Source organism: Molothrus ater, chromosome 15 (assembly GCF_012460135.2).
Source record: "Molothrus ater isolate BHLD 08-10-18 breed brown headed cowbird chromosome 15, BPBGC_Mater_1.1, whole genome shotgun sequence".
NCBI lineage: Eukaryota > Metazoa > Chordata > Aves > Passeriformes > Icteridae > Molothrus > Molothrus ater.
This window is the reverse complement of record NC_050492.2, coordinates 16,907,542-16,968,489: the sequence shown is the minus strand read 5'-3', so window position 1 is coordinate 16,968,489 and position 60,948 is coordinate 16,907,542. Positions and strand designations below refer to the sequence as shown.

General features: G+C 50.0%; 1 protein-coding gene across 4 annotated transcripts; it reads left to right on the top strand.

The window, feature by feature from the left end:
* Nucleotides 1-10,227: 10,227 nt before the first annotated feature.
* Nucleotides 10,228-43,202, top strand: CSNK1A1 (casein kinase 1 alpha 1). Of its 4 annotated transcripts, none has more exons than XM_036391644.2 (11): nucleotides 10,229-10,717; nucleotides 11,521-11,627; nucleotides 22,740-22,866; nucleotides 24,707-24,805; nucleotides 27,202-27,285; nucleotides 29,984-30,123; nucleotides 33,193-33,271; nucleotides 34,251-34,325; nucleotides 35,634-35,740; nucleotides 36,583-36,695; nucleotides 41,679-43,202. In XM_036391644.2, exons 1-11 carry the CDS (start codon nucleotides 10,595-10,597, stop codon nucleotides 41,684-41,686), a joined length of 1,062 nt encoding a protein of 353 aa, XP_036247537.1. In that variant the 5' UTR covers nucleotides 10,229-10,594; the 3' UTR covers nucleotides 41,687-43,202. The 4 variants fall into 4 exon arrangements, with proteins under 4 accessions (XP_036247536.1, XP_036247537.1, XP_036247535.1 ...); XM_036391642.2 differs by having other exon boundaries at nucleotides 36,583-36,731; XM_036391643.2 differs by lacking the exon at nucleotides 41,679-43,202 and having other exon boundaries at nucleotides 10,228-10,717; nucleotides 36,583-36,736.
* The last annotated feature ends 17,746 nt before the right edge of the window (nucleotides 43,203-60,948 follow it).

The following is a 60,948-nucleotide window of genomic DNA, read 5'->3' as shown; positions in this document are numbered from 1 at the left end:
TGTAGCCAGCTGAGCCAGCTGGTGCTGGCAACAGCTCAAGGAGAAAGCCAGAGGCTGGTGTGAGGGCACTGAGATATTCATATTTCTGCCCTGACACAGGATCTGCTCTCTCAGGACCAGCATGGAGAATGAAGGGGCGTGCACAGTCCGTGGGCACCTGGGCTGGAATGCAGGCAGAGATGGAGGTGTCTGCAGCATCCTGCAGCTCTGGAAGGAAGGACAGATGTGCCCAGGCCAGTCCAGCCCCACACAGGGCCACCCACACCCCACCAGGGGCAGTGCCAGTGACAACACTCCTTGCCCAAAGCATCCCACAGGGCACCCCACCCTTCTGCTGCAGCAAGGGGGTAACAAGACATGAGAAAAGTAAGAAGAGCTCAGAAAATTCTGGTGGTTTCTGCTGATTACTCATTTGCACTGATCCAATACTGATCTCCTCCCTGCCTGACTTTGTAGGATTTCTGCTCCAGCCACGTCATCACAACCACCCACCCATGGAGCTGGAACTCCACGTGAGCTCCTCCTCCTCCTCCTGCTCCCCCTGTGGGCACCCCACACACCCGGGCACCCCGGGCACCCCCTGCCCACAGCCAGCCCCGGGTGCTGCTGCTCTCCTGTGCAAGGTGAGGCAGTGAGGAGCCAAGGGGAGGCACATCCCCCTGGGAGTCACCTTCTGCTTCGGGGTCAGACGCCTCTGGAGTCCCACCAGCTCCTCCAGGCAAATTCCTGCAGGAGTTTCCTGTTCTGGAGTCGCAGCAGCAGCTGCTGCCTGCGCAGGAGGAGCTGCAAGAGCTGACTCCTCTTGCTTCAGAGAGAAAGGAGGGGTGCCAGGGAGGAGAGAGCCCCGTCAAGCTGCTGAGCCAGTCCCTGAGCAGCCTCCCCATCCTTTTGCCCACTGATGCACCCAGGAATGGCTGTGCCACATGACAGGGCTCATGTCTCTGCCACAGACAAGTGTACCAGGTGCCCCTTGAGAGAGCCGCTGGGTGTTGTTTCACTACTGAGGGCAGAAACCCAGCCCAGGGGGCTCAGCTGGGGCTCACAGCATGGTGAGGACACCTAAAGCAAAGAGCAGGCAGGTCACCAGCTCCAGGCTCTGCTGGGAAGGAGGGCAGGGCTGAGCAGCCCCGAGCTTTGTGCTACAGCCTGGGGAAGTTCACAACCAAGAGCTTTTTCAAGGGAGCAGCCTAGGCCCCCCTTCATTTTGGGAGAAATGATCACCAGAGGCCTTAGAGAGCTGGGACTGCTGGGGCTGCCAGGTGCCAAGGCTGAGAACACAGGAGATGTGGCTGAACAAAGCCAGAAGGGATGAAAAGTGGTGGAGGTGGGAGGGAAGCTCCAGAGGTCCCTGGAGCCTCAGCAGCAGCAGCAGAGGGGCTGCAGGACCAGCTCATGGTGTGGCCCACACGTCCTCCTCTGCCCACCACGTCACATCAGAGCAGGGAGGATGTTTTACTGGGGAGGAGTTTGTTGGGAAAAACCCCCAGCAGCAGCAGCAGCTCATGCCATGGAATATGAAATGACAGCCAGGAATCCCAGTAGTGGTGGCACTGAGGCCTGCCAGCTCAGCCTGCTGCCAGGTACAGCTCAGGATCCCCCATGCCTGTGGGGTTAGCCCAGCTCTGGCTGTGTGGGTCTTCCTGCCAAAGTGGCAGTGCCTGCCCAAGGTTACCCTGCCTGTCCACTGCTTCTGCTGAGAGCAGAGCCCCCCTGTGTGTCAGCAGCCATTGCTTCACCTCCTCCCTGCAGCCACAGCGTGGTGCAGTGTCAGAGGGATGCGTCCATTATTAATGAGTCTCCATTATTAATGAGATCCCAGCTCTGGCAGCTGCCCTGACTCACCAGCCCACGCCCCAGCTCCTCCCCAGGCCATGCTGGTGGGAGCACTGGCCCTGACACCCTCTGCCTAGCCTGGCTCCTGCTCTGGGCCAAGGGGGATCAGGGGCCATCCTGCAAGGATGGGGAAGGAAACCTGCACTGTGAGATCTGGCCAGGCCTCCCAGCAGAGCCCTCAGGGACGGGGGAAAAACCTGCCAGGCACAGCAGTTACAGGCAGGAAAGGAAGGGCTGGCATGAAGGGTTTGTTTTCACAGCTAAGGGATGTTACCTGTGGGCAGCCATTGACTGTGTCCACAAATTATCTGGAAAAGGGCAGGGCCAGCAAAGTGAGCGTGTTTGGCACCAGCACTGAGCTTTTTGGAGCTGCTGCTCCATGTCCCTGAGCAGGGGACAGCCAAGGGAACTCAGGAAAGGACAGGGAAAACACATAAAAACCAGTGCCAACACTGCCAGCCCAGTGATAGACTCTGAGTGGTGCATCTCCTCCCGGGAAGGGAATCTTGGGGGTCCTGCTAAATGATGCTTCCAAAACGCCTGGAGCAGAGAAAGCAGAAACTTGACTGTTGGAAATGAGCAGGGAAGAAGCAGAGGATGAGAAAGGAAGCACTGGCACCGCGTGAGCTGGGGATGTGCCCACGCTGGGGATGCTGCCTGCAGCTCTCCTCGCTTCCTTGTCTCCAGAGGGGTGTGCAAGAGGCTCGGGGAAGGGAAGCAGGGATGCCCCAAGCCCTGCAGCAGCCTCTGCATGAGGAATGGCACCGTGGGCAGGAGAAGGGCTGTGATGCAGATCTGCCCTGCCTTGGGAGGCGTGTGAGGGCAGGGAGGGTGATTACTCACCAGCCCTGCCCCTGCAGGAGTACAGGCTCCAAACGAAACTACCTGCAGGGAAGTTTGGGATGAGGAAAAGGAAGTGGCTCTTGGTGCAATGTATAGTTAAACCATGGAGCTCCCCACCACAGGATGTGACAGATGCAAAGCATTTAAACAGGAACTGGATGAATTCATGGAAGAAAAATCCTTTGGGTTATTAAAGACAAAGAGCCACCACCTCTTCCTTAAGGCTGGAGGTCTGGGGGGAGCTCGGGGGATATTCCTGGGACAAGAACACTGCAAACATCTGCTGTGGGCCACAGCCAGAGCCAGAGCAAGGGTGAGCTGTCCCGTGGCTCTGACATGCTGTCCTGAGATGGAACCAGAGATCAGGAGCTTCCTGGGAACAAGGCACACCACTTCCTCCCCCAAGGAATGCCTGCTGCACCCCAAGGCTTGTTCACCCTATGTGAGCACCGAGCACTCCTTCCTTCCCTTCTGGACTGAGATCTTTTTTGTCTCTCTGCAGAGGGGAGGCAGGTCCCACATGTCTGAATTTTCTTGAGAAGTTTCAAAGTGAAAAACCTCCTCAAGAGAAGGCAGGTGGGATCCCAGTCCCAGGAGTGTGGCTCCACCAGCCCAGGAACATGGGCTTGCTGTGTGGGGACACTGTTCAGTCACCACACATTCAGGGGACACAGACACCCAGCATGAGGACTGCCTCACTCAGGATCCTGATGAGTCCTGGGCCTGAGTCACACGAGATTTTGATCTGCTCCCCAGGTCCTGGTGGGGTTTGGACTGGGCCAGCAGCACTGTAATGGGGGTGAGGTGTCCTGGCTGGGTGACATTTCTGTGCCAGGCATCAGCCACCACCTCACAGGAGGTGCTCAGGAAGGAGTGTGGCTATGAGAGCTCAGGTGGTGACAAATAATTCTGTCTGTATTTCCAGCCAGTCTCAGTGCCAAGGAGAGCACAGAGCAGTGACCAGCAGAGCTGTGCTCCCATCATGAAGCCACTCTGCAGCCAAATCTGGTCCCTCCAGCTCTGCAGCAGCAGGGAGCAGTCCCTGGCAGGATGTGCTCCCCCTGAGCAGAGGATGATGCAGAGGGAGCCTGTGCTGTGTGTGAGGAGCTGCAGTCGGTGCAGAGCAGGAGGGAGGTTCATCCTTGCCCCTGCTGCTCCCACGTTTGCATTTTGGGTGTTTGTGGAGCACCCTGCTCTTCAAGGCACCCAGATGCTTCCCAGGGCTGTCCCCCTGAGCAGCAGATCAGCCCACAAGCTGCCTTGTGTCACAGCTGTCCCCACAGAGCCACCCAGCTCTGGGGCTGAAGCTGGATGTCCCCATCATGAGACCCCACAGAGCCACTCCTGGGGTGCCTAAATATGGGCTGGAGTGTCCAACATGGGCAAGACTGCAAACCATGGCCCTGCTCTGTGCTGAGCTGCTGCTGATTAGTGCTGAAATTCGCTGAGGGCCCAGCAGTGAAGGAGCCCTTGACAGAGCTCATTCCCAAGTGCATGCAGGCAGCACAGCCCGTTCTGCTCCCTGAAGGACCCACCTGTCCTGGCTGCTGCTCCAGGGGCTGTAGGGCAGGGCCTTGTGCTCAAGGGGCTGATGGACCCATTAGTGGTATTTCCAGTGCTGTGCTGACAATAACATGTGATGAGCCTTTCCTCTTATCTGGCACTTTCCACCCTGTGCTCTTCCCAAACGCAAATGAGCTCGTGATGATCTTTGGAGGAGGGGAGAGAAAAAAATTCAGGGACAATCAAACAGCATCTCTCAGCTCATTGTTGGGCTTTTTTTAATCTCAGCAAGCATCAGCTTTTGAATGACCTGAAAAGCTCACCCATTGAGTAGGGAAGATGTTCAGGCAGGAAGGAACTTGCTTTAAAAAAAGAGAGGAGGGCCTGTAATGTCCTGACAGGGGAACTCAGTCTCTGCTCCTGCTCCACATAATTTCTCCCCCAATGTGTAAAGAGATCCAGAGCACCCCGAAAAGGGGGTGATGGGGCCACTGGGACAGACTGGAGAGCAGCAATGTCCAGCAAGCACAGCCAGAGCCTGCATGGGACCAGCTCAGGCACTGCACCAGCCGCCTTTGCTCCTCTTATCCTCCCCAGCATCCTGAACCACTGCATACGACATGTACAAAACCCATGTTCCCTAAAATGGTTCAAGAAATTGCACTTAGGAGGATGATTTACTCCCAGGTGTATCAGCTGTCATCCAGCAGCTGAATTATTTTGTGTTAGAGCAGACTCACCTCAGTGATTTGAACCTGACTGATTTAAGCAGCCACAGAGGAAATGTGCCTTGGATGCCAAGTACCAGAACTCTGCACACCAGCAGGGTAATTAATTCAAGAGCACCAGAGAAGCTGCTGCCGAAGACTTCTCCACAGCACTTGACATGCAGTGAATCAGCTGTGCTGCCATTTACATCTTTTTGGGCCCATGACTCCTTCAGTCTCTCTTTCCTCACCTCCCAGCGCATCCTCTCAAGCACTCAAAGCAATTTCAGCCCTGACATCACTGGAAAGTTTGGGCCTCAGCTCCACACACTCTGCAGGAAAAGTCTTCCAGGGAACAAGTTCATTGGTGGAGCTTCAGCTGTGCACTAACAACATTCCTGTGAATCATCCAAATTACTTGAAAATCCCCCTTTTCCTCCAGTACTTAAAATAAAAACAACCCAACAATCCTCTCTCCAAACAGCCAAGAATGTCTCAGGCTGCAGAATTCCCCTCTAACTTCTCACAGCTTGGAAGTGGCACTGTTGGCTCCTGGACACAAACACCTTTGGTTCAAGCCAAGCACTGAAAGAATGAGATTTGTGCCACTGTCCCTGCCTGCTCCAGGCTCTGTCCCAAAGCCATGTCCCATCTCCAGGGCCTGCTGTGTCCTTTCCCTGCAGGAGGCTGAGCAAGGCACAATGGCTGTGGGTGCTGGGATCTGCCTGGAGACACAATGAGGTCAACTGTAAAGGTTTGGCATTAGTGGGGGAGCCTTGTCCCAGCCTTGTCCCTGCTGCCCTCTCCTGCAGCACTGCTGGAGATGAAATCCCATCATTTCATGGCTGCTCACATCCCTGCTGAGGCAAAAAGGCATCTCCTGTGCTGGCTGTAATGTCAGGGGCTGACAACTTTCTGAGGGTTGCGTGCAAACACTTAAAGCAGTCACCCTTGCCAAAAATAATGGCGCCTCTTGCCTCGTGCCAGCACTGGCATTGAAGCTTTGCACTGAGATCCAGCCTGGCAAAGGCCGCCAGTGTCAGACTGTTCCGGAAAAACTGAGTTATTTTCAACCTGGAGCAGCTCCCTGGGCTGGCTCCCCACAGCCCTGAGCAGGGGAGGCAGGCACAGGAGGGCAGGGACAAGTGGCTCTGGCAGGGGTGGCCAGCAGCACCCCTTTGGCATGGGCGGGTGTCAGGCAGGACACTGCCCGTGGAATGTGGAGGGACAGGATCCCTCCTGCCACGCTGCAATGTCCTGGGGAGCCCCACGTCACCCTGCTCCGCAGGAGCCACCTGAGGGACAGGAGGGTTTGGCAGTGTCACCTGTCCTTGGGCAGGAGTGCCTGAAGGTGAGCTGCCTCACACAGGGGCCCAGGTGAGCCTGGTTTGGTTCCTGCTGGCACAAGCTGCTCCTCTCCTGCCACTTTCCCAAACACCACAAGCTCTGGTAAAAATAGCAGCATGGAGGATGAGCTGAGGTCGGCTCCAGGCTGGAGGCAGAGGTCCCTGTGTGGGGGACACGCTGCTGGTGTGAGGTGAGGGCAGATGCCAGAGCAGAGAGGGAGTCCCAGGCCAGGACCTGCTGAGACTGCACACCTGGGACCAGATCTCACTGACACACAGCCCTCAGTTGTGCCAGAAGCTCGCTTGCTCCTCCTGGCAAAGAGCAAAGGGATTCTGAGGTGATTTGGGCAGCCCAGGACTCAGTGACACCCATTGGTGTCACTTGGTTTTGTCTGCACCTGGGTTTTGCTCACTTACAGGGAAAATGGGGTAAAACTGTCTTGGGTTCTCCATCTCTGTGAGAAAATAAACACTTCAGAGAGCAGATCAGAGCTCGGGCTGAAGATGAGGGCTGCTCACTCTGGAGGCTTGGTCATGCAGCAGGACTTCTGGCCTGCCCTTTGGAAAGAGAAGAGAGAGGATTTATTCCTTTCACTCTCCCAAGTGACACAGATACAAAGATGTTTTCATTGTGTCAGTGGCACTGAAAGATGTGAAAAATAATAATGGACAGGAGGGTGGGAATTCATGGATTGTCCTGCTCTCTCCTGGTGTCTTCAGAGCTCCTTTCCAGGCAGTGGGAGATGTTCCTTCACTTTTCCAGCTGACATCTCCTGTCTGTTGTTCTGCCATGGCACTGCCAAGCTGGGACAGCCCTTGCACTGCCCCTGGAGCTCCATCAGGGTCACCAGCCTGGCAGAACATTAACCCAGAGAAAGCACCGGGAGAAACCATTTGGAAAATTTTCTGTAGGTTTGGAGAGCTGAGCTGACCATGGGGCTCTGCTGGCCTGCCAGAGCTGGGCAGTGAGAGGGTGAGTAGGAGGCAAAGAGGCTGAAGAAGAGAGACCACCCTGTGTATGAGCAGCAGTGAGACCCGGGGTGAGCTCAGCCTGAATTTCTCCTCCCAATTGACATTTTCAGTGCTATTTAATTGGAATTTTAAATCCAATCTCTGGACATGGAGATACCCTCTGAACAAGGAGCTGTGCCCTGGACAAGGAGCTATCACCCAGCTGTCCCCAGGACACAGAGCTGTCCCCTGGACAAGGAGCTATCACAGGACACAGAGCTGTCCCCAGGACACAGAGCTGTCCCCGGCAGGCAGGAGGTGGCAGCATTGCCTAGCCCAGCAGATCCTGCTCTCCTGCATACCCAGGCACGGGGCTCTCTCCTCTCTCCAGGAGCTCCAGACCTGTTTTTCCAGCTCCTCCAAGGATACGTGACTCGAGCCAAACGCCTCCCAGCTGCCCAGATCCCACTCAGAGCAGCCATTAAACACAACCCCAAAGGGCGACAGAGGCACATCAGCCCTGAGCTGTCTGCAAATCACAGGGGGCACCTGAGGACACGGGGCTCTGCTTTCAGGAATGGCTGAGATGTTCACAGATACCTCATTTGCCCTTGGAGCTCCAGCCCCCTGAAGGAGTGTGTGATGCATCCCAGATCCCCCACACGAGATCCACAATCCCTGTGAGTGACAAGAGTGTGGATATTCTTGCCTGCACAAATGCTCCCTGACAGAGCCGAGGTGGGAATGAGTTGGAGGCCAGCTTGTTCTCGGAGCATCGTTTTTTCCTTCTGGTGCATCTGGCTGATTTTGAGTCATTTGCATTTCAATTTTTTTCATCAGAGACGCAGAGAGAGCTGTAGTAAAAACCTTGGATTTAAGCTCCCTGAAACACAAGGGGAACTTGGAGATGATATTTGCCATGCAGGGCATTGCTGAGTGCCAATCCTCCCTCTCCAATCCTCCCGGTCTCTCACTGTGGAGTCATCTGGAGCTCACTGAGTCCACCACAGGAAGAAACTCAGGAAAATCACAGATTTCCCTTCCTGCTTCACAGCCAGATGGGCACAATCCAGGGCTCTTTTGCACTTGTGCAGGCAGAAAGTGTTTTTACCAAGCTAGAAAGCGACATGGTGAGTTCAAGAAGAGCTTCTTCCACTGTGTGGATGCTGTTCTTTGAGAGAACTCCTCCACCTTCATATCCTACTGACATGTCCTAACCTGGACCTCTCAATCTCACTTTTCTCCAAAGCAGTCAGCTATTAAAAAAAAAAAAATCCATGCATAGACAGGTCTTAAAATCCATAATTTTATTATTTCCATGGCTTTGAGTGCACCAGGCACACTGGGAAGCAGTTTCTGCCTGCCTGCCTCCAAAGCAGACACCCTGAGTAGGCTTTCCTTCTACTTCCATGAGCTACATTACTGGAGGAGCTTTCTCTCTCCTGCAGACTGAATCATTTCCCAAACGCAGCCCTGCATGGCAGAAGACGCCGCTGTGACAGGGAGTGACGATGAGTCACCGGGAATTCACAGTTTGGTGTTCCTGCAGAGGGAAAACTCACAGAGAGAGAGAGCGAGGGGGCAAGGCAGGAGATGTCACTTGTGACAGACAGCCAGGAACAGCCCCTGGAGCGTGAGCTGCTGGGTCACGGTGACCCTGGCCAGCAGAGAGCTGGCTGTGGGGGCCACGTGAAGGTGGACACTGCAGGGACAGGGGATGCGGTTGTCACGGGTGGTTCTGCTGGTGGTGTCCTTGTCAGGGTGTCACAGGCTGCTCCTGGCTCCTCACCTGCAGTGATCACCCAGGAGCTGCACTGCTGGGCACGGCACAGGCCCAGGGTGAGGGCTGAAAGGGAGTTATGGAGCAGGGAAGGGTGATGGAGCACGGTGTGAGGGGCTGAGGAGCAGGGAAGGGTGATGGAGCACGGTGTGAGGGTCTGAGGGGGAATTATGGAGCAGGGAAGGGTGTTGGAGCATGGTGTGAGGGGCTGAGGGGGAATTATGGAGCAGGGAAGGGTGATGGAGCACAATGTGAGGGGCTGAGGGGGAATTATGGAGCAGGGAAGGGTGATGGAGCATGGTGTGAGGGGCTGAGGAGCAGGGAAGGGTGATGGAGCACGGTGTGAGGGGCTGAGGGGGAATTATGGAGCAGGGAAGGGTGATGGAGCACGGTGTGAGGGGCTGAGGAGCCCGAAGGGTGATGGAGCACGGTGTGAGGGGCTGAGGAGCCCGAAGGGTGATGGAGCATGGTGTGTGCGCACAGGAACAGCTCGGCCCCAGGATCCCCCAATGGACACTGGGAAAAGGAGGTTGTGGATTTCAGAGAATCACGGATTTGTTGGTCCTGGAACAGGGGGTACGGGGATGCGTCCGGGTGGGTTGGGGATGTCTCCAGAGAGGCTCTGGGCAGCTATTCCAGGGCTTTGCCACAGCCATGGCAAGAATCTCAACATGCCAGGATGGTTATGATTTGAAAAGATCTCCCAGATCACTGAGTCCTACCTGTGACCAATCCCCACCTTGTGACCCAGACCAAGGCACTGTGTCCCATCCAGCCTTTCCTTAAACACCTCCACGGAACGAAGTTGTTGTGTATTTATTTATCCACAAACTAGCCTGTTATCATACACACAGGCTGAGGCCTGGGCTTTGAGAAGAGCCTGGCAACAGCACCATACGAGGGGTGGCATCTCAGTGCTGGCTGAGCCAGCTCCATCCCCTGTCCCTGTCGCGGACCCGCGGTGCCTCAGGGCTGTGTAGGAGCACAGACACCGCAAAGAAACCGCCAACCACCCCCCGCCCGCTGCGGCGCCTGTCCCTTTAAGACCGAGTGAGGGCACGTCCGCTTTCCCCGCCCTCTTCCGCCCGGACTGGCGGAGTGGCGCTGTACGCATGCGCACACCCGCAGAGCACCCAATCACCGCCCCCCGCTGGAGGGCGGGGCGCGGAGCGAGGGCGATGATTGGCGCAGAGTCGCGAGGGGGCGTGGTTATCGCGGCAGCGGCCCGCCCCGCTCCCAGCGCGCCCCGCGCGGTGAAGAAGCGGCGGCCGCGCGCCGGGGGCATTTTGTGTCGGCGGCGGCGGATCAGGCACAAGATGGCGGCGGCGGCCGAGTGAGCGGCCGGCGGCCGCCGCGACCCCGCGAGTCCCCCCCCTTTCCCCTCCCTGCTCTCACAAGCACCTCCGGGGGCCGCTTCTCCTGTTTCTGGAGCGCGCCGAAAGCCGGGGAGCGGCGCAGAGCCGCGCAGGGGGGGGCGCCCGCCCGAGGGCCCCGGCTGGAGCTGAGCGCGGGGACCGTCCTTGGCTGCGCCGCTCTCCCCGCTCCAGCCCCTTTCCCCTCCTCGGGGGCGGCCGTAGAGCCCTCGTTGTCCCGCCGAACCGGCCGGGAGGGCCCGAGAGCCGCCCCTCGCCATGGCGAGCAGCAGCGGCTCCAAGGCCGAGTTCATTGTCGGAGGCAAATACAAGCTGGTGCGGAAGATCGGGTCGGGCTCCTTCGGGGACATCTATTTGGCGATCAACATCACCAACGGGGAGGTAAGGGCCGCTCGCACTCCCCCTCAGCTCCCCGGGGGGAGCCGGGCATCAGCCATCGCCGCTCCGAGCCCCTCCTGCCCCCGGCGGTGCCCTCCGTGTCCCTGGGGTGGGATTTTCCTTCCCCCGAGGGTCTCCTTTCCCCCTTTTTCCCCCCTACGAGGGGCTTCATTCTCCCCCTTTCCCCCGAGGGTCTTCATCCCCCCCTCCCCACCGAGCGTCTTCCTCGGTGCCCCTTCCACAGCGGAGCCCTGGGGTCGTGGGCTCCCCCACCCCGCACTCGGGAGAGGAGAAATGAGGCGAAAACCATTGTGGGAAAAGATATTTAAAGGTATTTGCGTTTTGTGAGCGGCCAAAATCGTCGTCCCTCGCCCGCCATTCATCTCCTCCTCTGCCTCAGCTGGGGAACACTTTGTATCTCGTTTCATCAACACTAATAGAAACAAAGAAGATCCCCCTGTTTTTCCAGCTTTTCCTTTGGGTTTTTTTTTTCTTTTCTTCCTCCCCCTCACGGCTCTGAGCTGTAAAGAAGAAACACCCACGTATGTTCTTCCTCACTTAAGTGGTTCTGAAGACTCCACATCTCTAGCTCAAATGCATGACCCGGGACGGATATTTATGTACAAATCACCGCGATGTGGATTTTCTCGGAAGACGCCACAAAATGCAGCACGTCGAGCTGGGAAAATAAATAAATATATACCCGAAAGCGTTGGCATCGGGGGTGTGTGGGGGATGTGGAAGTGCTGTGCCCCTTAAAGCCCGGTGGACGCTCTGCCCTGACTCCTTGTTCCCTCTCACTGCAGGAAGTTGCTGTGAAGTTGGAGTCTCAGAAGGCTCGGCACCCCCAGCTGCTCTATGAAAGCAAACTGTACAAGATCCTGCAGGGAGGAGTTGGCATCCCACATATACGGTAGGAATCGGCCGTGTGTGCCAGTGGCGTTTCTGTGTGCTTGGCATGACTTTTTTTTGTCATGCTTATTACTGTATATTGGCACTTTTTTATACTTTGTAGTGTGAAAAGAAATTTACCCATGCAGGATTGGGGGTGATAAAGGGGGAAATGCTCCATTCCAAGCTCTCCAACTCGCAGGGTTCCCGTGGCAGGCCTGCTGGCTGTATAGAGAGCGAGACACCCAGCAAGAAATTCTTGTGGCCATTAGAACAAAGTGTGAGGAGGCTGTTTCTCGAGAGGCAGAGAGTTGGGAGCCGTCCATGGAAATGGCTGCTTTCTTTTGTTGCCTCTCTCTCTCTCTCTCTTTTTTTTTTTTTTTTTTTTTTTTTTTTCAACATGTCTTCCTGCTCCGCTCAGAAAATGGCGGCTGGACGTGATTAACCCTCCCCCTTCTCCTGGTGGGACAAGGGACGTGCTCGGGCTTGTGCCTTTTTCCTTTCATAGTTATGAGCCGCCAGCCTTGAGACTGCGGAGAACCTGGAGCAGGAATGAGATGGCAGCGGCTCCTTTCTGCTGCCCGCAACAGATGCGTCACCAGCCTTTCCTTTCGGGATTAATCCCTCCCAGTTCCTCATTATGCGGCTCCTCTCTTCGTATTCCAGCTGAAACTTTCGGCTGGGTTTCAGAATTTCCTGATCTGGCAGAAAATGGCCTGTGCAGGACCCCTGGAGGGGTTGTTCCTCCTGGGATTATCGAGGTGTGCCCAAGTCTGGAATCTGGGTGTTAAAGAGTTACATGAAACTTCATTTTTCTCGGGAGACTTTTTACAAGTTGTTCCTTTTTTTGAAACTTTGTTAATAATTGTTTTTAAAGTTAGTAAATTTTTTTTTTCCTTGACACAATGGCCTAAAGGATTTTTGTTCTTTGAACTGCACAAACAATTTCAATTTAGGTTCTGTGTCAAACTGTAGATTACATTTAACTCTCCCTGACTTTGTACAGGATGATTGGTGACATTTAGGGTCTGTTTTAAAGTTTTCACGATGACATAGCCCAGATTCTGTACTAATTTGGACAAAGCCTAGTACAAATCTGCATTTCTGAGGTTAATAGCTCCCTCCTCCTTCCCCCCAAACACAACTGGCTCTGATCCTGAATGTGAGCTGGAGGAGACAGTGTTGTCCTGGCCATCTGTTCCCATTCACTCCAGCCTTTTGCAGGGACACAATCAACATACCTGAATTAAATACTTGCAGCTTCAACCGAGTTGCTGGTGTGAAAACAGATGCAGTCTTTCTTTGAGAATACAGTTTCCTTCTTTTCTCACGTGTGGATGCCTTTATTTCACAACTGAAAGAATAGGAATTGCATTTTGGAAAGCTTTCATGGTTATAGTTGCATGCTAAAACAGGGATAACTGGGAAAACAGCCAGAGCAAGCAGATATCAGGTGTTTCATCACAGAACTGGAAAAGCTGGCATTCTTGAAGTACTTTTTTGAAAAGTAAATGAGTGAGTGGTGCTATAATGAGGCCAAGTTGCAAATTTTTGGCTTTTTCACTGAGGTACTGTTTCATTTCTTGTATTTAGTTAAAATGCCCTGGGAAATACTGATACCTTGCATGCTGAGAAACTTGCCTCTGGCTTCAACTACAGCTTTCCTCTGTATTTGGTATTCTTTTACCCCCTAAAAAAATACAAGGTCCAAAAAAATTGAGAATGGATAAATGAGGAAACACTCAGCAAACTGATTCATAGACTCACTGTGCTAAAGGCTGTCAGTCAGTCCTTTCAGGTTCTCACAACCTGAATCTTTTAGTTTTTGTAGTATTTTTCTAGAAAAGTGTCTTTTTGGAAATCCTCTTTTTCTATTCAGAAGCAGCATTAATTGTAAATCTATTTTTATGTGCCAGATGCTCCTTGAGAGGTTTCTCTGGGCTGCTGGTAATGGTTTGGTGATGCTTGAGAAACTCTAAACCAGCATTCTTATGTTTATTTCCTTTTAAGAGGAAGCTGAGTAGGGGACCAGCACAGTTCCTGTGACAAATCTTAAAATGTTCTGTGTTTAGTAGAAGTAAAATCCATGGTGCTTTGAATCCAAGTCAATACTTAGGTCACTTTGCATGTGTGGCTGATAATCCACTGCCACCATTGTGTTATAATAATATGCTGTCACATGGGAATAAGCTGTTCCTGGCTCAGTGTATTCACAAGGGTGAATCGAGTTGAAGGAAAGTCAATACATTTGGTGAAATTTCTGTAATGTGACACCTTTAAACAGCAGCAGCACAAGAATGTGATAGGAAATGAAGGAATCATGCCAAAATTTCCCCATTGCCATGCTTTATAAACCTCAGTTCACAGCTTGGACACATCAACACGAGAATTTGTGTTCCTCATTTGGGAGGGATGGACTTTTGCTCTGTTTTTCACCTACTTAAGTGATGCTCTGGCCAAGATCAACTTCCTGGCAATTGCACGATGTGACTTTGCCTCACTCGAGTGGTCTCTGCTGTGGTTCTGTGACTCAGAACCTGAGATAATAAATGAGGGCTGGATTGCTCATTCATTGGGGCTCCTGTTTCTAAAGCTGATTCTGCCCTTAGAATTTAGAATTACAAGAAGATGTGTCTAGAGTGTCACTGAAGTTATCTCGAATCAAGCAATTATTTTTTTTACAGCCTTTAAGGTTGACTTGGGGCACTTTCTGGCTCATTGCAAGAAACTAATAAGCAAAATTCTCAGTTTTGGGGTTAAAAGTTGAATATTTCTGTGGGGTCAACAGTGAGTCTTCACCTGTTGTGGAAGTTGAACAAAGTGCCTTGGTGCTTAATTCCACTTTAATAGAACATGTTTGTACAGAAAATAGCAAAAAATGAGATTGGCGTGAATGAATTGGAAATTTTATTCTCTGAATATTTCAAACCACTTTAGGTCTTTAAATTTGCTGCTTATTGTTTCCTAAAAGAGCAGCAAAGTTTCTGAAATTACCCCTAAAGTTTCACAAAACCTTCATTAATACAAAAAAAAACCAAAAACCAAACACTTAAAAACTTAAGCTATGTTTTATTTTTGATGTTCAAATTTTGCTTAATTATTACTTTAATTTTTCCCAAAAGGTGGTGCTTACTTCCACTTTAATAGAACATGTTTGTACAGAAAATAGCAAAAAATGAGATTGGCGTGAATGAATTGGAAATTTTATTCTCTGAATATTTCAAACCACTTTAGGTCTTTAAATTTGCTGCTTATTGTTTCCTAAAAGAGCAGCAAAGTTTCTGAAATTACCCCTAAAGTTTCACAAAACCTTCATTAATACAAAAAAAAAAACCAAAAACAAACACTTAAAAACTTAAGCTATGTTTTATTTTTGATGTTCAAATTTTGCTTAATTATTACTTTTAATTTTTCCCAAAAGGTGGTGCTTACTTCCACTTTAATAGAACATGTTTGTATAGAAAATAGCAAAAAATGAGATTGGTGTGAATGAATTGGAAATTTTATTCTCTGAATATTTAAAACCACTTTAGGTCTTTGAATTTTCTGCTTATTGTTTCCTAAAAGAGCAGCAAAGTTTCTGAAATTACCCCTAAAGTTTCACAAAACCTTCATTAATACAAAAAAAAAAAAAACAAACAAAAACCAAACACTTAAAAACTTAAGCTATGTTTTATTTTTGATGTTCAAATTTTGCTTAATTATTACTTTAATTTTTCCCAAAAGCCTCTTGAACCAAGCTTAGCATTGTGACAGTCTGCTGTGCCTTTAGGACACTGTGGCCAGGCCCCAGCATTCTGCTGGGCTTATTCTCATTGTTCTCCCTCATCAGCTGCCCTTTGCTTTTTTTCCTCTCTTTTTCAGTGACAAAGCATTTTGAGCTGTAATCTCGTTAACTGGGCACTGATCCTATTAGCTGGGGCTGTCCACCTTCATTCCCCAATTCCTGGTGCTGCCTTGGAGGAATGCAGCACAGTGTGTTGGAGTTTTGGGTGTTTGTCCCCAGTGGAGCTCTGGTAAAGCTTTATTCACAAAAGCAATCATTCAAATTACCTGGGACAGCAGCTCTTGATTTTTTTGCCATTTATGGTGTTCATCAGCAGTTGGTTGTATCCTTGATGAAGATCAGCTATTTGTAAATTAAAAACAAAAAGTTACTGACTTAGTGTTTTGTGAGTGGTTTTTAATTTATTTTTTTTTCAAAGTTCCCTTGCAAACTGAATAAGTCAACCTCCACTTTTCTGAGTTTTTCAGTGCAGCACTTGCAAACATTTTGATGTTGAGGAATTATTTTGATGTCGAGAAATTCAAAGAGAAATTCTCAATTGAGTTTTCTGGAAAAACATTTCTTACAATATTTGTGTTTCTGGTTGATTACTACCATGTTGCTGAATAATTATTAACAGCAGAATGTGCCCTTATATATTTTCATTAAATACTACCTGTGATGGAAAAATGTGGTCAGGCTGGTAATCCAAGTGTTATCACAACCAAGTTTGCCTTAAGCACCTGAAATGTTAATTTTTTAGCAGTGCTTAAACAGCTGTAAACACACCTCTGAAACACCTGCATTTTTAACTGTTTTCTCATTAACTTCCTGCAGTGTAAACCCCCAACCAACCACCAAAAATTCCCAAACCACCATGAGAAAAACAGAAAAGCACTCACTGACCCCACAAGAAACCCCACTCCCTCCTCCAGAAAAAAGGTTCTATCAATAAATCCTGCTATTAATGAACTTTGTGTTATTAGTTAGTCTGCATATTGAAGGGTAGAACCACCTGATAGGTAACCAGAAGCCTGTAAATAAAATGGAAGATAATCTTTAAATTAATACCTATGGTTCCTTTATTAAAAAAAAAAATATGTAAATAAAATTTATTTCCTGTTTTCCACCAATCTAAACTCTTGGTGGATTTTGTCAAAGCATCCAGGAGAGACCAAAGTTAGAATTTTCTTCTCCCTGCCTTAACTCAGTTTTTGGAGTTTGAGGTCAGTGTTACTCCTGATTGGAACAAATGCTCAGCAGCCATAACACTGGAATATTCTTTTCCTCAGTGCTGTTGGCTGTCCCCACTGTGGATGAATGGTTCACCTTGTCACTGAACTGCAACTCCTGCCTTCCTCCCGGGGGTTCATGGGCTTTATTGAACAGCTCAGCAGAGCGGGGAGCTGCGTGTTTGCAGCATCACACTGGGCAGATGAAGGCGCCTCCTTGCTGGGGGATGAGCTGTGCTGGCATCCTCGGTGGATTGCTCTCAGAACTGTACAAAAAGTGATCCAGAATTTTATTTATAGAGTGCAGCCAGTTCCATAGCGTAGGGTGTGCATGGCTGTTGCTTTATTTAGTGCTTGGGTGGCCTAATTCATGCTCTCCATGGCAACTAACGTTAGGTGACATCTGCTAAATATTGCACTTCAGGATTTCAGTCATGCCATATTATGTGAAGTTCATTTCTATTACTCCTAGCTGGTTAGCAGTTAAGTGCTTTTCCAGTTTCAGGGGAGATAAAGCAGAAATATAAAATATGTGTCAATTTAGAAATGAATCTCTGATGGATTACCTTTCTCTTGTGTGTTGCTTCAGTGTCTGTAAGACTCAGAGCATTTTTACAGGCAGAATTCCCTTTCCAGTTTGTCTGCACTGTCATTATTTGTCAGGAGATGTCTGTGCTGAGAACATGGGAGCAGAAGGCTCTGAATTAGTCAGGTGCAACATCACAACTTTCTAGGCCAGCAGGGCAGTGCTCATGGCTGTGCTGTTGGACACAGAGAGCCAGAGAGTTTCTGTGCCTGAAGATAATGCTTGGACCCACAGGCAGTCAGCTGCCAGCTCTTTTTTCCCTGATTTTTGTTAAAAACCTTTTTCCCTTTTCCCGTCCTCCTGTATCTATAAGGAATAATTGCATGGCTCCATAAGTGCCCTGCTGAGCTGTTGGAGTCAATGATTGCAGAGGTCACAACCCTCCCATTTTTCCTGAGGTCTCTTTTGTGCCCTTGCTGGGATTTGGGTTTCCTCTCCTGGTGACAGGGCTTGCAGCAGTGATCCCAGTTCACAGGGTCTGTGTGTGTGGAGCAGCTGCCCCTCTCCTGGTGGGATAAGCTGGTGTTTTTCAGGGGTATCAGAGCTCTGGAATTACAGGGAGGTCAGTGTTTTCTCTTTAGTCCCATCATCTGACTAATGCCCAGTTCAGAGACTTTTGTGTGAGTGACTTAGGGCTGGCAGGCTTGGAATACAGTTCCAGAGTGTTCACCACATCAGTGCCATTTGGATTTCTGTGGGATGTCTGAATCCTTTGTGTCCATGAGGCTTTCCAGACTTGCATATTCCCCCTTATGTGCCTGCTGACTTGTCAAACTTACTAATTAGGTGACCTCAGGTAATTCTGTTAGCAAGTTCTTTCCAGCTTGCTTTTTCACCTTACATTTTTGTTCTAACAGCTTTTTAATCCACTTTGGTTCTTCTGACAATCTCCATTTCTGTCACGAGAGCTCTTTCACTTGTTGCTTGCAAACACAAGTGCTGAGAAACTTAATTACATAGGATTACACAGATTAATCATAGAGTCACACACCATAATTTATCAAAGTGGCAAAAGCTTTATGTAATGGCAAAGAAGTCAGAATCACCCTTTTTGTAATGGGGTATAAACGTTTCTGGAAGTGTAAAGGTTTGAGTTCAGATATTCAGTGTTGGAAGAACTGTCCTTCCCTGCAGTGAGGCACCAGGAGATGGTTTTTGTCTGACAGAAGCACAGGCTCCTGTAGCTCTGTGTGCAATTCCAGGCTGCCAGAGCCCCTGTGGGAACAGTCAGTGATGGAGCTGACAGAAGCCTTTAGTGGAGGATGGGTTACCTGGCAAAGCAGGTGTTGATTGAGCAGAGCTTATATTAAGTTGGAACAAAATGGTCTTGTCATGGTTTGTCTGGTGGTGGGAAGAGTTTTTTGTGATACTGAGCTCATGTTCTGGTTTTTTGTATAAGCTGTAGGCAAAGGGAGGTGCCTTTATTGCCTCCATGTCTTCAGAATTCTGGCATTTGGGGTTTCTTTGCCAGTGCCTTACAGCTGTCAGATTTACTAATTCAGTAATTTGCTTTGTCTTGATTTGAATTTGATTTTTTGTTTTGTTTTATTTTTTTTTAATGTGAATCTCCTGAATCCTTTGATTTATTTCTGAATAAATATTGGGTACTTGTGGGTTTGTTACATTTTGGGTACTTGTGCTGGGTTTGTTACCTCGTTGTAATTATTATAATTGCCAGTGTAGTGAAACTGCTGGTTATTGACTGGAATAGTGTGAGTGACACAGTAGTGTGAAACAGGGCTGGAATATCTGTGTGATTCTGTTAGCCCTTCACCCCTTTCTCTGCTAGTTTGCCTGGTTCTGTTTGACCCTTTCAAAGGAAGATGTGAAAAAATACTATTAATAACCAAATGAAATGTTTTCTTAGGTAAAACAAATAAAAAAATGCAAACAAAACAAACCCAGCTATTAAAAAACATTTCCTCTAACATTTCTTCTTTTGTCCTTGACATTATTTACAAAATAGACAGTTGCTGAAATAGAAATCATTGATTTTTTGAAAGATGCAGCTCTGAAAAGGCAGAAGGATTTTAAGTTTGGGTAGAGCTGACTACAGTGTTTGCCACCAAGTACTAGATATGCATCAAGCCTTCACTTCCTTGTCTCAAGGTTAGTCAAGAGAATTTAAACCCACCCCATGTCAGTTGAAGTAAACAACATCCACTTGGCATGTGACCTGACATCATACCTGCTTTATTGTGTGTTCTTTAGAAACGAAACACTTTCAAACTGCTCTGTGGTGTGACTTGGATGTTCCCACAGAGCTCAGATGCTGAAATCTAAGATGTTCGAGAATTTCAGCTTTGTGTTTATGCTGGGGTTATAGACGAGGCTCTCACACCACATGATTTGGAAACTCGGTGACGTGTCCACTCTGCTCTTTCACACAGACAAGTCACTGAAGTCACATTCAGGTCACTGTGCTCAGCCTTTAACCATGCTCTGATAGAAAGCTTCATAAAAGAGCTTTGCTGTATTCTGACTAATTGGAATCGTTTGATTATAGAGCTTTAAACAGATGAGGGAAGGGAGAGTGATGAAGCATTTTCCTGCCTGGGAGCTTGGGCACACCTTGAAGCTCAAGGAGGTTTGTGACATCTGTATCAGATGTTTGTGTGACACTGCCTGTTCAAGGGTACACTCGACTATTCCTCGTGATTCTGTCCTGTTCATGTTTTGTGTAAGGGTGTAAAGCACACTAGGAATCAACTAGAGAAAGATCAGGAGAAGTTTTTCTGGTAAATCAGCTTCTCTTCTTGAAATAATACATTGTGTGTAACCAAATCACAGTAATTACCCACCCACAATGGCTCTCAAGGAGTTCAGTCTCTTGATCCCACTTTTTACTCCTCTCCAAAACTCTCCCTTACTTAGGATGTGTTGCTTCATGAGGCAAAGGACTTCAACTGAGCTGACAGAAGTCCAGGGTCTCTCAGACATGTGGGCACACTGTATTCTGAGATACCAGTGCCACCCAGTAGTTGCCCAGGGCTTTGTATGAATCATTCCCTCATATTAGGAGATAATTCCAAGTTTCCCTGCTGATGCATATAAGAACTTGTGAAGATCTCTTTTTGGGACACCAGCTTTTATAGATCCTAATATCCAAGTTTTGCTAAGAAAAGCCAAGACTCCTAAGGTTCTTTCATTCAGAGCTGCCAGTAGTAGCAGCTCCTACACCTTGAGTGGACATGATGTTGCTTTACTTCTTAATCCCATTTTCCCTGGAGATCTTCCAAGGGAAATGAAAACTTACTTGGAGTGTTAGCAAAGTAAATAAAACACTCTGATACCTTGGAAGAAGTTCCAGTTGCCAGCAGTGAAATGAATAGGTGTCACAGTCTTCAGTGAGGAATTACAGGCAGGTAAATGTGAAAATGAAATATTAAGAGGTTCTGCCTTATTTCTTTGTCTTGGAGAATTGAATGTGCTTTCCACCAGAGCACAGTGGTCAGGAGATGAGAATTCTTGTTCATACATAGAAATAGGGCAGACAGAGGTTGTGCAATCATCCTGAATTACTGCACTTACTCTGCAGACAGATCCCTGTGGAGGAACAAAAAGGTTTTTAAAATGTACCTTCCAGGGTGGGCTTCCTTTGCATCAGCTCACCTCGTCTGTGAGGCTGGGACTCAATTTTCTTAGCTCCACTGAAGGCTGATCTTTGATCTTTTCCCCTTCACTGCATCTCTAGGGCACTGAACCGTTGCTGTGCTGAACAATTACACTCAGCATCTCAATTAGAATTCCATCCCTTGAAGGAAATGGTACTTTAGCTAGATCTTGATTTACTCCTTAGAATTCTTCATTGCACCCCTTTACTCACTAATTTTTTTTTCTCAACAAACCTACATTTCATAGGACAGAATACCTAGGCAGGTCATTTGCTCCAATTTCATTTCTTTAGGTGCCCATAATGTTTTATTTTCACCTGTGACCCCTGGAGTTGTTTACAGAGCTGTTCTGTTGACATTTCATTTGAATGATTGCTTTCAAAATACATATTTTCTGCATCCCATTTTGATGCAGAGAATGAATAAAGGCCTTAGACTGATGTGTAAAGCAGGGAGTGTGAGCCACAGCTCATACATAACTTTAATCAGATTTATAACAATGCAGGAATGGAGGGCATGGTTTCTCCTAGGATCCACACAGTGGGAAGGTACAGGCCAGTAGTTCCTGAAACAAATCCAAATATAGAATCTTTTCTCTCTGGCTTTGTAAACATTTTATTTTACTATCCCAGCTAAGCTAAGCTTGGAATCCTTTGAGCACCTAGGAATTTGTTGACTTTATCAGTGGTAACTGTTTTCCAGACAACCATGCATTGGTGCACTGGAGTCATTGCCTAAAGTGGAAATACAGTGTCTGTACAGATATTTAAGTGCCAACTGCTACTTTAGCTGAATCTTGAGGGTTTTTTTTTAATCTGCATACTCTTCTTGTGAGGCACATCCTTGGGGCACCTTGTCTGTGCCACTGTTGGGAAATTAAAGGAAATTCTCCCTGGACTGCTGGCAGTAGGTCCTTGGTGTAAGGACCAGGAGCTCAGAAAAGGCAGAATTGCAGCCTTCTGATCAAACAGGTGCCCTGTCAGCTTCAAAACAGGTTTTCACTCACAGCTGTCACTTGACTGCAGTTATCTGGGGCGTGCAGAAGGGCTGGAGAGGAGAATATTCCAGCCCTGTCTTTCAAGGGTGGAGATTCACACTGAGATGTGCAGGAGTCCAGGAGGTGACTCCAGGCCTGCTCAGGAGCTTGGCTGGGGAGAGACCACCCCCAGCTGCAGATGCAGTAAAGCAGGGCTATGGTGGAAATGTTAAACCTGGATTGGAAAGGAAGTCATCCAAGGAAGGACTTCTGCTTGTCCTCACAGCATTGTAAGCCTTTATTTTTGTCCAAAAGGGATGTACTAGGCACTTAAAGGTTACTATCATAGTATAGCAGCAATTAATATTTTGTTATGTGTCTACTTTTGCTTTTCTGACACCTGAGTGCTTCTTTCTCTCTGATATTAAAAGCCTGATAAAGAGCCTCTCTTTTGACTTAATTGCAAATAGAACTTGATTGGCATTTTTTAAATTGAGAAAGAAATGAAAAACGATGTGAGTGAACTGCTGTGGTCTGGTGCAGAGAAGTCAGACCTGAAAACGAAGCCTAAGGCACGTCAAGATGGTTTTGTGGAGTGAAATGATGCAGGAGCAATGAGGGTAAGGTGTCCTGCAGAGGAATTTCAGTCTGGGTGTTGTACACACCCCTCAGTGTAAGGACACTGCTGCTTTGGCTGCATTTTCATTCTGGTGTTTGGTATTTTGGTTGTTGATGTGGAGTAGTGTTTTCTCTTCAGGGAAGATTGCCAACTTGTGTGTTCTGGTTTGTGCTCAGGCTTTTGTTTCCAGGAAAAATAAGATATTACCAGCATTAATTTCTCATTAGCTTTCAAGATGGTACATTAGTCAGCAACGTGCCCTTGCAGCTGAGAGCACTGAGGGTACCCTGGGCTGCATCAGGATTGCTGCTAATAATGCTGGATCATTTCCTCTCTTGCAGGTGGTATGGTCAAGAAAAGGACTACAATGTTCTAGTCATGGATCTTTTGGGGCCCAGCCTGGAAGACCTCTTCAACTTCTGTTCTCGCAGGTTTACCATGAAAACAGTACTTATGCTAGCAGACCAGGTATGTGCACACCTGGGGGAGCAGCCTCAGGGCCCTGGGGGGGTCCTGCAGAGTGGGTTCAATAATTGATGCAGTGGTTTGGGCACTAAGTGAACACTTGGCCTAAATGATGACAAAGGGATGGTGGTTTCTGTGTGCTCTGCCCTACCCAGTGCACCGAGTGGGAGGGCACTGCAGCTGCCAGCTCCTTTGTGCTGCTGCTTTAAGGGCAACTTCATGAAAATATTCAGACTCATTTGGGTGGATTCACTGCCAGTATCACCACAGGGGCTGTGGTAGGGGGGCTGAAACAGTCTCCAGTTGTGGCTGATTTGATTCAATGGCATCTGTGGTGACAACGTGCAAGTCTGTCCCTGTGCTCTCACACCCTCCTGTAGCCTCTAGTGATGCCTCAGGTTTTAGCTTTTCTATTTTTCACATTCTGTACTGCTTTAGTGTGCAGTTCTGAGCTTCATATGAGGGGATGGTGAGTTCTCTTCACAGAGCAGGGAGACAAAACAATTCCTTCTCCAGCTGGGCACCAAGGACAAATGATCCAAGGCATCACTAGGACCAGACAGGGAGCTAATAATAAATAACTGCCTTGCTTGTTTGGTCCTCACAGACAGTTCTTAAAGCTGTTAGTGGAGATGCCACTCTACCTCCAACATAATCAAGGCCTCTAAAACTCTCTTAAGTCTTTTTTTTATAGCAGTTGGTATTTTTCCAACTTGGTCATGAGAATACAGCGTTTGAAATGAGCAGCCATCTTCATTTCTTGCTGCTTAATAAATGGCTTGATTGTGCTTCCTTCAGCTCCTTGAAAAGCACTGAGGGTTTTACAAGTTGAATTTTTCAATGGTAGTTGAAATTTCATCTAATATTACGTAATAGATATCAGTACCAAGTTGTCACTCAGCCAGATGCTCGTAGAATCCCAGGCTCTTGGCCAAGGAAGCTCAAGGCATTTGTCTGGAGACAAGGTCAGCTGTCCCTGTTCTCACTGCCCTGGGAGGGTGATGTGCTTGCTTTAGAGAGCCACTGCCTGCTCCCCTAGCCAGAGTCTGGGTGTGACAGCATCTCCAGGAATCCACGAGGGGTTTGGGCATTATTCTTAGGATGATGAGCATTAATTGGCTGTCAGCTGGGAAACAGGCAGAAATGGGGGATGGCAGGGCTCAGAAGTGGCTTTTAGGGCACAGTCCAGCAAACAGCTGTCAGGGGTGTGATGTAACAACTCAAGGCTGCAAGAGGAGTGTTTGAGGAGCTGCAGAGCTGTGCCACATAACCATGGGCTGTGATCTCACCCACAGGAAATGGGCTGGCCCTGTATGATGACACAGATGTGCCAGAGTTTCTCCATGTCTCCAGATACTCTGGGATTAGGGTAACCTGGCTATGGCAGGATGGGCCACCATCAAGTTGGGACTTGGCCCATGAAAACTGTTCCCTGAAAAGTGATGTTTGATGAAAGAATAACCAGATGAATGAGTAACTGGGGCAGGGGGAGGGAATGAGCTTTAAAATTGGCTTGTGGTAGCTATAAAAGCTTTGAAACAATGAAAAAAATTAATTTTTAATTGGATGCTATAGTTAGAAACATGAACTTCAATATCTGGGAATTATTCAGGTATTTAATCTGCTGGTTTCTGACCAAGATTGTGGAATTTTAACATGAAAAGAAGCTACTCAGCATTTAAAAAAATTGGTTTTCATTAAGCAAAAAATTGGTTTTCATTAAGCAAATGCATAAACTGAAGTTGCAGAGGAAGGTAACACTAAAATTTCATACTTTCATTAAAGGTTTAATGAAATGTCTTGCTCTCTTTGAAATCTTACATGTTGCTGGTTTTTTTTACAGATGATCAGTAGAATTGAATATGTGCACACAAAGAATTTTATACACAGAGACATTAAACCAGATAACTTCCTAATGGGTATTGGGCGTCACTGTAATAAGGTTAGTCCAAAGCTCTTTGTTTCCAAGCTGCAGAGGGAATGCCTGTGTGATTTGATTCCAGCTGCACAACTTCTGTAAAATCCATTGCTAAAACTGCTATTTTGGATGCTAAACCACAGTTCTTGGGTGGGAGAACTTGGTTTTCTTGGTGTCCACCTGTAAATGCTGCGGGTCTCTGACCCACCCTGGGAGATTCACTTGATTGCAAGATGATTTCTGGACTTGCAACAAGGTTATAAACTAACCCTAGAGAATACTTGGCTACTTCTCTCAAGATGTCTGTTGTCATAGCATTTTATTCCTCTATGATAAAGTCAAATCTTATCTTTGGCTTTGGGGCTGACCTCCTAAGGATGAAAACAGTTTGTGCAACGTGGGAGCTCCTGACCTACCCAGTCAGCAGGGCATTAAACCTTGCAGTGACAGACTGGTAAAGTCTCTTCAACCATCAGAATTGTGGATAAGACCAAGAGCCAACATGCAGATACTTTTATAAATAAAAGAAATGATGCAATTATGTTGATGGAAAACTGTTAAGCTGTAGAATACCTGCTGTACAAAAAAAATTTTGCCTCAGTTTACTTTGTGGGGGAAAAAAAAAGCTGAGGGTGGGTGGGGGGGTGGGCTGAGGTTGTTACACTTTTTGGGATGGGTAAACATAGTCAGAAGTGCATGTTTCCTGCCTGGAAGGCAACTTTTTCCTTTTATTTTTAGTTTTCTTGAGTGAAATATGCTTAATCCTGCAAATTTGTATGTCGAGCTCGGGCAGACAGGCAGCATTGGCAATGCATTAAGCATGCTACTGATTAGAAATTAACTTCAGGACAAATGTACGTGATCAAGCTGTTTATTGGAAGCAAGATTCCCACTTATCTTCTCTAGATGCCATCCCAGGATGTCTCATCTGGTTAGGCACTACCAGTAATCAAAATGTTTACCTTTGTTTGCCTGTATGAATGCCAACTTCAGGGCCATGAGCATTAGAAGGGGAAAGCTTGGATAATGTGAGATAACAGCTCTTGTCTGAAGAGGTGCAATGCACTGAGTGTTTAGAGACAACCATGGGTGGAAAAGCTTGTAATTCCAGCTGAAAGACAGTCTTTATGTAATCCTGTTGCTGTTCAACTTTGTTTGTTCCCAAGTTTCATACTTTCACTCTGTACAGCTCTATTTTTCTCTGCTGTGTTGAGCAGTTTAGGCTCCTTAATTCTCTGGCATGACTCAAAGTAGAACTTGAAAACTTTTATTTTGGTTTTTTCCTAGTTTTAGTTTCTGATTTCCAATTGTTCTTTTTGGGCCATTTTTCTATACTTTTGCACAGTCATGCTAGGTTGGCATTGCTGCACTCCAGTTCATCTTGGTGTGGATTAATGGCCTAGAAATTGCTTCTCTGCTTACTTTAGAGGAGGAACACATTAGATTTGCATCAGCTGAAATCAAAGACAAAATTGCCTACAAACCATTTGATTTTTTCCCTTTAGGGAGCCATGCAATGATATGGTGGTAAAGCACTGTGGGCATGGGCTTCACTTATGTTTCAGGGGGTTAGGGAGTTAGTTCCTGACCCAAGTGCAAATTAATAGTTTTACATGAGCAAAATATGGAATGGGTTCCTTCAGTTTGGAATCAAGTGCTTTGTCTAGGAAACATTTGCCACCATACAATATTTAATGTTTCTTTTTGTAACCAAGTGTAGTTTTGGGGTTTTTAGAGATGCCTCTACACAGTTCAAAGAAAATCAGCCACAAAGACTAGAACAGCATGGTAATCTTGTTCCAGTAGCTTCCTGTCAGTTGTATTAAAAAAAAAAAATTAAATTGATTTTTTTCCCCAAATTTTAATTTGGTGATTGGGAGAAATTTTGCTCCCACCTTAAAAGATGAATTTCCAGCTCTGCTAGAAATAAGCCCTGCATGCTTATGAAAGTAAACTTTAAGGTGACTAAATGCCTTCTACCTCTTCCTTACTGAAGATTTTACTTTTTCTAAATATCTTATGGGGGAAGGGCAGTTTGTGGAACCAAAGGCTGCTTTTGTAAGCAAAAACTTGAATTTCCTTTTTTAATAGAGCCAAATGTCACCATTGCTATCCCTGGTTAAGGCAGTGCCATTTTGGAGCGGCTCACAGTTGAAATTTACCTTGTCCCATCTGTCAAATTTTCTCCTTGGAAAAACAAAAAAAATAATACCACGATAAATAATCAAAATATGACTCCAAAAAAAAAAAAAGATGGAAAGATACAGTTTTTTTGAAAAGTACAGTGCTTGGTGGAAGAAGGATGGCATTTGGCTACCCTGTTCTTTCTCGAACGCCTCGGTGTTGCCTGTCTGCGCCGGCCAATGTTGCAATGTAAGCAAGACTGTTTGATGCACTGCCACCCTCTATTGTTTGTTCAGTGTTTAGAATCTCCAGTGGGGAAGAGGAAAAGAAGCATGACTGTTAGTACTTCTCAGGACCCATCTTTCTCAGGATTAAACCAGGTCTGAACTGTCTCCTATTCCAACCTCAACCCCAAATTCATGTGCTTTATTTTTGTTTCGGTTAATTTTTCTTTTTTTTCGTTTGGTTTATTTTTTGTTTTTTATTTTGTTTTTCTGGAGAATGTAGACCTTGCAAAAGCACCTCTTATGTTGGCATTATTCAGACATACTTGGCAAACATGTAACATTACTAAGATGTTTCCCTGTGGCGCTTGTTTAAATTGTGGAATTATTTCTAAACTTTGATAGGGCTAAATGTACGTGCTTGATTTCAGGTGCAGGTTTTATTTGTGGTCTTTCCATCTCAAAAGGCAATCTCCTAAAAGTGTGGTGAAGGATAGACATGAAATAGCAGGGCTCCTGCTTGCCTTGCTGGAGGTTTCCTGCAGTTCCTATGGATGCATGTGGAGAAGTTCTGTTACCACTTCAGCCAGACTCCTCCCCGTGCAGTTTCCTTTCAAAACCACCCCAAATGTGTAATGAAGACTTAATATTTTCATCCATTTTGCTTAAAAACTGAAACTACTCCGACAAGCTGCGTCTTGGAGAAGCAGGAGCTTATCTTGTAGTGTCTAATGTCATATTTCTGACTCTTGAAGAGAAGATGAATTGCAGAGAGAGGAAGACATTTGCCAGTTGGTAGCAGGACAGCTGGAAATTGCTGAATATGAATCACTGCTCAGGAGCTTGGCCGTTGGTGCACAGCTTTCCACAGTAGTCTCCATGGATTAAATCCCAGGCAGATCCCTGCTGTACACAAGCTGACAGGCTTCTGTTGTCTGCTTCTGAAACTTTCTTATCAGAGGCACAGACTTTGATCTACTTCTCTAGTTGCTCTTGGCAAAAATCGTGCCCTACTTCTCCAGTTTCCTGCTGATAGTGCAACAAACAGAATGAAGGTGGTGTGAGGTTATCTGGGAGCTGGCACTGGGACGTTCTGTGCTCATCCAAACTGAGCTGTGTCTCCCAGCTTCGTTCTTTCCAGGAGGGGCTCACTCCTCTGCCTTCAGCCCATCCACAGGGACATACAGACTGATCCTGAGCTAGGGAACAGGGCAAACTTCCCCAGGGAAGCTGCTGCTGTAAAGTAATAGCCAGTTACAGGTCTGTGTTGTGGACCAAATCAGAAAATGAGGGATTGCATTTGAGCTCAGGCTTTGCTTCTAGGAAAGTCACAGCAGAGCAATCACGTAGAGCCTTACACTGTCTGCTTTGGGATTCAATATCAAATATTTCCTGGCATATCAGGTGATTTCCTGGTAGCTAGGGGACATATCCACATGCTCACTGAGTAGCTGCCTGTAGTGGGTGCAGCACAGCCAAGACCCACACCTTGCTGGGCTGTGTGAGCAGTGGAGTTGATTTATAAACTTGGGTTTATGTCCCTTGCTCCAAGTATTCTGGGCTTTCAGGATGACTTTCACCTGAACAGCAAATGGAGCACTGCAGTGCCTTGTGTTTGCATGTAGATCATGGTAAGACTTCAACCCCAGGTTTTCTGCTCTGACACCAGTAGTTTAAGAGGATTTTAGCTTTGCTTTTTCCTGTCTAGGCTACTGTAGTTGGTAAATCTTCTTGAATCAGAATTCTGAGCCATAGCTATTCTGCAATTCAGAAGCTTTCAGTATCTTGGATACTTCAAACAGAACTTCCTAGTTCACAGCACTTCCAGTGTGCCAGTGACCCCCCCATTTCAGCCTTGGATGTATTTTAGTCTCCAGTTTGCTTTTAAAGATGTATCTTCGGTTCTGGAATCAGCTTTAAGGTGATACAGAGTTGGTTTTTACTGAGACTTTATCAAACTTTAAATGTCTTCTTTCCATCACGTTCTGCCCCCACCCAAGTTACTTTTGCAGCACTGATCAGTCTGTAGGGATTGTAGTCCTTGATCCTGTAGCATTAATCCAGTGTTGGAATCAGGATTTGTAGCTTGAAGTCTGAAAGGTTCTTTATGTGCTTCTTTCTGCCTCAGCTTTTTTTGCCTAGTCCTGAAATCTTGCCCAAGAAAGTACAGCCTGGATGACCCTTTGTAGGTGGGCTGGCTGGCAGCACGCTGATTGCCACACACTAATTACCACACACTCAGGTTGCTAAATACCAAATCATTGGGCAAGCTTGGTTATTAGAAACCCAAATTGGATCCATTCCTTGGCTCCAGCTTCCTGGCTGTGCTAAAACCAGTGAGTTTGTCCTGCTGCTGTGGCAGTGTTCTGGGAGCCTTACAATGAGCCAAGAACAAGCTGTCTTGTTTGCTGGGGAAGATTTTGGCCTTGTGCTCTGCAGAATGGCCACTGTTCTTTGGGACAGGAGGTTGCAGGATGTGCCTTGTGCATTGAGCTGCCCTGAGCTCCATGTGTGTGCCCTTTGTGCCAGTGGGGTCTGGGATGTGCTTTCACACATCTTCCTCCCTCAGGAGACTACAGTAGTGATAGGAACTAGTGGCAGAACTGAGCTCCAGAGGCTGAGTAGCACCATCTAATCCATTGCAGGGGATTGAGAAAAGGCTTGAACTAATTCACCATCGAGTTTTTAACTGACTACTTTAAGCTGGTTGCGCCTCCGCACTGTTACTTTGCTTCTTTTAACTGTAGGCTGTTACATTGTCTGGGTGTCTTAAAACATAGCTAATGCCTACTGAAAGAAGTTGGGAATTTGGGGTTTTGGATAGGAATCTAACCTATTTTCATTTCTCTTCAAGTTATTCCTTATTGACTTTGGTTTGGCCAAAAAGTACCGGGACAACAGGACAAGGCAACACATACCATACAGAGAAGACAAAAATCTCACTGGCACAGCTCGATATGCCAGCATCAATGCACACCTTGGCATTGAGCAGAGGTGAGTGCAACCTCTGGAGGGTGCAGGGTGCTCTTTGGAGGCTTCTGAAGAGCCTGAGCTCATTTTGTATGAAAAGTGTATCCATCTCTTTGCAAGTGTTCTTCCTTTTGGCTGCCTGTGCAAGGGTGGGGGGAAAATCCAAGCACCTGATTTGCTTCTTAAAGAGACCCGTGTGTCTTGCAGACATCACGTGGATGTTCTGCATATTATTTTGGCTTTTTAAAGGCTAAGCCATACTTTGATGTGGGTGTGTCAGAGGCCCTTCACACATAAAATGGTGCACTTTGCTGATGTGTTGGTACCTGTTGGCAGCACTGCTGACTGGCTTGAGAGGCCTTTCTGTAAGCACAAAGGCTGTTCTAAAGCTGGTGTCTGGCCTGTTTTCCCACTCTCTTCAACTTACTAAACCATTATTTCTCCTTTTGCCTGCAAGCAAGACTTAAATACCTTCAGTCACACTGTATTTTAGTTTTATGTCTGTAGGTATGTACACATGTGTGTGGATATATTTATTAGAGCTTTGCTTAATCAACAACCACATATTTTTATCTTCTGGATCAAAGGCATTTTGTTCCTACAGAATCCCAGCATTTTCTAGTGGAGAGAGCACTTCAAGTTGTTTGGAAGTGTTAGGTATTTATGGGATATCAAGGGATGCCTCTCTCCCTTACCTCTGTGCCTAAAAATTGTACTGGATAACTGAAGAGTGTGGCTTTACCTTTCTTGGATAGTTAAAGCTTCCAGGAATGTCTGTGCCTCTGACCTTTGGCTAACCAAGATGAGAATGACAGAATTTCTCGTGGTCAGCTTCAACAGAACATGTAACCCCCAAATGGTGCTTTAAAATGCTCCATGTTTCCTTTTTTACTTTAATTTCCCTAAGGTTCCTTCAGGGTATTTTATTGTTTGTCAGTGCCATTATTTAAGCCAGCTTGTCATGTGGCTCAGGAAGATAATGACAGGTGTCACTTCTGAAATAAATGCATTTCACAGATCCCAAGCAGTTCTGGTAAGGGAATATCTGTGCTTGCACCTGAGAGTAAAGGAGAGATCTGCAAAGTATGTTGCTTTAGAATTTAGTTGGGCACCAAAAATTGAGTTTAGTTGAATTTTACACCATATCTGCTGGTAATGGGAATTGTGTTATAATTAGAAATGTAGGTTGGTGCTTGCTAAAAGCTGCTAAACTGTCTAGGTCAAGCCAGCAGTGAGGCAAAGAAGTAATGCATTCCTGTATTCAAGAGAAACCAGTTCTGGAGCTTATGGCAGAATATTTCAACCTCTAGTCCTGTACTTTTAACTGTTACAGAACATGTTTTCCTACAGGTAATGACAGCGGTGCTCAAGGAGCTGTTTGCAGTGGTATTTATTTTAATATTGGAGAGGATTGTCCTGTTTTCCAAATCCTGAAAATTATTTTTATCAATATATTGTAATAATGTACCCACTGCAGATTCACAGAACGAAATGTTTCCTACTACAAGATCATTGCATTAAACACTAAAACAATGAGCTGGGTGGGGGGTGGATACTCTTAATCCCTTTATTGCTTCTGAATTTACCACTGCCTTCTCAGAAAATTTTATGTCCCTGTACAGGTTCACTGAATGCTGTTGGTGATTAAAATCTGCAGTTCTAATGGAATTAGCAGGTTTTGCAGGCTGGAATTTGTGGGCTCAGTATCATTTTTCAGCCCTTTGTCTGTGGTTTCATGTTGCAGCTGAGATGATCTGAGGGGAGGGAACCAATCCCCTCTTCCCTGGGCACAGCAGAGCTTTTCTGGCCTTGTGCTCAAAGCTTTCTGGAGCCAAGCTGATTTTCCCCTGGGATTGCTTTTCCTTTGTTCCCCAAGGGTCACAGAGCTGGCCCACGAGTGAGGGGTGCCAGGCTGTTCTGGTTCTATTGGCTGGGCTAGAACACAAAACATCACCAGCTTCTTTCTTCTCCTACCAAGTTAGATCAGGTTAGAGGCTGTTCCCACTTCCCCTCATCTTTTTTTTTGTGTAATCCTGTTTGCAATACCACTGTCAGCCTTTTGATCCTTGTAGAGTCTGTCCTGCCACCCTTTAAATCCTTCTCTGGGTGAGAGAGCAGCAGCAAAACCCACCAGGTTTTCCCCATAAGGGAGCAGGGAGGAGAAAAAGAAGTTATTTTTCTGCCTCATATTAAATAGATGTCAGCTGCAGAGGGGCAGTCAGGGGAAAAATCTGATTTTACCACAGCTGGGAAGAGGCAACTTTGCCAAGAGGAGAAAAAAATCCTGGAGTGTGTTTTCCACTCCAATGAACTGTGCTGCTCTTGGTGCTCAGGAAAGCTGTGAGCAAAGTACAGTGGAGTTCATGTGGCCAGAGTGGGGATGTGGAACACGTGCAGGGCAGAAAGCATTTGAAGCCAATCCATGAGAGTTTGTGCAAGTTCTCAGCTGGATCACTTTGGAGTTCTCCAGCTGCCTTGGAACACACCTTGGGGGGAAGAAGGCAGAGGCACCTCTGGGATTGATTCATGCACCTCCATAAATATTGCTGCCTTTTAAAATCAGAGACAGCTCAGGGGGTTTGACAGAAGGCAAGGAAGAAAGGAGCAATGCCCCTTAGGGACCAGGTGGTCAGGATTGATCCCAGGCTGAGCCAGGGTTCAGGGAAAAATGTGACTGACAAGATGTTACAGCCTTATTGACCTCATTAACCTCATTCTCTCTTACAAAGCATTCCATGGTTCCTACAGGAAAATTTTCAGTTTCTACCCAAGCTACTTAAGAAGGCAGGAAAGACATTTCATGGTTGGTTTTTTTGTTGGTTTTTTTTTTTTTTTTTTTTTGGTTTTGGTTTTTTTTTTCATTTTCCAAAGATTTTGTTTCTCAAATCAGTGTAACTGCAGGTGGAAGCTTAGAACACACAATACCTACAGAATATTCCTTGCTTTAAAAACAAATAGGATCTCTTCCTATCTTGGGCTTTTCTTAGGGTTTATTCCAGAATTATTTTTTAATTTAAAATTTTGAATGCTAGCACTATGGAATAAAGTAAGAAATGGCAGAGTTTGTAATTCCTTGTGTTTTTCCTCCTGCAGTCGTCGGGATGACATGGAGTCTCTAGGCTATGTATTGATGTACTTTAACAGAACCAGTCTGCCTTGGCAAGGATTAAAGGTAGGTTAGGATGCCTTTTTTTCCCTCCCCCACCCTTTTAATATTTTTTTTCACGTTTGGGTAGCATGCTTCTGCCTGCCAGGTGGGTTTATATAATGTTTAGCCTCAGTTGTACAAAGCAGCTTTTCCCAAAGCTTGATATTTATAGACTGTGGATTCCGCCTCTTACGCAGCAGGCAAAATGTGCATTGTTGGACTGGCTTAAAATTTATGCTAAACAATAGCTGATATCATCTTTGCCAGTTATTGTCCTGTTGCAGGCTGAGGCCCCTTTGGGAAATAAAAAATAACATTGTTAGTGGCTTTTTGAATTGCTGGAGAGAGCATGGAAATAATCTCTTGCCTGGCAAGTTCAGCCTCAGTGGTGTCTTCAGTCCAGGTTATGGCACAACTGAATAATTATTAACTGCAGCAGGCTTGTTCAGGATTTCCATGTATGGGAGCCAGCTACAGACATTAGCAGACATTTCTTATTTCACTTATTTAGACTCCAGTGATTGGTTTTCATGTTTTAATTGTTTTTCTTTCTTCGTGTGAGAGTTGTGTAATTCCAATGGTGTTGCAGCTGCACAGTTTCTAAAAAGGCAGCAGCTTGTGGGCCACTGGAACTCCTCAGCTGCAAATGAATGTAAAGGGTGCAGGCAGCCCTGAATGGGGCACTGAGTGGGAATTAATACAACTTTGGCAAATGTAGCTGCAAGTCTGCTGTGGTTAATGGACAAAAGCAGCAGCATGAACTACACGAGCTGTGCCATGTGATGGAAGCATTAGACTGCGACAAATGGTATTAAACTGTGGCCAAATCTTAATACCAGATTGACCTTCATTCTCTTTGCAATAAGTGTGTGGGACTTGGAGATTTCACATAAAATACTTATGGTTGACCAAAGGATTTTTGTCATTTTTTTTTTTTTGCTGCTGTCCTTGTTAATCCAGTGTTGCACAATATCTCTTATATTGTGACCTACATGTTCCACAGGCTGCAACAAAGAAGCAAAAGTATGAAAAGATTAGTGAAAAGAAAATGTCCACTCCTGTTGAGGTTTTGTGTAAGGTAAGAGTTTCCAAATGATGTCATACTGTGAAATGGAAATTCTTTTCTTGTTTGGTTTGTTGTTTGTTGGTTTTTTTCCCCCCTAAACTTGAGCCAATATATTAAATAGCCTCACATGGCATTTGCTGCTGAATAATTCTGCTTTGGCAGGCAGTGGGTGCCTTGTGTTTGGCCACCCAGCAAGACTGGGAATGTGTACAGGGCAGCATTTGCTGCCGCTCCTTGGCAAAGTTCATGCCACCATCATTCAGGTCTGGCTGACTGTTGGCTGTGCAAGCTCTCAGCTCTCTTAGGTGAGGCTTGTTCAGTTCTTCAAGGTTTACAGTGCAGGTTTGACATCAGAAGTAAATAAGTAACCAAGGTGGAGCTGTCTGGCTCGCCCACATCCACTTTGTGCCTCTCCAGGAGGGTTCATATTGTCTGCCCTTACTCAAGGAGTGCCTGTAGTGGAATTGGATGCAAGTGATCTTTGTTTTCCCAGGGTTTTCCTTTGAGTCTTAAGATTCCTCTTGCACTGTGGCATCTGAGTGCTTCTTAACAAAGATCCTTGAGAGCACAGCAGGGCCTGTGCCCCTCAGACAGCAGCACCAAGGATTGCACTTTCTAGTCCTGCACATCTCCATCACCAGAGTCTGACAGCATCTCCCAGGCCACTGAACTGGTCATGGAATGGTTTGAGTTGGAAAGGACCTTAAAAATCACCCATTTCCAACCCCCTGCTGGGGACAGGGACGCCCTCCAGGTGTCCCTAGTCCAACTAGTCCAGGTAGCTCCATCCAGTGTGGCCTTGAACTTCCAGGGATGTTACACCCTGTGTTTTTTTACAGTACTGTTCTGAGTGCTATTACCTATTACAGGCAGGCTTTAATACAGCATTCAACGTTTAAAAATGTAAAGCAGAAAATCTTTGAAAGAGGTTTTCATAATTTAAGTTTTCACACTTAATGCTTGTCAACTGACCTTGTCTCTACAATGGAAACAAGAGTGAATCTCTTACCAGATAATTATCATTATTTTAGAGAGTTAATAAGAACAAGGTTTAATTAGGATGAACAGTGTGCTTTATAAATAAGTTAAATGTTGAAGGTTCTGATTACAAACCACCCATGAGGTAACAGTTGTGGGGAAGGAATGTGTACCTGAGCAAATCCACATACAGAACACATTAACAACCAGGGGCAAAGTGGAATTAATTCATGCATCTCCAACCAGTTTGCCTCTGCTGTTAGAGACAGATGTACATCTTGTTGCCTTTGGTAGGAGGTTTTTGCTGTGAGCCATGGCTTGATTAACACTGTTGATTTCCAGGGGTTCCCTGCAGAATTTGCCATGTACCTGAACTACTGTCGTGGCCTGCGCTTTGAAGAGGCACCAGATTACATGTACCTGAGGCAATTATTCCGTATTCTTTTCAGGTCAGTCTCCAAGTGGAAAAGTACAGAAACTTCTCAGGGATCCAGTTGGGAACTGCTCTGTGGGACTGGCACTGCAGAGAGCAGCTCCTGTGTGTGTGGTGTAGGGAGTTCTTCTGGGACTCCCTTTCATTTCAGAGCTTCAAAAGCTGTTTAAAGGACCTGAAAATTATTGTTCAATGTTAAACATAAAGGGAAAAGATTCTCTTGTTTTTGCATTGTGTGATGTGACCACAGGGTTGAGCCCATGCTTCAGGTTCTGTTGCAAGTACCATAAGAAATTGACCCCTTGGTAGAAGTCTTTGAAGCTTTTTATGTTTGGAAATTGGTGCTGCGCCCAGCAGTGGTACCCAGGAGAGAAATTTCAGTGGAGGAGAATAGTGCTGCTTCATTGAGCTCGTTAGAGCAACTGGAACATAAACTCCACCTTGTGCAGTGAACAGCACCTGTCAAAGCAAGGGCTGGTACTGATCTCTCGAGTCTCCCCCCAGGTGTCTGGAATCCAAAGAATTCCTATTCAGTGATGTACAATACTGCAGTCTTTCCTTGAAATTATATCTATATGTAAAAAAAAAAATAAAGCTCAGAAGCTCAGTGCAGACATGAGTGAGCTGGGCTGCTGCTTCCACAAGTGCAGACCTTTGTGTAAGCAATGAGTAAATGCTGCTGGCTGGCATTTGGGCTTGCTGCAAGAATCCCTTTAAGTTAGTAACACTTAGCGTTTCTATACCATTCATAATCTCTAAAGCAGCTTAGAGAAGGAGCTATCCCCTGGTTGTGGGATTTCAGGCAGGGCTTGGCGTTGGCTCGGATGTGTTACAGCAGAACATTTCCCTCTCTTGCAGGACCTTGAACCACCAGTATGACTACACATTCGACTGGACAATGTTAAAGCAGAAAGCAGCACAGCAGGCAGCCTCTTCCAGTGGGCAGGGGCAGCAGGCCCAAACCCCCACAGGCAAGCAAACTGACAAATCCAAGAGTAACATGAAAGGTTAGTAGCCAAGAACCAAGTGACGTTACAGGAAAAACAAAAATTCCACGAATTTGGACAACGGCGGCAATTCCAAGTGTTAGATCAAGGAGGTGGTTTAAAAACTACATTTGGCTCTTAAATTCAAAAGCAAAACCAAAAGACGTCCTTGGAGAATTTGACTACTAACTTTATACCCAAATGTCCTTGTTATTCATATCATTTCTTCTGGGGATGTTGGGTCATTTTTAACCACTGCATCTTTTGCTCCCGCATTAACCACTTTCCAAAAACAAGAAACTGACTTGGTGTTGGGAATGTGACATTTTTATTTCTTTTGATTTATATATATACATATATATATGTCCTTATATATGTATAAATATATAATGCAATCCAAAATCCTAGACCTAACACTTTTTAAGGGATGATTCTCATTGACTAGGCAAGGATCTAGAGACTTTGGGTTCTGCTCTGTGGCAGTTGGTACAGTGCTGTGGGTTTGCTTCTGTTCTGTATGCCTCAAACACTGGGAACAGAAAATTGTGACTGCTCTGGCTTCCTCCAGTGGGTTTACATTGAGACATTTGGTCCAGAGTTCAAGGAAGGGACCGGTGAGCTCAAAATGCCTTGTCTAAATCCAGCAGTAACCCCAAACTGCTGTGGACTGCCAACTCACAATTTTCTGAAGTATCTGGGTGCTCTGGGGTGGGGCTTCAGGTTTCCTGATGATTTTTTGATGTTTCTACGTTATGGTTTCAAAGGGAAATGTTGTGACATGTTCAGATGTAATTGTGTAATAACTGAAAACTGAATTCTGAAAAGACAAAACAGTTTTTTTCCCACATGGTCTAGAAGCTTTTAAAATACTTTTTTTTCTTTTTTTTTGATGATGCAAATGTGCTGGTGTGAGTCTGGTAAGTTCCTAGGATGAAACTGCCACATCTGTGAGCCAGTCTTGCCATGAAACCAATTCCTGCAGCTGAGCTGTGGATAAAATTGAAACTAATGAGATTGTGTGACTGAGAATAGAGAAGCAAGGTTTAAATTCTGTACTGAGGCCTTACTGCTCTTCAGTACCTCTTGTCTGTCATTTTTTAATGTATAAAATTACATACTTGCTAAGATGACAATCCTGGAAATCAAAGAAATGCAGAAGTGTTTACAATAAACTTAAACATTGTTCTTCACATAGTGTGGGAGCATTCAAACCTTACCAGGTGTCTTTAGTCAAAATAGCTATCAAAACCCCACATTTTGTTCAGAATAAATGAAGTATTAAAACACCTGCTGCTTTTCCCAAGATTGAAGTGGTTCTTGAAAAAAAAATAAAAATTCAGAGATGCCATTAAGTGTCAGATTTTTGGCATAGAGTGGCTGGATCTGACAGGCTGGAAACCAGTTCCTGCAGCTGCAACACCAGTAGCAGCCTGGGTGATGAAGCACCTGGGCTTGGATTGCTTCCTGAAATAAAGAAACTCTGACTGAAGTTCAGAACCCAGCCCAACCTGGGGTGTGGAGGGGTTGACTGTTCCAGCAGGAGAAGAGAATTTGCAGAAATGCACATTGCTCACAACAGCTCATGCTCAAAGTGAGGGCTTTGCAGGAGGTGGTGATCTGTAAGTGGAACCTGCCCTGGAAATCAGGCTGTGAGCTGGTGGAACAGTTTGGCTGACGTGTTCTGAGGTTTAACGTGCTGCTCTCTGCCTCAGACAGTCTCTGCACAAGTGCTGTGTGTGAAGAAAGAAAAGGTCATTAAAGTGATTGTCTGCCTGCACCTTGAGGTGATGCTGCAGTGCCAGAGAGCAGAGCTGAGCTCAGTGCCAGGGATGAGCAGGGAAGCTCTGCCATGGAGCCTCAGACCATTTCTGTTCACTGATTTACATTCCTTATCACACTGTCCTTTGGGAGAGACCCCTTGCTGCAGCTAAGATGAAATTCTTGGGGTTTCAGCACAATTTCATTGGGGTTTTTGGGGAATGACTCTCCCCTCCCCATCACCAAAAAAAGCATGTGACCTTTGGGTAATGTCAGCAGAGCATTAAAGCAGTGCTTGGCAAACATCTGAAGACTTCAGAGGCTTCATCTCCTCAGCAAAGTAGAGATTTCCAGAGTCCTAAAATCCTACATGTCCTTTTGTGGGGAATTCTGCCTGTTAATGAAGATTTTTTTGAACCCAGCTAAGCTGAAGGAGGGGGCAGCGTGGCTTGGATGCTCTGTCACATTGGAGAGGATGAAATGTCTGGTTATTTTTTTCTGGAGTTCATTAGATTCTTTTGTAGTTGCTGTAGCAAAGCCTGTGTGGAAGTTGCTTAAAAGGCTTCCTGGTATCAAATGTTACCCCTCTGGTAACCCTGTCCATTGAACAGGAGTCCTGCAAATAGCAATGTACAGGTGCAGTTATTTGTAAAGTGCTGTTGGAGATGTGCATCTGAGCAGGGTGGGCCAGGGAAGGACAGACTCAGATTGTGTGGCCAGTATGCTCATTTACAGATATTCCTGATTTCCTTAACTCAGATCCATGTTAAATCATCAGTGAATCCTAGAGTTTATCCAGGCTAAATACTCTGCTTGGTTCCAGAATAACCTGTTCTGTCCATGGCCTTTTTTCTCTTCATTTTTTTTTCCCCTGCCCCTCTCTGGAACTGTGTGCAGTGTCTTTTGTAACAGCCAGATCAGCTGGTTTGGAACTTGGAGAGGTGAACTGTTCCAGCAGACAGGGCTCTGCTGACTCGGGGAACTTGGGCTGCCTCTCTTTTGCCAGAGCAGCAGTTGTTCAGGTGTGATTTGTAACTGTGCTTACCCTCAGCTTCCCTCAGTCATAAAAGTGACTCAGGCAGTCAATCTACAGGATTAAAGTCTACCAGGTCCATTTGGGAGAGGTGTTTCTAACTCCTGGCAGTGGAGATTCTGCCAGGCTGTCAGCAGGTCCATTAATATTTGCTGGATGCCTGTGGTGGTGGCAGGATTGCTCAGAACAGACTGAGACTTCTCTGCTTGAGAATTGGAATTACTGACACCTGAATCCATCTCACTTGCTTGTCTGGAGAAATGGAGAATACACAAAGTCTGAGCATTTCACACTGAGGAGGTTCTTAGGGAATTACACTGCAGTTGCTGCTCCCCTGTCAATCACACCTTCAGCCATGGTAATAATAAAGCAATTTGAGGATCCCTCGGGTAGCACAGAGATTTTCAGAGGTTTGGGTAACACCTCAGAGGGACGAGGAGTGATGATTTGGCCCTGTATGGAGTGAAGATCTGTGGAAGTGATGCCACCATGAGCTCTCCAGCATGTTCCTCATGCCAGCAGTGCTCTGTGTGCTCTGAGTATCTGCATCTCACCTGACAGCTGTGGTTGGGCTCTGTCTTTACAGGACTTTGAAGGGACATGTTGAGTTGATTCCAGCCCCCCGTTGCTCTCTGTAGCTGGACATTCTCCTGCCCATATTACCTTGGGTTTGAGGAGTTCTAATAGCAGCAGATCATTTGGTAGGATGTCCTTTGTCCTCAGGTCCAGGCTCCCATTTCTTGTGAAATATTCAGACTTCTGAAGCAATGAGTTGATCTATTTCTTTCCACACTCTCCTTTGTTGACTTTGTTTTGGCTGCTTTGATGGAGAAAGTGGTTCAAAAGATGAATCAGTGTTCTCTGCTGAACACACTAAATGGAAAAACAGCATAATTTTTGGTTGTGTGCATCAAGTAAGGATTAGGGAACTCAGGAGTCCCTGGGCTTTCTGTGGGAACTTGCACTCAAGTGGGAATGGCTGTCTTGATTCTGGTGCAGGTTTGTTTGTTGTTTTTTTTTTTTTTTAATATGACCAGTGCTGGATAAAGAGAATTGTTCCTCAATGCATTAACACTGGGTTTGAAACAAGTTGTTGAACCTCTTTGAAATGACCTGTAGCCAGCTCTGGAAGAGTTAAAGCCATTTTCTGGGTGCTCTCCAGATACATTTTGGACGGAATGTCAGACTAGTAAGACTTGTTTGCACTTGCTTCTCTCTGGATGACAGCACAAGCTATAGCTGAGGTCAGCTCTGTCTGTATTTCACTGAGAAGAGATTTCTGTTGCAAAAACTCGGAGCTGTTGCTGTGATGAACTCACCCATGGGCAGAACCATCCTGTCTGGAGAGCACCCAGAAGGGAAACTGGCTTGGCAAGGCCATCTTTGGTTGAGGCTGAGGAGCACAGCCCTGCCACCTGAGTCACCAGAGAGGAGCACGGAGGGAGGACTGGCCTAGCCTGCAGTACCTGGTTCTTGGAGATCCGTGTGTGTGTTCCTGTACCCTCCCCATGCCCCAGTGCCGTTTGGAATTCCGAACATGAGAAGAATTGCTGTGTGTGCAGCACCTCCCCTGCCGTGTGAGTCAGCCCCTGTCCTTGCCAAGGCTGAGGTGTGCTGCTTGCCCAGTGGCTGTCCCAGGTGCTGCCTTGCTGTGGGTGCCTTTGTGGTGCCAGCAGCTGCTGTAAGGGGGGTGGGTGATCCCAGGCTGGCCGTGTGACACTGCCTGTGCCGCTGCCGTACTGCGGCTCTGGAGAGCTCCTGCAGTCAGGTGACAGCTTGACATTCAGGGATATAAACATGAGCCACTGCAGACGAGGAGAAAACAATCCTATGAAATTACATCCTGTTTCCTAGTGGCAATAACACAGCTTGTTTTCAAACTGCTGGGCTGAATTCCTGCTGGAGGAATGTGGCATCCAGCTGGTGCATTCAGCCTGTGTCCCAGTGCAGCAGGAGGTGAGAGCCAGAGCTGTGTGAGCTCCAGAGCTGTGTGAGCTCCAGAGCTGTGGCAAATGCCGGTTACCTTTGGAAATGGACCCCGGGAACTCTGCAATTCCCAGATGGAGCAGCATTTTCCCCTTTGAATGACCATAACTGCTGTTTAATTTCCCTCCTGTGAATGCTGTTGCTCGTTTCCATCCCGTATCAGTAAGTTTGCCCTTGTGTTTATCTTGCAGGTTTCTGAGCATGACGAGGATGGGACAAAGCAGAGCAGATCGGAGCAGGACTTGTCACTCCCCAAATCCTAGAAATTTTAGTTGATACACTTGCCAGTGGCTGTGGGCAACCATTTCCTTGGTGTAAAGAACTTAATATCAGTATAAACTGGCTCTGGGCAGTGTCAGTGATGCTGCACTTTGAGTTGTAGCAGCTGTAATTGTGAATATTACTGAGATAGTGAAACATGGTGTCCAGTTTTCTATTGCATTTTTTTCAAGTGGAAAAGTTAACTAATGGTTGACACACAAGTGGAGAAAATTGTGCATATGCCAATTTTTGTTACCTTTTTACTTTGAACTACACTGCTTATGAGATCTCATTGTTTTGGAAGAATGGCATGAACAGTCTTCGGCAACAGTTGTGATAATTGTAAATGCTCACAATTGTGCACTCTTTTCTGGTTATTCCTCCCTGGGTTTTGAAAGTTGTACACTTAAAACATTCTTAAAGTTGTTGGCTTCTATGTGCAACATACCAAGCCAGCTGACATGGTAGTAACCAAAGATTCCAGTTTTTAAGCATATGAAAGACTCTGCCTGCTTACCTGTGCTAGAAATAACAGCATCTAAAGTGAAGACTTAAGAGAAACTTAGCGACTACTAGATAATCTTTAGGACTCTGCATTAACTCTATAATGTTCTTGGTATAAAAGGAAAAACAGCATATTTGTCACGAAATTTAGTTAACATCTTACAACTGAACCTGTATGTAAGTTGCTTAGATAAATGTAATCACTGTAAACATCTATATGATCTGGGATTTTGTTTTTATTTTGAAGCGGGAGCTTTTTTGTTTACAAGTTCATTAAAAACTAAAAACTGTTTCTGTAAGGAAATGAGATTTTTTTTAATTTGCCTTGTTAATTCAGTTTAAGAAATTTACATTACCCTGTTTTTAAACCAAGTTTAAGGCCATTTGTTAAGCAAAAGAAGTCATATTTCTTTCTAAATCATTTTAGATTTAGTGTTGTAACTCTTCCTCATTTTGTTTTTAAATAAATTTTGTATTTTTTCCTTGAGGGGGAAGGGGCAGTCTTGCATTTTTATAACCTGTTGTTTGAGACCAGCCCTCCATAATAAGATTGGAATTTTTTAAAATGAAATGGCATCTTTTGCAGACCCAGGATTGGCAGCCTCCGAGCATTGCCATGTCCTGCCTCGGCTGGACTGACTTGTGATTGCTGCTTTGGAGAAAAAAATTGGAATGGTTTGAAAAAATTGGGATGGTTTGAAACCAAGGCATTTTCTTTCAAGTTCTTGTGAAGTGGATATGACCAGATTTCCTCTTGTTCTTGGGGGCAGCCTCGCACCATGCAGAGTTCACGTTGGTTACTGCCCCAGGCTGTCTTCCTTCTCACTCCTATTCTAGCCCAGCTGAAAGAAAGAAATACTTTTATTGCTGGTAATTCTTTAACAGTGTAATTTATTCCTTTATAGCATGTCAGAATAAATTAAAAAAAAATGTCTGAAAATGCTGCCAGATGCCTATTGTGTAAATGTTGTCTGTATGTTTGCTTTTTAGACAGTTTTCATGCATGGAGCAGAGTTCCTGCTCACAGTTCATCTTTTTTACTGTTGGAAAAGATCTTTCTTTCCTTTTGAAAACTGTTTCTTCAGGATCATAAGACACTGTGCACTCCTGGACTGGTGATGATGTGGATCAAGGCTCCCCTATACTCTGTCCAAGAAGGATCTGCCCTGAGATGTTAAGCTTTGGGTGGAGAACACTGTGTGCTAATAATAACAAATAATAAACGCTGGGATAGATAATCTGGGAGGCAGGGAGGCTGCTGGGCTGCAGAGATAGCAGAGCACACAGCAGGCTCTGCTGCCTGCCAGGTGCAAGAAGAAATGGAGCTCATTCTCCTGGCCACGATGGTTTTCCAAACTCCCGAGTCTTGCCCCATCCAAATAAGGATGGTTTTCAAGCAATGCCTCCTATGAAAACCAGTCTGTTTGTAAGAACTGGTATCTAGAGCACTGTGAGATGTCCTTATCCATGATTTCTGCTGTCTAGGCAACGTGTCTGACAACACACGTTGGCAGCAGGGGAAGAAGCATCAATGAAATGCCTTCTTGGCAGCTGTCCTTGGAGAGGCTGCTCGGAATTGTTGTGGCATCGCTTTTCGTGCTCTGACATGAGATACTTGCTGAAAGGTTGGAGAAAACAATTTGGTTTCAGGAGAATAAATTATTTTCTTTGTCCATTAAATTTGCTCGTGACTTTGAGGGGGGTTTGGAAACAGCTGCTCCTGATGAGCTCTGCAAGGGAGAGTAAATACATTTAGGGTGTCAAAATGCATTGGTTTGTAGCTTGGGGAGCTGCAAGTGCTGTGGAGGAGCCTGGAGCTCTGTCAGCCTTGCAGATGTGTGGGAACAGAATTTGTTTCTGGGCCAAGTGTTTTGCATCAACAGCCTGTGCCAGATGTGCTGGCCAGGCCGTGAGGTGCCCACCTTAAACAGGCGCCCAACACCCTTTTGCTGCGTGCTCTCCTTGGTTTGTAACAAAGACTCCAGCCTGAAGGATTGAAACTCTGGATCCTGACTTCTGCTTGCACCTCTGCAAAGGTTTTGTGTGGAGAGAGATTCACCTGCCAAGCCCACGCTTCTGCAAGCAGCCCCAGGCCCTTGAGGAGGAATCATCATTCGGACAAGAGGCTGTAAAGCTCAAGATCTGCAGCCTCGTGCTCCCTGGAAAGTGCCAGAATTCGGGCAATGACATTAGGCTGTGACAACAGCTCCTTATTCACCTCACTAAGCTGCGCCCAGGGTTCCAAAGCAATTTATTAACCTCCTTAGAAGCACTCTGAGAGGCTTCCTAAGGCCACCTTCTAAAGGATTGCTTAATTGGGAGCACGGAGTGCTCATGTGCAGAGCGCTGCTTCATTATTTTTAACCTATTTAAGCCATTCCTTGTTAGAAGCAGTTGAGAGCCTTTTTCTCTTCTCCTGTAAAGGCTCTGAGGAGAGGCAGCTCTGGCTCCCAGTTGCTGCCAGCGTCACTCCTTGGCTGCTGCTCTGCGTGCTGTTGGTAACAAGTGACAAACACAACCCCTGGCTGTGTTGAAAACACTTGATGTGTCTGCTGGGTCTGGAGCCTGTCCAGCATGTGCCACACTTTTTATTTTTTTTTTTTTTTTTATTTTTCTCCTCCCTGATTTCTATGTCTCTCTGGGGGTTATTGTTCAAGCTCAAGCGTTGTCTCACTGTTGCAGTGTTGTGCCTGTTCTCTCTTGGCTTTTTCAGGTGTTTTTTGTTGGGAAGCTGCCCCTGCTTTGTGCTGGGGTTTTCCTGAGCTGAGGTGCTTCAGCCCAGCCCCACTGCCCCACCAGGAGCTTGGCCTGGCTGCCTCCCTGCAGTCCCTCCCTCCCATGTGGAATTTTTCTGCCATCCCAAGTTGACTTTTTCGTACGAGGCTTTAATTTCTCTTGACAGCGTTCTCCAATTTAGAAGATTTGTTGCTTAGCCAGCTCCATCAGCCCCATCTGCTCCTGCCTTAATTGCAGTGAAATCATCATGATTTCATATCAGCTTGATGTCATAGCACACGGCGGTGAGCAGGCAGGCTGCAGGCAGGAGCAGGAGCTGCAAGGATGACACAGAGCAAATGCCCTCCCTCCTAATAGGGCCTGAGTGGAGGGACTGAGTGCCTGGCTGTTCTCATGTGGAAATGGCTCTTTAATGTGATCCTCGTTAGCCTGGGCTCAGCAGGAACCGGGCATCGAGACTGCCTCGTGCTGGGGCACAGCTGCTCTAATGAACCTTCCAAACACACCCAGCCCTGTCCCTCTCTTTAAACTCACCGCAGTGAGCTCACTGAGCAGTACTAGAGGTGTAAAACCCATTCCTCTGAGATGCTAATGTGACTTTTTACATGATGTGAGGTGTTCTTCGATGTCACTGTGGGTAGGGCTGGATTTTGGGAGCTGGAAATCCAGAGGAGCCAGGGAATATTCTCACAGCAGACTCGACTTGTTTGGGTTTGCAGTTATTTTGTGATCATAAATTAATGAAGATTGATGTAGCTCCTTTCTCAGGGGTTTTGGTATCAGGGACTGCTCCTGGAAGTACCTGAGCACGCTCGGCCCTCCCCATTCTGCCTTTTGTTCTTTGTAAACACAGCTGATTAACTGCATTTCTTTCCCCCTCTGAGTTTCTAGTTTGGCTGGAGGAGAAGCTCTTCCAGAGCTCCAAGGCTCTGCTGCTCCATCCCCACCCCTGGAATGCCACCGTGCCTTGGGCTGTTTTGCAGGTGGCAGACTTTGAACTTCTTTTGAATGGAAGCAATTTGAGCTGCTGGGGAGCCCTTGAAGGAGTGAGCGTGTTGTCCTACAGGGTGGACTGGCTTGTGAGCTTCCCTGCTGCACTCAGAGTGAGCATGATGAATTCATGCTTCACTTTACAGGCCTGGAAATGCCCGGGGTAGGAGCCTGACTTGGCAAAATCCTGTGCCTGGCAAGGTGGGGCAGGGAATTGGTGTGACTCAGCTTGGTGGGACTGCATGAGCCACCAGGGCAGGGGCACGAGGAGCAGATCCTCCTGTCCCTTCCTCATGGCTCAGCTGAGTCCCTCGTGTTCTGTGGCCAGGGCAGTGCCCCGGGACTCGTCCCAGTGAGACCATCCTGAGTTTAACTGGGAATCTGCAGGGCTGGGCTCTGGGCAGGGCTTGCCTTGATGGGTCTGGATCTCCTGAGCTGCTGCACTTCCTTCTCCTGGGGCTTTCACTGCTGCTCAGCCCTGGGGATGAATGAAAGACTCTTGACTCACCCATCTCTGGTGACTGCAAGGATTTCACAAATCCAAGTGGGCACAGTGGGGACCAGGACCAGCCTGGGGCTGGCAGCTGCCTCTGCTTGAGCAGCCAGACCAAGCTGGGTGACCTCTGCTGATGGCATCTGCCACATCCTCATCTGCTGGGAGCCCAGATGGGGCACAGAGAGCTGGGATTGTTCATCCTCATCTGCTGGGAGCCCAGATGGGGCACAGGGAGCTGGGATTGTTCATCCTCATCTGCTGGGAGCCCAAATGGGGCACAGAGAGCTGGGATTGTTCATCCTCAGCTGCTGGGAGCCCAAATGGGGCACAGGGAGCAGGGATTGTTCATCCTCATCTGCTGGGAGCCCAGATGGGGCACAGGGAGCTGGGATTGTTCATCCTCATCTGCTGGGAGCCCAGATGGGGCACAGGGAGCTGGGATTGTTCATCCTCAGCTGCTGGGAGCCCAGATGGGGCACAGGGAGCTGGGATTATTCTCCTGCCTGGGCAGCTGCAGGCAGGCAGTGGGGGAGGAGAGCAGAGAGGTAAAACCAGAAACTGGTGCAAGTCCTTTGAGCTGAGAAAAATCACTTAGGCAGCAAATAGAATCATTCTCATGTGCCAACAGCTTCCCCCAGGCACAGCCCTGCCTCGTGCTGAGCTCTGCCTTCCTCCTCCTCCTCCTCTCAGGCTGGAGTTGGGCCAGGGCTGTTGGTGCCACTGGGTCAGGGCAGAGCCTGTGAGCAGCTCCAGGGGGGTGGGCAATGGGCACGGTGGGTGAGGGCGTTAATGCCCCTTCGGGCTGGCATTCATGGTGCCACCAAAGCCTTGGGGAGCTCCTGCTCCATGGAAGAGCAGACAGAGCCAGAAATCCCTGCTGACACACCCTGGGAGTGCCTGCCTTCCTTCCCAGGCCCCTTTCATTGGGGAGGAAGGTGAGGAACAGGCTGTGGCCATTTTTTCCTTCCCAGGCCCCTTTCTTTGAGGAGGAAGGTGAGGAACAGGCTGTGGCCATCCTTGGCTTTCCCAGGCCCCCTTTTTTGGGGGTAGGAAAGGTGAGGAACAGGCTGTGGCCATCCTTGGCTTTCCCAGGCCCCCTTTTTTGGGGGTAGGAAAGGTGAGGAACAGGCTGTGGCCATTCTTTGCTTTCCCAAGCCCCTTTTTGGGGGTAGGAAAGGTGAGGAACAGGCTGTGGCCATTCTTGGCTTTCCCAGGCCCCTTTCTTTGAGGAGGAAGGTGAGGAACAGGCTGTGGCCATTCTTTCCTTCCCAGGCCCCTTTCTTTGGGGAGGAAGGTGAGGAACAGGCTGTGGCCATTCCCCCTGGGCTGCCCAGGGGTGTTTGCTGCTGTTTTTTATGGGATGGCTCAGTGCTGTCTGTCCTGGGGAGTGTTGCCAACCCTGCCAGAGCTGCATCCCCGGGAAGGTGGAGCCGTGCTGGAGCTGTGCTGACGCTGTTCCCAGCCGGCCTGAAGCTGCTCACAAATCCCATAAACTGATTATGGGTGTTAAGTCCCTGCTCAGTGACCTTTCTCCCTCTCACTGACAGCTTTTAACATGGTGCCCCTCCCCGAGGTGCTGGCAGGGCTCTGGGGACAGCCAGGTGGGTCCGAGGCTGCCTCGCGTGCCAGCCCTGCCAGCACCTCCCAGGAGATGCAGCCCGGCCTTGGCAGCTTGATGCTGATGGGAAGTGATTTGTTTTTGCTTCCCAACATGCAAAACAGCTCCTGGGGTCCGAGCTGGCTCTGCTCAGCCTTGCCCAGTGAAAAGCTGCTGGCAGGAGGTGCCAGCCAGCTGTGCCCACTGCTGTGGTGCCTCCCAAACCCCCAGCTCCTGCCAGGGCAGGGCAGGGCAGGGCAGGGCAGGGCAGGCAGGATCCCGTGGTGGCTCTGAGGGATGGGATGATGGCCCTGGGCAGACTGGCTCAGCTGTGGCTGGCAGCTCTGCCTGGGCTGGCTGTTCCCAGGAGGAGCTGATCCTGTGTGCCAGGGAGCGCCTGGGCATCCCTGAGGCCAGGGTGTGTGTGCACGTGTGTTCACGCGTGTGCATGTGTGTTTCCATGTATTTCCATGTGTGTTTCCCTGTGTTTCCATGTATTTCCATGTGTCTCCATGTGTGTCCCTGTGTTCCCCTGTGTATGCCTGTATTTCCATGTATTTCCCTGTGTTTATGGCCATCCCTGTATGTCCATGTATATTTCCATGTATTTCCATATGTGTCCATGTGTTTCCATGTGGATTTCCATGTATTTCCCTGTATTTCCCTGTGTTTATGGCCTTCCCTATGTGTCCATGTGGATTTCCATGTGTTTCCATGTGTGTCCATGTGGATTTCCATGTGTTTCCATGTATTTCCCTGTTTCCCTGTGTTTATGGCCTTCCCTGTGTTTCCCTGTGTGTCCATGTGGATTTCCATGTATTTCCCTGTGTTTATGGCCATCCCTGTATGTCCATGTATAATTTCCATGTGTTTCCATATGTATCCATGTGTTTCCATGTGGATTTCCATGTATTTCCCTGTATTCCCTGAGTTTGTGACCTATGGGGTGGGGAGCAGGGGGTGGAAGCAGCTGCTCCCCACAAGCCCCATCCCAGTGCCAGGATCATGCAGGCACCTGCCTGTCCCTGCAGCCTCCCCCATGTCCCATGGCCCTGTTTCCTGCAGCTTTCTGCTCTGTGTCCCCTTGGGAAGCTCCCAGGACCTGCCCTGTCCCTGTCCCTGTCCCTGGAGAGCCTGGCACCCCTGCCCTGCTGCTCCTGTGACACAAACCCAGCAGAGCCAGTGCCAGCCCTGCCTGGAGCAGGGCACAGCTCAGGTGGCATTGAGGACCTGCCTGTGTTTGGGACACGCTGCTGACCCTCTGTGTGCCCCTTGCCCAGCCCAGGGGGCTCTGCTGGGCCAAGGTGGCTTCTTTGTGACCCCAGCTTTCATTTTGGCTGCTGGGGCAGCTGCTGAGCTGGCCCGAGGGTCCCAGAGGGTCCCAGAGCTGCAGCATCCCCATGGCCACGGTGCCTCTCAAACACCCCGTGCCTGCAGCTCCCTCCTGCCCCCTAGGAAGAAGTGTAAATGCAGGATATTTCAAGTGTAAATGCAGGATATTTGATATTTGAGCAAGCAGGGCACAAAAATCCTGTCTGGCTGTTCCTCAGCCTCTTCCCAGGCCTGCCTGTGAGGAGCTGGTGTGTGTGGGGAGCACTGGGACTGCCACCCCAGTGCTGGCGGTTCTGGGACAGGAAAGCAGCTCTGGGAGCAGCCCTGCTCTGGAAATAACCTCCCAGCTGCTGGTGCTTGTTAAGCTCCTGCAGGAATGTGAGATGTGAGGCACTCCTGGATCAGTGTCCAAGGGCAGCTCTGTGGGGACGGGGAGGAATCCCAAATGCCAGGATACACTTTCCAGGAAAGAAGTGTTTGTGCCCAAATCCCAAATGTCTGGAAGGTCAGGGCAGCCTCCTCCGTGGCTCTGTGGCTGCTTTTATTTTGGCTGTGGTAACAGAGCTGGGGTTGGAGTCCTGCTCGGAGCCTTTCTGGGAGCTGAGGGCTGGCCCAGCCCCACAGCAGCTCTCCCACAGCTCCCCAGCTGCCCTGGAGCCACTGCTGGCACTGGGGCTGTGCCCTGCTCTGGGCATGGGGCTGTGCCCTGCTCTGGGCATGGGGCTCTGGGCATGGGGCTGTGCCCTGCTCTGGGCACCGGGGCTGTGCCCTGCTCTGGGCATGGGGCTCTGGGCATGGGGCTGTGCCCTGCTCTGGGCACTGGGGCTGTGCCCTGCTCTGGGCATGGGGCTGTGGGCACCGGGGCTGTGCCCTGCTCTGGGCATGGGGCTCTGGGCATGGGGCTGTGCCCTGCTCTGGGCACCTGCATCTGCCCAGGGCAGGGTTCAGAGGTGCTGGCAAAGCCCTGAGCTCACTCCCAGCTGCCCCTTGCTCCTCCTGCCCCACCAGGGTCCCCTCCTTGGTGTGGGGGAGCATCGGGAGCCCCCCATGTGTGGGGACAGCTGCTGTGGAGGTGGCACTGGAGCTGGTGACAGCTCTGCCTGCTGCCAGCATGCCCAGGGCATGGGGAAGCTGGGGACAGCTCACCTTGACCCTGCAGCTGTGTGCCAGCAGCACAATCTGGGAAAAGCCCTGATTGTGCTAAACCTCAGCGTGGATGAGCTCAGGTGAGCTCAGGTGATCACAAAGCACCTCGAGGTCACCCTGGGCCCGTGACAGCCCCTGGAGCGTTCCCCAAGCAGGACAGATGCTCAGGAACCTCTCAGAGCTTTTTACCCCCCTTGAAAAAGCTTCTCTGCAGGGCACTGGGTGCAGAGGGGGTTTGGAGGGGCAGCTGGGCCAGCCTGGGGTGGTGCTGGAGCTGCTGAAGGAGCCAGGAGGGGTCTGGCAGCACAGGGACAGAGTGTGGCAGGAGCAGGCCAGGGCTGGCATCGTCCTGGGGTGTGCCAGCCGAGCTGGGAGCCTGCCTGCACCACCTGAGAATGCAATTTGGGGTGCAGGCAAGTGCCTGTGGTGCTCTGCACGTCAGCTTTAAGGGAAGGGCTGGAAGTGTTCCCCAGGTGTATTTCCCTGTATTTCCCTGTGTTTATGGCCTTCCCTGTGTGTCCCTGTGTATTTCCATGTGTGTTCATGTGTGTCCATATGTATTTCCCTGTGTTTCCCTGTGTTTATGGCCTTCCCTGTGTGTCCATGTGTCTCCCTGTGTGTCCATGTGTGTCCCTGTGTATTTCCATGTGTGTTCATGTGTGTCCATAGTATTTCCCTGTATTTCCCTGTGTTTATGGCCTTCCCTGTGTGTCCCTGTGTATTTCCATGTGTGTTCATGTGTGTCCATATGTATTTCCCTGTGTTTATGTGTTTAAACAGGGAAACACATGGAAACACATGTCTGGACAGCACAGCTCAGCCTGGCTGCCCAGCCCAGCCCCACAAACAGCAGCAGGGAGGGACCGAGCTGCTCCTTCCTGCAGCTGCCATCAGGAGGGGTGTGATAAACACCCAGCGCTCGTCTGGCTCTGCCCGATAGCAGGAGGGGCTGCTGGTGGGCAGCTGAGCGTGAGAGGAACGTTTGAAGGAGCTGGAGCTGCTCAGCCTGGAGCAGAGGAGGCTCAGAGGAGCCCTCATTGCTCCCTGCACCTTCCTGAAGGGAGGCTGCAGACAGGTGGGGTCGGTCTCTCCCACCGGGCGGCACTGACAGAACCAGAGGACACAGCCTCAAGCTACATCAGGGAAGGGATAGGTTGGATATGTCAGGGATAGGCTGGATATTAGGAAAAAGTTTGTCACCAAAAGAATAATAAAGCACTGGAATGCCCTTCCCTGGGAGGTGGTGGAATCACCATCTCTGGTGATTAAAAAAGACTGGACATGGCACTTGGTGCTGTAGCCTGGGTGGGGTGTGAGGGCACAGGTTGGACTTGGTGATCTTAGAAGTCTCTTCCAACCTCATTATTCTGTGATTCTGTGATTGTGTAATCCTGTGATTGTGTGATTGTGTTATTGTGTGATTGTGATTCTGGGATTGTGATTCTGTGATTCTGTGATTGTGATTCTGGGATTGTGATTCTGTGATTCTGTGATTGTGTGATTCTGTGATTCTGTGTATGATCCTGTGTGATTCTGTGGTGACTCTGTGATCAGTGACTCTGATCAGTGACTCTGTGACTGTGATTCTGTGACTCTGTGATTGTGTGATTCTCTGATTCTGTGACTGTGTGTGTGATTTTGTGTGATTCTGTGATGACTCTGTGACTCTCTGACTCTGTGATTCTGTGATGATTCTGTGATATTCTGTGATGATTTTGTGATGATTCTGTGATTCTGTGTGTGATCCTGTGACGATTCTGTGACTCTGTGATCCTGTGTGTGATCCTGTGACGATTCTGTGCCTCTGTGATTCTGTGTGTGATCCTGTGACGATTCTGTGACTCTGTGACTCTGTGTGTGATCCTGTGACGATTCTGTGACGATTCTGTGACGATTCTGTGACTCTGTGACTCTGTGTGTGATTCTGTGACGATTCTGTGACTCTGTGACTCTGTGTGTGATTCTGTGACGATTCTGTGCCTCTGTGATTCTGTGTGTGATCCTGTGACGATTCTGTGACTCTGTGACTCTGTGTGTGATCCTGTGACGATTCTGTGCCTCTTTGCTCGGTGTGAGGCACTTTTGGCTCTCTGTGCTCGCTGCCCCCTCGGCTCCCTGCGGGAGCAGCCTCAGCTCCTGCGGGGCCGGGCCGGGACAGGCGGCGTTCCCAGGGATCTGTCCCGGCTCTGGGGGCACAGAGCCGCCTCTCTCTCACTCGCCCGTCCTGCCCGATCAGCATTTCTGCTCTCAGAGCCCTGCCCGGGCTCGGCAACGCCTCCGGTGCAGGGCAGCGCTCCTGCCATCAGCAGGATCCGTCGGGAACATCCCTGTGCCTGCCCACCCTGGCAGGCTCCTGCTGCTCTGCTGCCACCGAGAGCCCCGGCAGGAGCAGGGCTGAGAGCCCCCACCTCTGCTGGATCCCCTGTCCCTGAGCCCCCAGGATGGCTGGAAGTGTCCCCTGGCTGGAAGTGTCCCTTGGATGGAAATGTCCCCGGGATGGATGTCTCCCCTGGCTGGAAGTGTCCCCTGGCAGCTGGGCTCAGGATGCAGTGTGCAGCAATGTGCAGCAATGTGCAGCAGTGTGCAGCAATGTGCAGCAATGTGCAGCAATGTGCAGCAGTGTGCAGCAGTGTGCAGCAGTGTGCAGCACTGTGCAGCAGTGTGCAGCAATGTGCAGCAATGTGCAGCAATGTGCAATGTGCAGCAATGTGCAGCAATGTGCAGCAATGTGCAGCAATGTGTCAGTTCCTTCCCAGGCTGGGCTCCCTTTCCCCAGCAATAAAAACTTCAGGGCACTTTTGGAAGTGCTCTGCACTGGCTGCTCTGTCCCGAGTGACTCTGGAGCTGCAGGGCTCCGGCTGCTTTGTGCCACCCCCAAACACCCAGCTCCAGCTCCTTCATCCCACTTAGCCCAGATTTTCTTCTAAATAGGTCACTCCTTAATTGAGGGCAAGTACAAAGTTGTTCTGTTTCTCCTTGTTCTGCAGGCTGGACAGACCCACTTGAGGAGCTGCCAGGGCTGGGCAGGGCTGGCTGCTGGGAGCCTCCAGGAGCTGTGCAGGGCAGGTTGGGGCTGACTCTCCCCCTCCAAGGCCGTGTGAAAGCCCAGCCCTGGCTTGTTTGCAGGAGGAGAGGCCAGTGGAGCCTGGCTGGTGGCTGCTGGCAGGCAGGGAGGGATGGAGGGAGCAGGATGGGGTTTTACCCTCCATGGTGGAGGGGGACAGGCCCAGAGTGTGTTCCTGCCCTCAGGCTGGCTGCTGCTGCTGGGGGGTGACCCCAGGGTGCTGGGGACAGGGGACAGTGTGGGCTGGGCTGTCCCCTGTGTCTGGGTGTCCCTCTGGAAAGGGATCCCCCATCCCTGCTCCTGCAGGGCTCAGCTTGCCCTGCTGTTTGCAGGCAGAGCCGTGGGCATGGAGAGGGGCAGCTGCAGCCTCTGCATCCCAGCAACGTGGACAAAGTCCAGCTGGGAGCTCAGCACAGCCCAGCACAGCCAGCTGTGCCCTCCTGCTGCCCAGGGAGGGTCTGCTGGAGCAGGGCACTGGGTGCCACCCTTGGCCATGGCACTGCCCCGCTCTGGTGCTCCTGTGCTGCTTTATCCTGCCCAGGAGCTCGTCCCCAGCCCAGGGTGGGGTTGGTGGGGTTGGGGCAGCCTCGGGACCTGCTGGGAGGACTTGGGCAGCTCCCCCAGGGCAGGAGGAGATAAGGCTGGAGCCAGGCCCTGGAGCTGTGCCTTGAGTCAATATTGGCTGTGGCAGCCCGAGGGCACTGCTGGCAGGGCAGCAGGGCCTCAGCTGTGCCCCTCCGGGTCAGATATGCCCTGGGCTGGGCTCTGCTCAGCTCTGGGCTCAGCTCTGGGCACCCTGTGGCTGCCCTGGTGGCTCCCATTGCCACCCCTGGTGCTGGGTAGGTGCTGGCAGTGCCCAAACCGCCTCCCCTGTGCCAGCCAGGCCCTGGCAGGTGTGTTTGGCACCGGGCTGGGGCGTGCCAGGTGTGCCAGGCTGGGACACGGCAGTGCCCTGCCCAGTGCTGACTCAGCAGGCACTGCCTGCCAGCCCAGCCTGGTGCAGGGTGCAGGGCAGGCTGAGCCTGGGCAGGGACAGCCCTGCCACGCTGCCACCCCCTCCCTGCTCCAGGGCTCCTGGGGGCCATGGCTGCCCCCTTCCTGTCCCCCTGCAGCTTCCCACCCCATTATCCCACCCCATTATCCCACCCCATTATCCCCCCTCATCCCACCCCATTATCCCACCTCATCCCATCCCATCCCCACCCCATCCCATCCCATCCCACCCCATTATCCCACCCCATTATCCCATCCCATTATCCCATCCCCTCGGCCTCCCCTCCCGGGGCTGTGCAGAGAGCAGGGAGCACGTGGAGCTCACCCTGGCAGGAGCAGGGAGGTGAAGAACGAGCAGGGCAGCCCCGATCCCCCTGCCCCCTCCCTCCTGTGCCCGGGGTGGTGCCAGCGGCTGCCGCTGCTCCGGTTCTGCCGGCTGAGTCAGGGCAACTCCCCTTCCCTTCCCTTCCCTTCCCTTCCCTTCCCTTCCCTTCCCTTCCCTTCCCTTCCCTTCCCTTCCCTTCCCTTCCCTTCCCTTCCCTTCCCTTCCCTTCCCTTCCCTTCCCTTCCCTTCCCTTCCCTTCCCTTCCCTTCCCTTCTTTTCTCAGCATTCCCCAGGACCCTGTGCCAGCAGGGGGAAACTGAGGCAGGCAGTGTGTGGCACCTGCCAGGGTGGCATCTTGCCATCCTCGCCCACAGCAGGCCGGGCTGGAGCAGAGCCCTGGCTGGGCCGTTCTGGGGGCAGGGACCCCGTGTGTGCCTCAGTTTCCCTGGCAGTGGCTGGGTCAGCACTCCTGAGCTTGGAGCTGGGGGATGCACCTGGAAAATTCCATGGGAATCGTGGCTGGGAGCTGCAGCCCAGCCCTGCTGGGGTGACTGGAACCAGACTGGAACATCCCCACAGAGCCACAGCTGGGTCACAGGCAGCCTCTGGCAATCAGGAATTCTCCAATTAAAGCGCTTTTTCTGGTCAAAAATTACTGATATTGTCCAAACCTCAATCTCTCTCAGGGACAGGGAAAACCTTGGCAAATTTTCTGGCTGGAAAAAAAGGGTAGTGGAGGGGAGAAGGAAGAAAGAAACACTCAAAGCTCTCGGAGCTGGCATTTCCTGGAGTAAGTGCCACATTTTTTTAATTGGGGTGTGTGAGAGCCGTGGCTTTCCCTCCTGCCCCGGCACGTCCTGCAAGCCCCTACCAACCCAAATCCAAACAGATGCTTGGAAAGTGTTGAAACAGAGAGGCTGGAGCTGTGGCAAAGCCCCAGCGCTGGCACGGGGAGCAGCAGGGCTGCATTTCAGCTTCCCATTCCTTTGTGATTTCCACCTTTCCTTCTGCTGTGGGGCAGGAAGGGCTTTCCCCATCACTGCCTTCCCTTGGCTGGGTTTGGGGTGTCCTCCTGGGGCTCTCCTTGCCCATCCCAGGCACCCCAAACCTCACTGTGGGGTTTTTCCCATTAAATCTCCCCAAATGAGTTCCCAGGTCCTGCATGGGGCGTGTGGGGGGTCCTGGCCCCACGTCACTGTCCCCTCAGGGGGACAGCTCTGCTGCTGGCCTGGGGACAGGGGACAGCTCTGCTGCTGCTGCCAGGGCTGGGGAACCTCTGTGGGGCAGCCTGGGGGGCTCCATGGTGGAACTGGGGAGTGTGGGATGGATGGGATGGGATGGGATGGGATGGGATGGGATGGGATGGGATGGGATGGGATGGGATGGGATGGGATGGGAGGGGATGGGATGGGATGGGATGGGATGGGATGGGAGGGGATGGGAGGGGATGGGATGGGAGGGGATGGGATGGGATGGGATGGAATGGGATGAGCAGGGCAGGGCAGGGCTGGGCTGGCCCTGCCCGCTGCCATCGAGCCACCAGTGCCACCTGCCGGCCTGCCCAGCCTGTACCTGCACCTGCACCTGGACCTGGACCTGCCTGCTGGGCCAGGGCAGGCTCAGGGTGGGCACAGCAGGAATTTCCCCATGGAAAGGGGGCTCAGGCACTGGAACTGCCCAGGGAGGGTTGGATCCCCATCCCTGGAGTGCCCAAGGAAGGGCTGGAGGTGGCACTGGGGGCTCTGGGCTGGCGACAAGGTGGGGATGGGGCAGAGGTTGGACTTGGTGGGCTGGGAGGGCTTTTCCCAGCGAAACAGTTCCGAGATTCTTCTGTCTCCATCCAGCACAGGGTGCAGGCAGGGCTGGGTGCCAGCGGGGATCACTGCAGGGTGCCCGGGGGGCTGCAGGGAGAGCCCCCAGCCCATGCCCAGGCCCAGCTCCTGCCTGCAGTGCCCTCGGTGCCCCACGGGATCACACACCAGGGCTGGGCATGGGGGGACACGCTGGGGACAGGTGGCTCCTGCCCCACAGGTGGCTCCTGTCCCCCCACCCTGCGCTGGCAGCCCCCCCTCAGCCCCCACCCCAAAGCAGGGGCAGGGACGGGCACTGGGCACAGGAGACCCTGACCCGAGCCTGGGTGCAGCCCCAGCCCCGGGCAGTGCATGGAGACCCCCGGGGACACCCATCCCCCCCTGGGTCTGCAGGGGCTCCCGTCCCCTCCCCTGCCCTCCCCTCTCCTGTACCTCCATTCCCGGCTCTCCTCAGGCCGGGTTCCCGGCGCTGGCTGCCAGGCCGCGGCCCCAAGAACAGTATTTCCAGGAATCCCCATCCTAGAGCCTGAGGGATTCCTGGGAAAACTGGACCCCGGGGACACGGCACGCCAGGCTCTGGGCCAGCCCTGCGGCCTCGCTGCTCTCCAGGTCTCTGTGGGGCTGATGGGGGGAGCCACCAGCGTGTCCCCGCTGTGCCCCCAGCCCTGCCACCCCTGTGGGACCCCTCCCGTCCCTGTGGGACCCCTCCCGTCCCTGTGGGACCCCTCCCGTCCCTGTGGGACCCCTCTCACCGAGCCCAGCGCCGGGCTGGGGGTCCTGAGCAGACACAGGGGTCTCTCTGCTGCAAGTAAAAGCCTCCCCACCCTCCTATCCCTGCCTGCTCTCTGCTGGGAGCCCTGGGATGAGCCCTTTTCCTGCAGCCAGCTCTCCTTGTGTCACCTGTCCCCCAGGGCGTGCAGTTCCTCCCTTCCCGAGCTACAGTGCTTCATCTCAGACTCCCAATTGACCAGAGATGCAGCACTGCACCTTGGGCTGGGAGACATGGACGTGTCCGTGCTGCTCTCGCTGCGGGGCCGTGCCTGGGGACGGGAAAAGGGGTCCCCAACCTCGGGGGACAGGTAAAGGGGGGTCCCCATCCTCCAGGGACAGGAAAAGGGGGTCCCCAGCCTCAGGGGACAGGTAAAGGGGGGTCCCCATCCTCCAGAGACAGGTAAAGGGGGGTCCCCATCCTCCAGGGACAGGAAAAGGGGGTCCCCAGCCTCAGGGGACAGGTAAAGGGGGGTCCCCATCCTCCAGAGACAGGTAAAGGGGGGTCCCCAGCCTCCAGGGACAGGTAAAGGGGGTCCCCAGCCTCCAGGGCTGTGTGCCCCTGTCCCCAGCGTGCTGGCACAACAGGCCTGGGCTGGGCAGCTCAGCCTGGCCCCAGCTCTGCAGGGACAGGGGGTGGGTGAGTGGCGGGGCTGCCTCTAAATCCCAAATGTGTCTCTGGTGCTGGGCTGGGCAAGAGGGTGAGGCTGATGGGGGTGGGCAGGACAGCGTGGGGCTGTGGGTGCCACACAGCACATCCTCCCTGCCCCTTCCCCACCCTGGGGATGAGGGGTGTGGAAGAGCTCCTGCTGTCCCTCCCAGCCCTGCCCTTTTCCCTGTCCCCAGGAGAGCCTGCAGCTGGCCAGCACTCGGCTTCCCAGGCCCAAACCACGGCCTGATCCATTCCCAGGCTGGCAGAGCCCAGCCCAGCCCTTACCTGGGGCTGTGGGACAGAAGCTCTGTGGATCTCCTCCCTTGGCTCTGGACAGGCTTCAGCCCACCTGGCCTGGGAGTGAAGATCCAGGGGGAAGCAGGAGGCGAGGGAGGACGGAGGGAGCGGCCAAGCCCAAAAATATCCTTCCCAGGCGGACACTAACATCCTGAGCAGGGCTGGAGCTGATAAACAGACCATCCATCACAGCCCCAGCAGCCCCAGCAGCCTGATGAGAAGCAGATGCTGCAGCTCTGCCCTGAGCCTCTGCATCCGGCCCGGCCCCCTGGTCCCAGCTGGAGCCGGGGCAGGAACCTCCCCGAGCACTGAGCTGGGCTCCCCCCCTGCCCCTTCCTCTCTGGGGGGACACAGTGGGGAGAGGAGCCCTGTGGAGCCCCGGGATTGCAGCATCCACTGCTCAGGAACGAGGAGTGGAGCAGCCTTGGCCAGCACGGGGCTGTCTCTGTCCCAGCCATGGCCAGCCCTGAGCCCTGGCCAAGTGTGACAACAGCCACAGGGACACAGAGCAGGGCAGGGGCTGCAGGGACCCTCGTGCCTGTGCAGAGCCTCTGCCTGGCCCCTGCACATCCCCAGGAAGGGGCTGCAGTGAGCTCTGCTGGAGAGATGTGTGGCACTGTAGTGTGCCCTGGGATCCATCCCTGGGATCCATCCCCTGGGATCCATCCCCTGGGATCCATCCTTTGGGATCCAACCCCTGGGATCCACCCCCTAGGACTCATCCTCTGGAATCCATCCCCTGGGATCCATCCTTTGGGATCCACCCCTGGGATCCATCCTGAGATCCAGCTCCTGGGATCCATCCCTGGGCTCCAATCTCTGGGCTTCATTCCCTGGCATCCATCCCTGGCATCCAGCCCCCCTGGCATGGCTGGCAGGGAAAGCGAGCCCAGGGCCTGTCCCTGCCTGTGCCCAGGCAAGGGCCGCAGTGGTGGTGGCCGTGTGGCAGCGTGGTGGCACCAGCTCTGCCCTCTCTCCTGGTGGCCGTGTCGGGGCTGTGCCATCCTCTCGTGTGTTCAGCAGCTTCCAGACCCCAGGGGCAGCCTCAGCTGAGCCTGTAAAACACAGAGCATGGGGGTGAGCAGGGTGTGAAGGGCTGAGTGTGCAGCCACGAGCTTTGGGTCAGGGATGGCACTGGGGCACGGGGATGGCACTGGGCCAGCCCTGGGCAGCTGCTGTGGGGCTCCTTTGGGTGCTCAGCACCCCCTGGGCCTGAGGACAGCAGTGCCAACAGCTCTGTGCACACACCAAACCCTACAGCAGCCACTCAAAGTCCTCCTTTTGCTGCTCACAGCCCTGTGTGCCCAAAGGCCACAGGTGTGGGACATGTCTCCTCTTCTGGGAGCGACTGCCAGGTCCCCCAGGTGTGTGGGAGCCCTGCCCTGGGCCTGGGCATGGCCCTGTGCTCCCCTGCCACCATCCCCTGGTGGGACAGAGCCTGGTGTGCCCCTGGTGCAGGGCTGGCACAGCTCAGCTCTGTCCCACTGGGAGGAATGCTGGGCTGTGCATCCCGCTGGGATGGAGGCAAAACATCTGCACAGCTGCCCTTGCCCTGCCCCAGAGGGGCTCTCAGGACAGACAGACAGACAGCCCAGAACTCCCTTCAGTGTCCCCAGAATGGGACAGAACCCCAGCCCCACAGGGCCTGCCCTGTCCCCCTTTGATTCCAGTCGTGGTTTTCCCCCACATTCCCAAGGAAAGACGACTGCCACCAGCACGGCCCTGGTCCCCACTCCCACTGCTGCTGGCACCTCCCTGTGGGGGACACCAGTGTCCCCTGAGGCAGGAGAGCTCAGCCCAGGCTGCCCATCTCACTCCTGAGGGTGTGAGGGCACCACACGGGCTCGGAATGATCCAGAATGATGAATGGCTGGGAGGTGATGGTGCTGCCAGCACTGGGCATCCACCCACCATGCCACATCCCCTGCTCAGGGTGGCCAGAGGGTGCCCAGGGCATGGCCAGGACAATCCCCTGGCACCTCCCATGGGCACATCCCCTGCTCAGGGTGGCCAGAGGGTGCCCAGGGCATGGCCAGGACAGTCCCCTGGCACCTCCCATGGCCACATCCCCTGCTCGGGGTGACCAGAGGGTGCCCAGGGCATGGCCAGGACAGTTCCCTGGCACCTCCCATGGCCACATCCCCTGCTCAGGGTGGCCAGAGGGTGCCCAGGGCATGGCCAGGACAGTCCCCTGGCACCTCCCATGGGCACATCCCCTGCTCAGGGTGGCCAGAGGGTGCCCAGGGCATGGCCAGGACAGTCCCCTGGCACCTCCCATGCCCCGACCCACCGCTCACCTCCAGCCTCGCCTGTCCCTGGGTGTCCCTGGGTGTCCCTGGGTGTCCCTGCTGCTGCTGCTGCTGCTGCCCCAGGAGGAGGATGAGGAGGAGTGGGTGAGGGCTCTGAGAGCTCCGTGGCCACCCCAGGAGCTGCTCCCGGCAGTGCTGGGCTGAGTCAGAGCTCAGCCCTCCCCGTGGTTACAACACTGC

What these genes read in the sequence shown, in the direction of transcription:
- CSNK1A1 (XM_036391642.2), top strand. Translation starts at nt 10,595, where the DNA reads ATGGCGAGCAGCAGCGGCTCCAAGGCCGAGTTCATTGTCGGAGGCAAA. An exon ending in CTTTCTCAGGATTAAACCAG is followed by an intron (nt 27,286 to 29,983) that starts GTCTGAACTGTC and finishes TTTCTCTTCAAG; the next exon opens with TTATTCCTTATTGACTTTGG. An exon ending in TTATTCCGTATTCTTTTCAG is followed by an intron (nt 35,741 to 36,582) that starts GTCAGTCTCCAA and finishes CCTCTCTTGCAG; the next exon opens with GACCTTGAACCACCAGTATG.